A 72089-nucleotide genomic window follows, 5' to 3' on the forward strand; every position below is an offset into this window, starting at 1 on the left:
AGTGGTGACATGTGGCAAGACACTCCTCGGGGCGCGTCTTGCTTGGGCCTCTCTCCTGGAGGCCCTCTGTCAGACCCAGTGTTGACATGTGTCAAGACGCTCCTCGGGGCGCGTCTTGCTTGGGCTTCTCTCCTGGAGGCCCTCAGTCAGACCCATTGTTGACATGTGGCAAGACGCTCCTAGGGGCGCGTCTTGCTTGGGCTTCTCTCCTGGAGGCGCTCAGACAGACCCAGTGTTGACATGTGACAAGACACTCCTCGGGGCGCGTCTTGCTTGGGCCTCTCTCCTGGAGGCCCTCTGTCAGACCCAGTGTTGACATGGGGCAAGACGCTCCTCCCGGCGCATCTTGCTTGGGGCTCTCTCCTGGAGGCCCTCAGTCAGACCCATTGTTGACATGTGGCAAGACGCTCCTCGGGGCGCGTCTTGCTTGTGCCTCTCTCCTGGAGGCGCTCAGTCAGACCGAGTGCTGACATAAGGCAAGACGCTCCTCGGGGCGCGTCTTGCTTGGGCCTCTCTCCTGGAGGAGCTCAGTCAGACCCAGTGGTGACACATGGCAAGACGCTCCTCGGGGCGCATCTTGCTGGGGCCTCTCTCCTGGAGGCGCGCAGTTAGACCCAGTGCTGACATGTGGCAAGACGCTCCTCGGGGCGCGTCTTGCTTGGGCCTCTCTCCTGGAGGCGCTCATTCAGACCCAGTGGTGACATGTGGCAAGACTCTCCTCGGGGCGCGTCTTGCTTGGGCTTCTCTCATGGAGGCCCTCAGTCCGACCCAGTGTTGACATGTGTCAAGACACACCTCGGGGCGTGTCTTGCTTGGGCCTCTCTCCTGGAGGCGCTCAGTCAGACCCAGTGTTGACATGTGGCAAGACGCTCCTCTGGGCGCGTCTTGCCTGGGCTTCTCTCCTGGAGGCCCTCAGTCAGACCCATTGTTGACATGTGGCAAGACGCTCCTCGGGGCACGTCTTGCTTGGGCCTCTCTCCTGGAGGCGCTCAGTCAGACGGAGTAGTGACATGTGGCAAGACGCTCCTCGGGGCGCGTTTTGCTTGGACCTCTCTCCTGGAGGCGCTCAGTTAGACCGAGTAGTGACATGTGGCAAGACGCTCCTCGGGGCGCGTCTTGCTTGGGCCTCTCTCCTGGAGGCGCTCAGTCAGACCGAGTGCTGACATAAGGCAAGACGCTCCTCGGGGCGCGTCTTTCTGGGGCCTCTCTCCTGGAGGTGCTCAATCAGACCCAGTGGTGACACGTGGCAAGACGCTCCTCTGGGCGCGTCTTGCTTGGGCCTCTCTCCTGGAGGAGCTCAGTAAGACCCAGTGGTGACACGTGGCAAGACGCTCCTCGGGGCGCATCTTGCTTGGGCCTCTCTCCTGGAGGCGCTAAGTCAGACCCAGTGTTGACACGTGGCAAGACGCTCCTCGGGGCGCGTCTTACTTGGGCCTCTCTCCTGGAGGCGCTCAGTCAGACACAGTGTTGACATGTGGCAAGACACTCCTCGGGGCGCGTCTTGCTTGGGCTTCTCTCATGGAGGCCCTCAGTAAGACCCATTGTTGACATGTGGAAAGAAGCTCCTCGGGGCGCGTCTTGCTTTGGCTTCTCTCCTGGAGGCCCTCAGTCAGACCCATTGTTCACATGTGGCAAGACACTCCTCGGGGCGCGTATTGCTTGGGCCTCTCTCCTGGATGCCCTCTGTCAGACCCAGTGTTGACATGTGGCAAGACTCTCCTCGGGGCGCCTCTTGCTTGGCCTTCTCTCATGGAGGCCCTCAGTCAGACCCAGTGTTGACATGTGTCAAGACGCTCCTCGGGGCGTGTCTTGCTTGGGCCTCTCTCCTGGAGGCGCTCAGTCAGACCCAGTTTTGACATGTGGCAAGACGCTCCTCGGGGCGCTTCTTGCTTGGGCTTCTCTCCAGGAGGCCCTCAGTCAGACCCATTGTTGACATGTGGCAAGACGCTCCTCGGGGCATGTCTTGCTTGGGCCTCTCTCCTGGAGGCGCTCAGTCAGACCGAGTAGTGACATGTGGCAAGACGCTCCTCGGGGCGCGTCTTGCTGGGGCTTCTCTCATGGAGGCACTCAGTCAGACCCAGTGTTGACATGTGGCAAGACGCTCCTCGGGGCGCGTGTTGCTTGGACCTCTCTCCTGGAGGCGCTCAGTCAGACCAAGTAGTGACATGTGGCAAGACGCTCCTCGGGGCGCGTCTTGCTTGGGCCTCTCTCCTGGAGGTGCTCAATTAGACCCAGTGTTGACATGTGGCAAGACGCTCCTCGGGGCGCGTCTTGCTTGGGCTTCTCTCCTGGAGGCCCTCAGTCAGACCCATTGTTGACATGTGGCAAGACGCTCCTCGGGGCGCGTCTTGCTGGGGCCTCTCTCCTGGAGGCGCTCAGTCAGACCCAGTGTTGACATGTGGCAAGACGCTCCTCGGGCGTTTCTTGCTTGCGCCTCTCTCCTGGAGGCGCTCAGTCAGACCCAGAGGTGACATGTGGCAAGACGCTCCTCGGGCCTCTCTCCTGGAGGCGCTCAGTCAGAACCAGTGTTGACATGTGGCAAGACGCTCCTCGGGGCGCGTCTTGCTTGGGCCTCTCTCCTGGATGTGCTCAGTCAGACCCAGTGTTGACATGTGGCAAGACGCTCCTCGGGGCGCGTCTTGCTGGGGCTTCTCTCATGGAGGGACTCAGTCAGACCCAGTGTTGACATGTGGCAAGATGCTCCTCGGGGCACGTCTTGCTTGGGCCTCTCTCCTGGAGGCGCACAGTCAGACCCAGAGGAGACATGTGTCAAGATGCTCCTCGGGGCGCGTCTTGCTTGGGCCTCTCTCCTGGAGGCGCTCAGTCAGACCGAGTGCTGACATGTGGCAAGACGCTCCTCCGGGCGCGTCTTGCTTGGGCCTCTCTTCTGGAGGCGCTCAGTCAGACCCAGTGTTCACATGTGGCAAGACGCTCCTCGGGGCGCTTCTTGCTTGGGCCTCTCTCCTGGAGGCGCTCAGTCAGACCGAGTGCTGACATTTGGCAAGACGCTCCTCGGGGCGCATCTTGCTTGGGCTTCACTCCTGGAGGCCCTCAGTCAGACCCAGTGTTGACATGTGGCAAGACGCTCCTCGGGGCGCGTCTTATTTGGGCCTCTCTCCTGGAGGCCCTCAGTCAGACCCAGTGTTGACATGTGGCAAGACGCTCCTCGGGGCGCGTCTTATTTGGGCCTCTCTCCTGGAGGCCCTCAGTCAGACTGAGTAGTGACATGTGGCAAGACGCTCCTCGGGGCGCGTCTTGCTTGGGCCTCTCTCCTGGAGGCGCTCAGTCAGACCCAGTGTTGACATGTGGCAAGACACTCCTCGGGGCGCGTCTTGCTTGGGCCTCTCTCATGGAGGCCCTCTGTCAGACCCATTGTTGACATGTGTCAAGACGCTCCTCGGGGCGCATCTTGCTTTGGCCTCTCTCCTGGAGGCGCTCAGTCAGACCGAGTGCTGACATGTGGCAAGAAGCTCCTCGGGGCGCGTCTTCCTTGGGCTTCTCTCCTGTAGGCCCTCAGTCAGACCCATTGTTGACATGTGGCAAGACGCTCCTCGGGGCGCGTATTGCTTGGGCCTCTCTCCTGGATGCCCTCTGTCAGACCCAGTGTTGACATGTGGCGGGACTCTCCTCGGGGCGCGTCTTGCTTGGGCTTCTCACATGGAGGCCCTCAGTCAGACCCAGTGTTAACATGTGTCAAGACGCTCCTCGGGGCGTGTCTTTCTTGGGCCTCTCTCCTGGAGGCGCTCAGTCAGACCCAGTGTTGACATTTGGCAAGACGCTCCTCGGGGCGCTTCTTGCTTGGGCTTCTCTCCTGGAGGCCCTCAATCAGACCCATTGTTGACATGTGGCAAGACGCTCCTCGGGGCACGTCTTGCTTGGGCCTCTCTCCTGGAGGCGCTCAGTCAGACACAGTGTTGACATGTGGCAAGACGCTTCTCGGGGCGCGTCTTGCTTGGGCCTCTCTCCTGGAGGCGCTCAGTCAGACACAGTGTTGACATGTGGCAAGACACTCCTCGGGGCGCGTCTTGCTTGGGCTTCTCTCATGGAGGCCCTCAGTAAGACCCATTGTTGACATGTGGAAAGAAGCTCCTCGGGGCGCGTCTTGCTTTGGCTTCTCTCCTGGAGGCCCTCAGTCAGACCCATTGTTCACATGTGGCAAGACACTCCTCGGGGCGCGTATTGCTTGGGCCTCTCTCCTGGATGCCCTCTGTCAGACCCAGTGTTGACATGTGGCAAGACTCTCCTCGGGGCGCCTCTTGCTTGGCCTTCTCTCATGGAGGCCCTCAGTCAGACCCAGTGTTGACATGTGTCAAGACGCTCCTCGGGGCGTGTCTTGCTTGGGCCTCTCTCCTGGAGGCGCTCAGTCAGACCCAGTTTTGACATGTGGCAAGACGCTCCTCGGGGCTCTTCTTGCTTGGGCTTCTCTCCAGGAGGTCCTCAGTCAGACCCATTGTTGACATGTGGCAAGACGCTCCTCGGGGCATGTCTTGCTTGGGCCTCTCTCCTGGAGGCGCTCAGTCAGACCGAGTAGTGACATGTGGCAAGACGCTCCTCGGGGCGCGTCTTGCTGGGGCTTCTCTCATGGAGGCACTCAGTCAGACCCAGTGTTGACATGTGGCAAGACGCTCCTCGGGGCGCGTGTTGCTTGGACCTCTCTCCTGGAGGCGCTCAGTCAGACCGAGTAGTGACATGTGGCAAGACGCTCCTCGGGGCGCGTCTTGCTTGGGCCTCTCTCCTGGAGGTGCTCAATTAGACCCAGTGTTGACATGTGGCAAGACGCTCCTCGGGGCGCGTCTTGCTTGGGCTTCTCTCCTGGAGGCCCTCAGTCAGACCCATTGTTGACATGTGGCAAGACGCTCCTCGGGGCGCGTCTTGCTGGGGCCTCTCTCCTGGAGGCGCTCAGTCAGACCCAGTGTTGACATGTGGCAAGACGCTCCTCGGGCGTTTCTTGCTTGCGCCTCTCTCCTGGAGGCGCTCAGTCAGACATAGAGGTGACATGTGGCAAGACGCTCCTCGGGCCTCTCTCCTGGAGGCGCTCAGTCAGAACCAGTGTTGACATGTGGCAAGACGCTCCTCGGGGCGCGTCTTGCTTGGGCCTCTCTCCTGGATGTGCTCAGTCAGACCCAGTGTTGACATGTGGCAAGACGCTCCTCGGGGCGCGTCTTGCTGGGGCTTCTCTCATGGAGGGACTCAGTCAGACCCAGTGTTGACATGTGGCAAGATGCTCCTCGGGGCACGTCTTGCTTGGGCCTCTCTCCTGGAGGCGCACAGTCAGACCCAGAGGAGACATGTGTCAAGATGCTCCTCGGGGCGCGTCTTGCTTGGGCCTCTCTCCTGGAGGCGCTCAGTCAGACCGAGTGCTGACATGTGGCAAGACGCTCCTCCGGGCGCGTCTTGCTTGGGCCTCTCTTCTGGAGGCGCTCAGTCAGACCCAGTGTTCACATGTGGCAAGACGCTCCTCGGGGCGCTTCTTGCTTGGGCCTCTCTCCTGGAGGCGCTCAGTCAGACCGAGTGCTGACATTTGGCAAGACGCTCCTCGGGGCGCATCTTGCTTGGGCTTCACTCCTGGAGGCCCTCAGTCAGACCCAGTGTTGACATGTGGCAAGACGCTCCTCGGGGCGCGTCTTATTTGGGCCTCTCTCCTGGAGGCCCTCAGTCAGACCCAGTGTTGACATGTGGCAAGACGCTCCTCGGGGCGCGTCTTATTTGGGCCTCTCTCCTGGAGGCCCTCAGTCAGACTGAGTAGTGACATGTGGCAAGACGCTCCTCGGGGCGCGTCTTGCTTGGGCCTCTCTCCTGGAGGCGCTCAGTCAGACCCAGTGTTGACATGTGGCAAGACACTCCTCGGGGCGCGTCTTGCTTGGGCCTCTCTCATGGAGGCCCTCTGTCAGACCCATTGTTGACATGTGTCAAGACGCTCCTCGGGGCGCATCTTGCTTTGGCCTCTCTCCTGGAGGCGCTCAGTCAGACCGAGTGCTGACATGTGGCAAGAAGCTCCTCGGGGCGCGTCTTCCTTGGGCTTCTCTCCTGTAGGCCCTCAGTCAGACCCATTGTTGACATGTGGCAAGACGCTCCTCGGGGCGCGTATTGCTTGGGCCTCTCTCCTGGATGCCCTCTGTCAGACCCAGTGTTGACATGTGGCGGGACTCTCCTCGGGGCGCGTCTTGCTTGGGCTTCTCACATGGAGGCCCTCAGTCAGACCCAGTGTTAACATGTGTCAAGACGCTCCTCGGGGCGTGTCTTTCTTGGGCCTCTCTCCTGGAGGCGCTCAGTCAGACCCAGTGTTGACATTTGGCAAGACGCTCCTCGGGGCGCTTCTTGCTTGGGCTTCTCTCCTGGAGGCCCTCAATCAGACCCATTGTTGACATGTGGCAAGACGCTCCTCGGGGCACGTCTTGCTTGGGCCTCTCTCCTGGAGGCGCTCAGTCAGACCGAGTAGTGACATGTGACAAGACGCTCCTCGGGGCGCGTCTTGCTGGGGCTTCTCTCATGGAGGCACTCAGTCAGACCCAGTGTTGACATGTGGCAAGACGCTCCTCGGGGCGCGTGTTGCTTGGACCTCTCTCCAGGAGGCGCTCAGTCAGACCCAGTGTTGACATGTGTCAAGACGCTCCTCGGGGGTTTCTTGCTTGGGCCTCGCTCCTGGAGGCGCTCAGTCAGACCCAGTGTTGACATGTGACAAGACGCTCCTCGGGGCGCGTCTTGCTTGGGCCTCTCTCCTGGAGGCGCTCAGTCAGACCCAGAGGTCAAATGTGGCAAGACGCTACTCGGGCCTCTCTCCTGGAGGCGCTCAGTCAGACCCAGTGTTGACATGTGGCAAGACGCTCCTCGGGGCGCGTCTTGCTTGGGCCTCTCTCCTGGAGGTGCTCAGTCAGACCCAGTGTTGACATGTGGCAAGACGCTCCTCGGGGCGCGTCTTGCTGGGGCTTCTCTCATGGAGGCACTCAGTCAGACCCAGTGTTGACATGTGGCAAGACGCTCCTCGGGGCACGTCTTGCTTGGGCCTCTCTCCTGGAGGCGCTCAGTCAGACCCAGAGGAGAAATGTGTCAAGACGCTCCTCGGGGCGCGTCTTGCTTGGGCCTCTTCCCTGGAGGCGCTCAGTCACACCGAGTGCTGACATGTGGCAAGACGCACCTCCGGGCGCGTCTTGCTCGGGCCTCTCTCCTGGAGGCGCTCAGTCAGACCCAGTGTTCACATGTGGCAAGACGCTCCTCGGGGCGCGTCTTGCTTGGGCTTCTCTCCTGGAGGCCCTCAGTCAGACCCATTGTTGACATGTGGCAAGACGCTCCTCGGGGCACGTCTTATTTGGGCCTCTCTCCTGGATGCCCTCTGTCAGACCCAGTGTTGACATGTGTCAAGACGCTCCTCGGGGCGCGTCTTGCTTGGGCCTCTCTCCTGGAGGCGCTCAGTCAGACCGAGTGCTGACATGTGGCAAGAAGCTCCTCGGGGCGCGTCTTGCTTGGGCTTCTCTCCTGGAGGCCCTCAGTCAGACCCATTGTTGACATGTGGCAAGACGCTCCTCGGGGAGCGTCTTGCTTGGGCCTCTCTCCAGAAGGCCCTCAATCAGACCCAGTGTTGACACGTGGCAAGATGCTCCTCGGGGCGCTTCTTGCTTGGGCCTCTCTCCTGGAGGCGCTCAGTCAGACCGAGTGCTGACATGTGGCAAGACGCTCCTCGGGGCGCGTATTGCTTGGGCCTCTCTCCTGGATGCCCTCTGTCAGACCCAGTGTTGACATGTGGCAAGACTCTCCTCAGTGCACGTCTTGCTTGGGCTTCTCTCATGGAGGCCGTCAGTCAGACCCAGTGTTGACATGTTTCAAGACGCTCCTCGGGGCGTGTCTTGCTTGGGCCTCTCTCCTGGAGGCGCTCAGTCAGACCCAGTGTTGACATGTGGCAAGAAGCTCCTCGGGGCGCTTCTTGCTTGGGCTTCTCTCCTGGAGGCCCTCAGTCAGACCCATTGTTGACATGTGACAAGACGCTCCTCGGGGCGCGTCTTGCTTGGGCCTCTCTCCTGGAGGCGATCAGTCAGACCCAGTGTTGACATGTGGCAAGACGCTCCTCGGGGCGCGTCTTGCTTGGGCCTCTCTCCTGGAGGTTCTCAGTCAGACCCAGTGTTGACAAGTGGCAAGATGCTCCTCGGGGCACGTCTTGCTGGGGCTTCTCTCATGGAGGCCCTCAGTCAGACCCAGTGTTGACATGTGGCAAGACGCTCCTCGGGGCACGTCTTGCTTGGGCCTCTCTCCTGGAGGCGCTCAGTCAGACCCAGAGGAGACATGTGTCAAGATGCTCCTCGGGGCGCGTCTTGCTTGGGCCTCTCTCCTGGAGGCGCTCAGTCAGACCGAGTGCTGACATGTGGCAAGACGCTCCTCCGGGTGCGTCTTGCTTGGGCTTCTCTCATGTAGGCCCTCAGTCAGACCCAGTGTTGACATGTGTCAAGATGCTCCTCGGGGCGTGTCTTGCTTGGGCCTCTCTCCTGGAGGCGCTCAGTCAGACCCAGTGTTGACATGTGGCAAGAAGCTCCTCGGGGCGCTTCTTGCTTGGGCTTCTCTCCTGGAGGCCCTCAGTCAGACCCATTGTTGACATGTGACAAGACGCTCCTCGGGGCGCGTCTTGCTTGGGCCTCTCTCCTGGAGGCGATCAGTCAGACCCAGTGTTGACATGTGGCAAGACGCTCCTCGGGGCGCGTCTTGCTTGGGCCTCTCTCCTGGAGGTTCTCAGTCAGACCCAGTGTTGACAAGTGGCAAGATGCTCCTCGGGGCACGTCTTGCTGGGGCTTCTCTCATGGAGGCCCTCAGTCAGACCCAGTGTTGACATGTGGCAAGACGCTCCTCGGGGCACGTCTTGCTTGGGCCTCTCTCCTGGAGGCGCTCAGTCAGACCCAGAGGAGACATGTGTCAAGATGCTCCTCGGGGCGCGTCTTGCTTGGGCCTCTCTCCTGGAGGCGCTCAGTCAGACCGAGTGCTGACATGTTGCAAGACGCTCCTCCGGGCGCGTCTTGCTTGGGCCTCTCTCCTGGAGGCGCTCAGTCAGACCGAGTGCTGACATGTGGCTAGAAGCTCCTCGGGGCGCGTCTTGCTTGGGCTTCTCTCCTGGAGGCCCTCAGTCAGACCCATTGTTGACATGTGGCAAGACGCTCCTCGGGGCGCGTCTTGCTTGGGCCTCTCTCCTGGAGGCGCTCAGTCAGATCCAGTGTTGACATGTGGCAAGAAGCTCCTCGGGGCGCGTCTTGCTTGGGCCTCTCTCCTGGAGGTTCTCAGTCAGACCCAGTGTTGACAAGTGGCAAGATGCTCCTCGGGGCACGTCTTGCTGGGGCTTCTCTCATGGAGGCCCTCAGTCAGACCCAGTGTTGACATGTGGCAAGACGCTCCTCGGGGCACGTCTTGCTTGGGCCTCTCTCCTGGAGGCGCTCAGTCAGACCCAGAGGAGACATGTGTCAAGATGCTCCTCGGGGCGCGTCTTGCTTGGGCCTCTCTCCTGGAGGCGCTCAGTCAGACCGAGTGCTGACATGTGGCAAGACGCTCCTCCGGGCGCGTCTTGCTTGGGCTTCTCTCATGGAGGCCCTCAGTCAGACCCAGTGTTGACATGTGTCAAGACGCTCCTCGGGGCGTGTCTTGCTTGGGCCTCTCTCCTGGAGGCGCTCAGTAAGACCCAGTGTTGACATGTGGCAAGAAGCTCCTCGGGGCGCTTCATGCTTGGGCTTCTCTCCTGGAGGCCCTCAGTCAGACCCATTGTTGACATGTGGCAAGATGCTCCTCGGGGCACGTCTTGCTGGGGCTTCTCTCATGAAGGCCCTCAGTCAGACCCAGTGTTGACATGTGGCAAGACGCTCCTCGGGGCACGTCTTGCTTGGGCCTCTCTCCTGGAGGCGCTCAGTCAAACCGAGTAGTGACATGTGGCAAGACGCTCCTCGGGGCGCGTCTTGCTTGTTCCTTTCTCCTGGAGGCGCTCAGTTAGACCGAGTAGTGACATGTGGCAAGACGCTCCTCGGGGCGCGTCTTGTTTGGGCCTCTCTCCTGGAGGCGCTCAGTCAGACCGAGTGCTGACATAAGGCAAGACGCTCCTCGGGGCGCGTCTTGCTTGGGCCTCTCAACTGGGGGAGCTCAGTCAGACCCAGTGGTGACACGTGGCAAGACGCTCCTCGGGGCGCATCTTGCTTGGGCCTCTCTCCTGGAGGCGCTCAGTCAGACCCAGTGTTGACATGTGGCAAGACACTCCTCGGGGCGCGTCTTGCTTGGGCCTCTCTCATGGAGGCCCTCTGTCAGACCCAGTGTTGACATTTGTCAAGACGCTCCTCGGGGCGCGTCTTGCTTGGGCCTCTCTCCTGGAGGCGCTCAGTCAGACCGAGTGCTGACATGTGGCAAGAAGCTCCTCGGGGCGCGTCTTGCTTGGGCTTCTCTCCTGGAGGCCCTCAGTCAGACCCATTGTTGACATGTGGCAAGACGCTCCTCGGGGAGCGTCTTGCTTGGGCCTCTCTCCTGGAGGCGCTCAGTCAGACCCAGTGGTGACATGTGGCAAGACGCTCCTCGGGGCGCGTATTGCTTGGGCTTCTTTCCTGGAGGCCCTCAGTCAGACCCATTGTTGACATGTGGCAAGACGCTCCTCGGGGCGCGTCTTGCTTGGGCCTCTCTCCTGGAGGCGCTCAGTCAGAACCAGAGGTGATATGTGGCAAGACGCACCTCGGGGCGCGTATTGCTTGGGCTTCTTTCCTGCAGACCCTCAGTAAGACCCATTGTTGACATGTGGCAAGACGCTCCTCGGGGCGCGTCTTGCTTGGGCCTCTCTCCTGGAGGCGCTCAGTCAGACTGAGTAGTGACATGTGGCCTGACGCTCCTCGGGGCGCGTCTTGCTTGGGCCTCTCTCCTGGAGGCGCTCAGTCAGACCCAGTGTTGACATGTGGCAAGACGCTCCTCGGGGCACGTCTTGCTTGGGCCTCTCTCCTGGAGGCGCTCAGTCAGACCGAGTAGTGACATGTGGCAAGACGCTCCTCGGGGCGCGTCTTGCTTGGGCCTCTCTCCTGGAGGCGCTCAGTCAGACCGAGTGCTGACATAAGGCAAGACGCTCCTCGGGGCGTGTCTTGCTGGGGCCTCTCTCCTGGAGGCGCTCAATCAGACCGAGTAGTGACATGTCGCAAGACGCTCCTCGGGGCGCGTATTGCTTGGGCTTCTTTCCTGGAGGCCCTCAGTCAGACCCATTGTTGACATGTGGCAAGACGCTCCTCGGGGCGCGTCTTGCTTGGGCCTCTCTCCTGGAGGCGCTCAGTCAGAACCAGAGGTGACATGTGGCAAGACGCTCCATGGGGCGCGTCTTGATTCGGCCTCTCTCCTGGAGGCCCTCTGTCAGACCCAGTTTTGACATGTGGCAAGACGCTCCTCCGGGCGCATCTTGCTTTGGCCTCTCTCCTGCAGACCCTCAGTAAGACCCATTGTTGACATGTGGCAAGACGCTCCTCGGGGCGCGTCTTGCTTGTGCCTTTCTCCAGAAGGCCCTCAATCAGACCCAGTGTTGACATGTGGCAAGACGCTCCTCGGGGCGCATCTTGCTTGGGCCTCTCTCCTGGAGGCGCTCAGTCAGACTGAGTAGTGACATGTGGCCTGACGCTCCTCGGGGCGCGTCTTGCTTGGGCCTCTCTCCTGGAGGCGCTCAGTCAGACCCAGTGTTGACATGTGGCAAGACGCTCCTCGGGGCACGTCTTGCTTGGGCCTCTCTCCTGGAGGCGCTCAGTCAGACCGAGTAGTGACATGTGGCAAGACGCTCCTCGGGGCGCGTCTTGCTTGGACCTCTCTCCTGGAGGCGCTCAGTTAGACCGAGTAGTGACATGTCGCAAGACGCTCCTCGGGGCGCGTCTTGCTTGGGCCTCTCTCCTGGAGGCGCTCAGTCAGACCGAGTGCTGACATAAGGCAAGACGCTCCTCGGGGCGTGTCTTGCTGGGGCCTCTCTCCTGGAGGCGCTCAATCAGACCCAGTGGTGACACGTGGCAAGACGCTCCTCGGGGCGCGTCTTGCTTGGGCCTCTCTCCTGGAGGCGCTCAGTCAGAGCCAGTGGTGACACGTGGCAAGACGCTCCTCGGGGCGCATCTTGCTTGGGCCTCTCTCCTGGAGGCACTCAGTCAGACCCAGTGTTGACACGTGGCAAGACATTCCTCGGGGCGCGTCTTGCTTGGGCCTCTCTCCTGGAGGCGCTCAGTCAGACCCAGTGTTGACATGTGGCAAGACACTCCTCGGGGCGCGTCTTGCTTGGGCCTCTCTCATGGAGGCCCTCTGTCAGACCCAGTGTTGACATGTGTCAAGACGCTCTTCGGGGCGCGTCTTGCTTTGGCCTCTCTCCTGGAGGCCCTCTGTCAGACCCAGTGTTGACATGTGTCAAGACGCTCCTCGGGGCGCGTCTTGCTTGGGCTTCTCTCCTGGACGCCCTCAGTCATACCCATAGTTGACATGTGGCAAGACACTCCTCGGGGCGCGTCTTGCTTTGGCCTCTCTCCTGGAGGCGCTCAGTCAGACCGAGTGCTGACATGTGGCAAGACGCTCCTCGGGCCGCGTGTTGCTTGGGCTTCTCTCCTGGAGGCCCTCAGTCAGACCCATTGTTGACATGTTGCAAGACGCTCCTTTGGGCGCGTCTTGCTTGGGCCTCTCTCCTGCAGGCGCTCTGTCAGACCGAGTGCTGACATGTGGAAAGACGCTCCTCGGGGCGCGTCTTGCTTGGGCTTCTCTCCTGGAGGCGCTCAGAAAGACCCAGTGTTGACATGTGACAAGACGCTCCTCGGGGCGCGTCTGTCTTGGGCCTCTCTCCTGGAGGCGCTCAGTCAGACCCAGTGGTGACATGTGGCAAGACACTCCTCGGGGCGCGTCTTGCTTGGGCCTCTCTCCTGGAGGCCCTCTGTCAGACCCAGTGTTGGCATGTGGCAAGACGTTCCTCAGGGCGCGTCTTGGTTGGGCTTCTCTCATGGAGGGCCTCAGTCAGACCCAGTGTTGACATGTGTCAAGACGCTCCTCGGGGCGTGTCTTGCTTTGGCCTCTCTCCTGGAGGCGCTCAGTCAGACCCAGTGTTGACATGTGGCAAGACGCTCCTCAGGGCGCGTCTTGCTTGGGCTTCTCTCCTGGAGGCCCTCAGTCAGACCCATTGTTGACATGTGGCAAGACGCTCCTCAGGGCACGTCTTGCTTTGGCTTCTCTCCTGGAGGCGCTCAAACAGACCGAGTAGTGACATGTGGCAAGACGCTCCTCGGGGCGCGTCTTGCTGTGGCTTCTCTCATGGAGGCACTCAGTCAGACCCAGTGTTGACATGTGGCAAGATGCTCCTCGGGGCGCGTCTTGCTTGGACCTCTCTCCCTGAGGCGCTCAGTCAGACCGAGTAGTGACATGTGGCAAGACGCTCCTCGGGGCGCGTCTTGCTTGGACCTCTCTCCCTGAGGCGCTCTGTCAGACCCAGTGTTGACATTTGGCAAGACACTCCTCGGGGCGCGTCTTGCTTGGGCCTCTCTCATGGAGGCCCTCTGTCAGACCCAGTGTTGACATGTGTCAAGACGCTCCTCGGGGGAAGTCTTGCTTTGGCCTCTCTCCTGGAGGCGCTCAGTCATACCCATTGTTGACATGTGGCAAGAAGCTCCTCGGGGCGCGTCTTGCTTGGGCTTCTCTCCTGGAGGCCCTCAGTAAGAACCATTGTTGACATGTGGCAAGACGCTCCTCGGGACGCGTCTTGCTTGGGCCTCTCTCCAGAAGGCCCTCAATCAGACCCAGTGTTGACACGTGGCAAGACGCTCCTCGGGGCGTGTCTTGCTTGGGCCTCTCTCCTGGAGGCGCTCAGTCAGACCCAGTGGTGACACGTGGCAAGACGCTCCTCGGGGCGCATCTTGCTTGGGCCTCTCTCCTGGAGGCGCTCAGTCAGACCCAGTGTTGACACGTGGCAAGACGCTCCTCGGGGCGCGTCTTGCTTGGGCCTCTCTCCTGGAGGGGCTCAGTCAGACCCAGTGTTGACATGTGGCAAGACACTCCTCCGGGCGCGTCTTGCTTGTCCTCTCTCATGGACGCCCTCTGTCAGACCCAGTGTTGACATGTGTCAAGACGCTCCTCGGGGCGCGTCTTGCTTTGGCCTCTCTCCTGGAGGCCCTCTGTCAGACCCAGTGTTGACATGTGTCAAGACGCTCCTCGGGGCGCATCTTGCTTGGGCTTCTCTCCTGGAGGCCTTCAGTCATACCCATTGTTGACATGTGGCAAGACGCTCCTCGGGGCGCGTCTTGCTTTGGCCTCTCTCCTGGAGGCGCTCAGTCAGACCGAGTGCTGACATGTGGCAAGACGCTCCTCGGGCCGCGTGTTGCTTGGGCTTCTCTCCTGGAGGCCCTCAGTCAGACCCATTGTTGACATGTTGCAAGACGCTCCTTTGGGCGCGTCTTGCTTGGGCCTCTCTCCTGGAGGCGCTCAGTAAGACCCAGTGTTGACATGTGACAAGACGCTCCTCGGGGCGCGTCTTGCTTGGGCCTCTCTCCTGGAGGCGCTCAGTCAGACCCAGTGGTGACATGTGGCAAGACACTCCTCGGGGCGCGTCTTGGTTGGGCCTCTCTCCTGGAGGCCCTCTGTCAGACCCAATGTTGGCATGTGGCAAGACGCTCGTCAGGGCGCGTCTTGGTTGGGCCTCTCTCCTGGAGGCGCTCAGTCAGACCCAGTGGTGACATGTGGTAAGACGCTCCTCGGGGCGCGTATTGCTTGGGCCTCTCTCCTGGATGCCCTCTGTCAGACCGAGTGTTGACATGTGGCAAGACTCTCCTCGGGGCGCGTCTTGCTTGGGCTTCTCTCATGGAGGCCCTCAGTCAGACCCAGTGTTGACATGTGTCAAGACGCTCCTCGGGGCATGTCTTGCTTGGGCCTCTCTCCTGGAGGCGCTCAGTCAGACCCAGTGTTGACATGTGGCAAGATGCTCCTCGGGGCACGTCTTGCTTGGGCTACTCTCCTAGAGGCGCTCAAACAGACCGAGTAGTGACATGTGGCAAGACGCTCCTCGGGGCGCGTCTTGCTGGGGCTTCTCTCATGGAGGCACTCAGTCAGACCCAGTGTTGACTTGTGGCAAGACGCTCCTCGGGGGGCGTCCTTTTTTGGCCTCTCTCCTGCAGGCGCTCAGTCAGACCGAGTGCTGACATGTGGCAAGAAGCTCCTCGGGGCGCGTCTTGCTTGGGCTTCTCTCCTGGAGGCCCTCAGTAAGAACCATTGTTGACATGTGGCAAGACGCTCCTCGGGGCGCGTCTTGCTTGGGCCTCTCTCCAGAAGGCCCTCAATCAGACCCAGTGTTGACACGTGGCAAGACGCTCCTCGGGGCGCGACTTGCTTGGGCCTCTCTCCTGGAGGCGCTTAGTCAGACTGAGTAGTGACACGTGGCCTGACGCTCCTCGGGGCGCGTGTTGCTTGGGCCTCTCTCCTGGAGGCGCTCAGTCAGACCAAGTGGTGACATGTGGCAAGACACTCCTCGGGGCGCGTCTTGCTTGGGCCTCTCTCCTGGAGGCCCTCTGTTAGACCCAGTGTTGACATGTGGCAAGACACTCCTCGGGGCACGTCTTGCTTGGGCCTCTCTCATGGAGGCCCTCTGTCAGACCCAGTGTTGACATGTGTCAAGACGCTCCTCGGGGCGCGTCTTGCTTTGGCCTCTCTCCTGGAGGCGCTCAGTCAGACCGAGTGCTGAGTACTGTGGCAAGAAGCTCCTCGGGGCGCGTCTTGCTTGGGCTTCTCTCCTGGAGGCCCTCAGTAAGACCCATTGTTGACATGTGGCAAGACGCTCCTTGGGGCGCTTCTTGCTTTGGCCTCTCTCCTGGAGGCGCTCAGTCAGACTGAGTAGTGACATGTGGCCTGACGCTCCTCGGGGCGCGTGTTGCTTGGGCCTCTCTCCTGGAGGCGCTCAGTCAGACCCAGTGGTGACACGTGGCAAGACGCTCCTCGGGGCGCATCTTGCTTGGGCCTCTCTCCTGGAGGCGCTCAGTCAGACCCAGTGTTGACACGTGGCAAGACGCTCCTCGGGGCGCGTCTTGCTTGGGCCTCTCTCCTGGAGGGGCTCAGTCAGACCCAGTGTTGACATGTGGCAAGACACTCCTCCGGGCGCGTCTTGCTTAGGGCCTCTCTCATGGACGCCCTCTGTCAGACCCAGTGTTGACATGTGTCAAGACGCTCCTCGGGGCGCGTCTTGCTTTGGCCTCTCTCCTGGAGGCCCTCTGTCAGACCCAGTGTTGACATGTGTCAAGACGCTCCTCGGGGCGCATCTTGCTTGGGCTTCTCTCCTGGAGGCCCTCAGTCATACCCATTGTTGACATGTGGCAAGACGCTCCTCGGGGCGCGTCTTGCTTTGGCCTCTCTCCTGGAGGCGCTCAGTCAGACCGAGTGCTGACATGTGGCAAGACGCTCCTCGGGCCGCGTGTTGCTTGGGCTTCTCTCCTGGAGGCCCTCAGTCAGACCCATTGTTGACATGTTGCAAGACGCTCCTTTGGGCGCGTCTTGCTTGGGCCTCTCTCCTGGAGGCGCTCAGTAAGACCCAGTGTTGATATGTGACAAGACGCTCCTCAGGGCGCGTCTTGCTTGGGCCTCTCTCCTGGAGGCGCTCAGTCAGACCCAGTGGTGACATGTGGCAAGACACTCCTCGGGGCGCGTCTTGGTTGGGCCTCTCTCCTGGAGGCCCTCTGTCAGACCCAGTGTTGGCATGTGGCAAGACGCTCGTCAGGGCGCGTCTTGGTTGGGCCTCTCTCCTGGAGGCGCTCAGTCAGACCCAGTGGTGACATGTGGCAAGACGCTCCTCGGGGCGCGTATTGCTTGGGCCTCTCTCCTGGATGCCCTCTGTCAGACCGAGTGTTGACATGTGGCAAGACTCTCCTCGGGGCGCGTCTTGCTTGGGCTTCTCTCATGGAGGCCCTCAGTCAGACCCAGTGTTGACATGTGTCAAGACGCTCCTCGGGGCATGTCTTGCTTGGGCCTCTCTCCTGGAGGCGCTCAGTCAGACCCAGTGTTGACATGTGGCAAGACGCTCCTGGGGGCGCGTCTTGCTTGGGCCTCTCTCCTGGAGGCCCTCTGTTAGACCCAGTGTTGACATGTGGCAAGACACTCCTTGGGGCGCGTCTTGCTTGGGCCTCTCTCATGGAGGCCCTCAGTCAGACCCAGTGTTTACATGTGGCAAGACGCTCCTCGGGGCGCGTCTTATTTGGGCCTCTCTCCTGGAGGCCCTCAGTCAGACCCAGTGTTGACATGTGGCAAGACGCTCCTCGGGGCGCGTCTTGCTTGGGCTTCTCCCCTGGAGGCCCTCAGTCAGACCCATTGTTGACATGTGGCAAGACGCTCCTCGGGGTGCTTCTTGCTTGGGCCTCTCTCCTGGAGGCGCTCAGTCAGACCGAGTGCTGACATGAGGCAAGACGCTCCTCGGGGCGCGTCTTGCTGGGGCCTCTCTCCTGGAGGCGCTCAGTCAGACCCAGTGTTGACATGTGTCAAGACGCTCCTCGGGGGTTTCTTGCTTGCGGCTCTCTCCTGGAGGCGCTCAGTCAGACCCAGAGGTGACCTGTGGCAAGACGCTCCTCGGCCTCTCTCCTGGAGGCACTCAGTCAGACCCAGTGTTGACATGTGGCAAGACGCTCCTCGGGGCGCGTCTTGCTTTGGCCTCTCTCCTGGAGGCGCTCAGTCAGACCGAGTGCTGAGTACTGTGGCAAGAAGCTCCTCGGGGCGCGTCTTGCTTGGGCTTCTCTCCTGGAGGCCCTCAGTAAGACCCATTGTTGACATGTGGCAAGACGCTCCTTGGGGCGCTTCTTGCTTTGGCCTCTCTCCTGGAGGCGCTCAGTCAGACTGAGTAGTGACATGTGGCCTGACGCTCCTCGGGGCGCTTGTTGCTTGGGCCTCTCTCCTGGAGGCGCTCAGTAAGACCAAGTGGTGACATGTGGCAAGACGCTCCTCGGGGCGCGTCTTGCTTGGGCCTCTCTCCAGAAGGCCCTCAATCAGACCCCGTGTTGACACGTGGCAAGACGCTCCTCGGGGGGCGTCTTGCTTGGGCCTCTCTCCTGGAGGCGCTCAGTCAGACGGAGTAGTGACATGTGGCCTGACGCTCCTAGGGGCGCGTGTTGCTTGGGCCTCTCTCCTGGAGGCGCTCAGTCAGACCAAGTGGTGACATGTGTCAAGACGCTCCTTGGGGCGCGTCTTGCTTGGGCCTCTCTCCTGGAGGCCCTCTGTCAGACCCAGTGTTGACATGTGGCAAGACGCTCCTCGGGGCGCGTCTTGCTTGGGCCTCTCTCCTGGAGGCGCTCAGTCAGACCGAGTGCTGACATAAGGCAAGACGCTCCTCGGGGCGCGTCTTGCTTGGGCCTCTCTCCTGGAGGCCCTCAGTCAGACCCAGTGTTGACATGTGACAAGACGCTCCTCGGGGCGCGTCTTGCTTGGGCCTCTCTCCTGGAGGCTCTCAGTCAGAACCAGAGGTGACATGTGGCAAGACGCTCCTCGGGGTGCGTCTTGCTTGGGCCTCTCTCCTGGAGGCCCTCTGTCAGACCCAGTGTTGACATGTGGCAAGACGCTCCTCTGGGCGCATCTTGCTTGGGCCTCTCTCCTGGAGGCCCTCAGTCAGACCCATTGTTGACATGTGGCAAGACGCTCCTCGGGGCGCGTCTTGCTTGGGCCTCTCTCCTGGAGGCGCTCAGTCAGACCGAGTGCTGACATAAGGCAAGACGCTCCTCGGGGCGCGTCTTGCTGGGGCCTCTCTCCTGGAGGCGCTCAGTCAGACCCAGTGCTGACATGTGGCAAGACGATCCTCGGGGCGCGTCTTGCTTGGGCCTCTCTCCTGGAGGCGCTCAGTCAGACCCAGTGTTGACATGTGGCAAGACGCTCCTCGGGGCGCGTCTTGCTTGGGCCTCTCTCCTGGAGGCGCTCAGTCAGACCCAGTGTTGACATGTGGCAAGACGCTCCTCTGGGCGCGTCTTGCTTGGGCCTCTCTCCTGGAGGCGCTCAGTCATCCCCAGTGGTGACACGTGGAAAGACGCTCCTCGGGGCGCGTCTTGCTTGGGCCTCTCTCCTGGAGGCTTTCAGTCAGACCTAGTGTTGGCATGTGGCAAGACACTCCTCGGGGCGCATCTTGGTTGGGCCTCTTTCCTGGAGGCGCTCATTCAGAGCCAGTGGTGACATGTGGCAAGTCGCTCCTCGGGGCGCGTATTGCTTGGGCCGCTCTCATGAATGCCCTCTGTCAGACCGAGTGTTGACATGTGGCAAGACTCTCCTCGGGGCGCGTCTTGCTTGGGCTTCTCTCATGGAGGCCCTCAGTCCGACCCAGTGTTGACATGTGTCAAGACGCTCCTCGGGGCGTGTCTTGCTTGGGCCTCTCTCCTGGAGGCGCTCAGTCAGACCCAGTGCTGACATGTGGCAAGACGCTCCTCGGGGCGCGTCTTACTTGGGCCTCTCTCCTGGAGGCGCTCAGTCAGACTGAGTAGTGACATGTGGCCTGACGCTCCTCGGGGCGCGTCTTGCTTGGACCTCCCTCCTGGAGGCGCTCAGTCAGACCGAGTAGTGACATTTGGCAAGACGCTCCTCGGGGCGCGTCTTGCTTGGACCTCTCTCCTGGAGGCGCTCAGTTAGACCGAGTAGTGACATGTGGCAAGACGCTCCTCGGGGCGCGTCTTGCTTGGGCCTCTCTCCTGGAGGCGCTCAGTCAGACCGAGTGCTGACATAAGGCAAGACGCTCCTCGGGGCGCGTCTTGCTGGGGCCTCTCTCCTGGAGGAGCTCAGTCAGACCCAGTGGTGACACGTGGCAAGACGCTCCTCTGGGCGCATCTTGCTTGGGCCTCTCTCCTGGAGGCGCTAAGTCAGACCCAGAGTTGACACGTGGCAAGACGCTCCTCGGGGCGCATCTTGCTTGGGCCTCTCTCCTGGAGGCGCTCAGTCAGACACAGTGTTGACATGTGGCAAGACACTCCTCGGGGTGCGTCTTGCTTGGGCTTCTCTCATGGAGGCCCTCAGTAAGACCCATTGTTGACATGTGGAAAGAAGCTCCTCGGGGCGCGTCTTGCTTTGTCTTCTCTCCTGGAGGCCCTCAGTCAGACCCATTGTTGACATGTGGCAAGATGCTCCTCGGGGCGCGTATTGCTTGGGCCTCTCTCCTGGATGCCCTCTGTCAGACTCAGTGTTGACATGTGGCAAGACACTCCTCGGGGCGCGTCTTGCTTGGGCTTCTCTCATGGAGGCCCTCAGTCAGACCCAGTGTTGACATGTGTCAAGAAGCTCCTCGGGGCGTGTCTTGCTTGGGCCTCTCTCCTGGAGGCGCTCAGTCAGACCCAGTGTTGACATGTGGCAAGACGCTCCTCGGGGCACATCTTGCTTGGGCCTCTCTCCTGGAGGCGCTCAGTCAGACCGAGTAGTGCCATGTGGCAAGACGCTCCTCGGGGCCCGTCTTGCTGGGGCTTCTCTCATGGAGGCACTCAGTCAGACCCAGTGTTGACATGTGGCAAGACGCTCCTCGGGGCGCGTGTTGCTTGGACCTCTCTCCTGGAGGCGCTCAGTCAGACCGAGTAGTGACATGTGGCAAGACGCTCCTCGGGGCGCGTCTTGCTTGGGCCTCTCTCCTGGAGGCGCTCAATTAGACCCAGTGTTGACATGTGGCAAGACGCTCCTCGGGGCGCGTCTTGCTTGGGCTTCTCCCCTGGAGGCCCTCAGTCAGACCCATTGTTGACATGTGGCAAGACGCTCCTCGGGGCGCTTCTTGCTTGGGCCTCTCTCCTGGAGGCGCTCAGTCAGACCGAGTGCTGACATGAGGCAAGACGCTCCTCGGGGCGCGTCTTGCTGGGGCCTCTGTCCTGGAGGCGCTCAGTCAGACCCAGTGTTTACATGTGTCAAGACGCTCCTCGGGCGTTTCTTGCTTGCGCCTCTCTCCTGGAGGCGCTCAGTCAGACCCAGAGGTGACATGTGGCAAGACGCTCCTCGGGGCGCATCTTGCTTGGGCTTCTCTCCTGGAGGCCCTCAGTCAGACCCAGTGTTGACATGTGGCAAGACGCTCCTCGGGGCGCGTCTTATTTGGGCCTCTCTCCTGGAGGCCCTCAGTCAGACCCAGTGTTGACATGTGGCAAGGCGCTCCTCGGGGCGCGTCTTGCTTGGGCTTCTCCCCTGGAGGCCCTCAGTCAGACCCATTGTTGACATGTGGCAAGACGCTCCTCGGGGCGCTTCTTGCTTGGGCCTCTCTCCTGGAGGCGCTCAGTCAGACCGAGTGCTGACATGAGGCAAGACGCTCCTCGGGGCGCGTCTTGCTGGGGCCTCTCTCCTGGAGGCGCTCAGTCAGACCCAGTGTTGACATGTGTCAAGACGCTCCTCGGGGGTTTCTTGCTTGCGGCTCTCTCCTGGAGGCGCTCAGTCAGACCCAGAGGTGACCTGTGGCAAGACGCTCCTCGGCCTCTCTCCTGGAGGCACTCAGTCAGACCCAGTGTTGACATGTGGCAAGACGCTCCTCGGGGCGCATCTTGCTTGGGCTTCTCTCCTGGAGGCCCTCAGTCAGACCCAGTGTTGACATGTGGCAAGACGCTCCTCGGGGCGCGTCTTATTAGGGCCTCTCTCCTGGAGGCCCTCAGTCAGACCCAGTGTTGACATGTGGCAAGACGCTCCTCGGGGCGCGTCTTGCTTGGGCTTCTCTCCTGGAGGCCCTCAGTCAGACCCATTGTTGACATGTGGCAAGACGCTCCTCGGGGCACGTCTTGCTTGGGCCTCTCTCCTGGAGGCGCTCAGTCAGACCAAGTAGTGACAGGTGGCAAGACGCTCCTCGGGGCGCGTCTTGCTTGGGCCTCTCTCCTGGAGGCGCTCAGTCAGACCGAGTGCTGACATAAGGCAAGACGCTCCTCGGGGCGCGTCTTGCTTGGGCCTCTCTCCTGGAGGAGCTCAGTCAGACGCAGTGGTGACACGTGGCAAGACGCTCCTCAGGGCGCATCTTTTCTTGGGCCTCTCTCCTGGAGGCGGTCAGTCAGACCCAGTGTTGACATGTGACAAGACGCTCCTCGGGGCGCGTCTTGCTTGGGCCTCTCTCCTGGAGGCGCTCAGTCAGACCCAGAGGTGACATGTGGCAAGACGCTCCTCGGGGCGCGTCTTGCTTGGGCCTCTCTCCTGGAGGCCCTCTGTCAGACCCAGTGTTGACATGTGGCAAGACGCTCCTCGGGGCGCGTCTTGCTTGGGCCTATCTCCTGGAGGCGCTCAGTCAGACCCAGTGTTGACATGTGGCAAGACGCTCCTCGGGGCGCGTCTTGCTTGGGCCTCTCTCCTGGAGGCGCTCAGTCAGTCCTAGTGCTGACATGTGGCAAGACGCTCCTCGGAGCGCGTCTTGCTTGGGCTTCTCTCCTGGAGGCCCTCTGTCAGACCCTTCGTTTACATGTGGCAAGACGCTCCTCGGGGCGCGTCTTGCTTGGCCCTCTCTCGTGGAGGCGCTCAGTCAGACCGAGTGCTGACATGTGGCAAGACGCTCCTCGGGGCGCATCTTGCTTGGGCTTCTCTCCTGGAGGCCCTCAGTCAGACCCATTGTTGACATGTGGCAAGACACTCCTCGGGGCGCTTCTTGCTTGGGCCTCTCTCCTGGAGGCGCTCAGTCAGACCGAGTGCTGACATGAGGCAAGACGCTCCTCGGGGCGCGTCTTGCTGGGGCCTCTCTCCTGGAGGCGCTCAGTCAGACCCAGTGTTTACATGTGTCAAGACGCTCCTCGGGCGTTTCTTGCTTGCGCCTCTCTCCTGGAGGCGCTCAGTCAGACCCAGAGGTGACATGTGGCAAGACGCTCCTCGGGGCGCATCTTGCTTGGGCTTCTCTCCTGGAGGCCCTCAGTCAGACCCAGTGTTTACATGTGGCAAGACGCTCCTCGGGGCGCGTCTTATTTGGGCCTCTCTCCTGGAGGCCCTCAGTCAGACCCAGTGTTGACATGTGGCAAGACGCTCCTCGGGGCGCGTCTTGCTTGGGCTTCTCCCCTGGAGGCCCTCAGTCAGACCCATTGTTGACATGTGGCAAGACGCTCCTCGGGGTGCTTCTTGCTTGGGCCTCTCTCCTGGAGGCGCTCAGTCAGACCGAGTGCTGACATGAGGCAAGACGCTCCTCGGGGCGCGTCTTGCTGGGGCCTCTCTCCTGGAGGCGCTCAGTCAGACCCAGTGTTGACATGTGTCAAGACGCTCCTCGGGGGTTTCTTGCTTGCGGCTCTCTCCTGGAGGCGCTCAGTCAGACCCGGAGGTGACCTGTGGCAAGACGCTCCTCGGCCTCTCTCCTGGAGGCACTCAGTCAGACCCAGTGTTGACATGTGGCAAGACGCTCCTCGGGGCGCATCTTGCTTGGGCTTCTCTCCTGGAGGCCCTCAGTCAGACCCAGTGTTGACATGTGGCAAGACGCTCCTCGGGGCGCGTCTTATTAGGGCCTCTCTCCTGGAGGCCCTCAGTCAGACCCAGTGTTGACATGTGGCAAGACGCTCCTCGGGGCGCGTCTTGCTTGGGCTTCTCTCCTGGAGGCCCTCAGTCAGACCCATTGTTGACATGTGGCAAGACGCTCCTCGGGGCACGTCTTGCTTGGGCCTCTCTCCTGGAGGCGCTCAGTCAGACCAAGTAGTGACAGGTGGCAAGACGCTCCTCGGGGCGCGTCTTGCTTGGGCCTCTCTCCTGGAGGCGCTCAGTCAGACCGAGTGCTGACATAAGGCAAGACGCTCCTCGGGGTGCGTCTTGCTTGGGCCTCTCTCCTGGAGGAGCTCAGTCAGACGCAGTGGTGACACGTGGCAAGACGCTCCTCAGGGCGCATCTTTTCTTGGGCCTCTCTCCTGGAGGCGGTCAGTCAGACCCAGTGTTGACATGTGACAAGACGCTCCTCGGGGCGCGTCTTGCTTGGGCCTCTCTCCTGGAGGCGCTCAGTCAGACCCAGAGGTGACATGTGGCAAGACGCTCCTCGGGGCGCGTCTTGCTTGGGCCTCTCTCCTGGAGGCCCTCTGTCAGACCCAGTGTTGACATGTGGCAAGACGCTCCTCGGGGCGCGTCTTGCTTGGGCCTCTCTCCTGGAGGCCCTCAGTCAGACCCAGTGTTGACATGTGGCAAGACGCTCCTCGGGGCGCTCCTCGGGGCGCGTCTTGCTTGGGCCTCTCTCCTGGAGGCGCTCAGTCAGTCCTAGTGCTGACATGTGGCAAGACGCTCCTCGGAGCGCGTCTTGCTTGGGCTTCTCTCCTGGAGGCCCTCTGTCAGACCCTTCGTTGACATGTGGCAAGACGCTCCTCGGGGCGCGTCTTGCTTGGCCCTCTCTCCTGGAGGCGCTCAGTCAGACCGAGTGCTGACATGTGGCAAGGCTTCTCTCCTGGAGGCCCTCAGTCAGACCCATTGTTGACATGTGGCAAGACGCTCCTCGGGGCGCTTCTTGCTTGGGCCTCTCTCCTGGAGGCGCTCAGTCAGACCGAGTGCTGACATGTGGCAAGACGCTCCCCGGAGCTCGTCTTGCTGGGGCTTCTCTTCTGGAGGCGCTCAGTCAGACCCAGTGTTGACATGTGACAAGACGCTCCTCAGGGCGCGTCTTGCTTGGGCCTCTCTTCTGGAGGCGTTCAGTCAGACCCAGAGGTGACATGTGGCAAGACGCTCCTCGGGGCGCGTCTTGCTTGGGCCTCTCTCCTGGAGGCCCTCTGTCAGACTCAGTGTTGACATGTGGTAAGGACACGATCACGCCGACCCTATTGTTGGAGAACCTGCTGAGTTCGTCGAACAAGTAGATGCCGGATTGGGCGCGGGCACGCGCTTGTTTTAGAGGCATTTTCGCGCAGCCTCTACCCTGCACGACCGCTCGTGGCCGCACTAGCTATATTTATCTTTATTTGTTTCACACACACACACACACACACACACACACACACACACACACACACACAGGCCCTTGCGTGCAAACCCCGGTCAGGCCTGCAGTGTACACATCAGAGACATGATTTTCTTTCACAGAACTGAGGTTGTTCATTACTATATGACTTTTACAGGAATATTTTTATTATACTATTCAACAGGTTGATCATAATAATGTGTAATAAACCCACAACCTAGCACTGAGGACAGAGGGACCTTATTTAAATTAGTACTTAATGGAAACGATACATAATGATACATAAGAGCCATGTCATACATTCAGCCTAGGAATAGTAGCATTGTGCACTATTAAAAATATACACATCAATTGCTCGAATCCCATTGTTGCAAAGTAAAACTCTAATAAAACTCTAGTCTGACATCAACAGAGAAGACTTAGTGTATGTACTACAAATACAGCATTAGGATTTCGAGTGGACCGTGCACCTTGTGAACCATCAGAGGCTTATGACGCAATATATCTTCCAGTTGCTATTAGACAAGTTATCACAATTACGTTGATTAATAAATCCAGTGTTGTAGCGACTGCAGCCAGCGCCGTCGCGCAACTCGTGTCGGTGTTATCTCTCGATACTTTCATTCGTATCCGAGCGTATGCAGAATCTACGGATCTGGTGAAGTTGCTTGTCACTAGCTTGCGCACATTTGATATGGCACTTTGCGCGTGACTCACACAACCTGCAGTGGCGACCGTCGCGTCAGTGCAAAGTTTTTCCGATATATCGCTCGCAACATCGTTTGTCATTTGCTGTACACTGCGCACACTGGCCGCGAGGTCGCGGAGAGGGTCTTCGTTACGAGTTGTGTAATATCCGCTGACTTGCCGATTCAATTCTGGTGGCGCTGACCCAAACGAGAACGCTTTTAAGGCGCATGTCGTGGTAACTCTGGTAGCACCGTGGTTGACGAGGACGATCATCTTTAGCAATAGTTCACCTCGAAGCGCAACGATTGTGAGGGCGACGGGTTGGCCGGTTCCGCCTTCAGGCCACTCGGTTGCCGCTAGATTGCCCAATGCCATACACTCAGACTAACCCTGTACACACTCAATGACCCGTGTGCGATCGTTGATTTCTGCTAGTACGTTTGCTAGTTCTACGTGCTTCCACGGATCGGGCGTGGGCACGCGCTTGTTTTAGAGGCGTTTTCGCGCAGCCTCTACCCTGCACGACCGCTCGTGGCCGCGCTAGCTATATTTATCTTTATTTGTTTCACACACACACACACACACACACACACACACACACACACACACACACACACACACACACACACACACACACACACACACACACACACACACACACACACACACACACACACAGGCCCTTGCGTGCAAACCCCGGTCAGGCCTGCAGTGTACACATCAGAGACATGATGTTCTTTCACAGAACTGAGGTTGTTCATTACTAAATGACTTTTACAGGAATATTGTTATTATACTATTCAACAGGTTGATCATAATAATGTGTATTAAACCCACAACCTAGCACTGAGGACAGAGGGACTTTATTTAAATTAGTACTTAATGGAAACGATACATAATGATAAATAAGAGCCATGTCATACATTCAGCCTAGGAATAGTAGCATTGTGCACTATTAAAAATATACACATCAATTGCTCGAATCCCATTGTTGCAAAGTAAAACTCTAATAAAACTCTAGTCTGACATCAACAGAGAAGACTTAGTGTATGTACTACAAATACAGCATTAGGATTTCGAGTGGACCGTGCACCTTGTGAACCATCAGAGGCTTATGACGCAACATATCTTCCAGTTGCTATTAGACAAGTTATAATTCTCGACCATTTTTCGGAACTGGTTTCGTGGGTCCGTGAGTAAATGCCAAATGAGATGATAGTCCTTAAGTAAGTTCCTGGCGATCCCATGTCACGCTATTGCCCATCAGCCGGTGAACGCTGAGACGGAACTCGATGAGAGCGATGTATTTTTTAAGTGCTCCGAATGTACTTCTAACAAGCGTGCGATTCACTTCGTGAGTAAACCGCAGCTGCAGCTGATTCAAACAGTCGAGCCAACTTTCTACATCACAATATTCGTTTTGTAGTTAGTCGAGTTACCTTTTGTGTGGCGCATGCACGGGTCGTTAGCGTCCAGCTCCCAGCTTAGAGAGTCCTGTATTGACACAGACATCAATACATCTCGATGTCATGCAACACACAAAGTCTGTCGCATACAGGTGGGTTAACACATGTACGATACCTTTTGTGTGGCGCATGCACGGGTCGTTAGCGTCCAGCTCCCGGCTTATAGAGAGTCCTGTATTGACACAGACGTCAATACATCTCGATGTCATGCAACACACAAAGTCTGTCGCATACAGGTGGGTTAACACACATGTACGATGTGTGCAATGGCGCGCCCGTTTACAATGGGACACGACGATGATCATTGTTAACCAAACTCTTGTTTCTCACGACAGGTGGTAGCATTGTCTCCTGCTCCTGGTCTTCGTGCACAGAGGGTGTTGTAATGTGCTCGTCATAGTCGCGATCGTTGTCACTCGAATCCGTTGTTCTCACGACAGGTGGTAGCGTTGTCTCCTGCATGTTGTCTTCGCGTGCGGCAAGCGTTGTGCTGTGCTCGTTATAATGGTTGTCTTCGTACAAAGGGGGTGTTGAATACTCCTTCGCGAGTAGTCTAGGAGGTGGTGTGATGGGATGTATCTCAGAGGCGTTATGTGAGCGTACCACCATGGCCTGAGCAACTGCGACTACTGAGAGTACACCCAGTACAGACAGCGAGATCATTTTTTTTCTTGGGTGTTGTACGTGTGGGTACAGCCGCTTTAATGGCAGTGAGAGCAAGTGGTCAAATGTATTTATAGGTCACTAGCATAAACTAAGGCACGTGGTCAGAGTGTAATCGTAACCACCGTAGCTCTTGTCATAATTTAATATATCCGGCCAGTGTGCGCAGTGTACAGCAAATGACAAACGATGTTGCGAGCGATATATCGGAAAAACTTTGCACTGACGCGACGGTCGCCACTGCAGGTTGTGTGAGTCACGCGCAAAGTGCCATATCAAATGTGCGCAAGCTCGTGACAAGCAACTTCACCAGATCCGTAGATTCTGCATACGCTCGGATACGAATGAAAGTATCGAGAGATAACACCGACACGAGTTGCGCGACGGCGCTGGCTGCAGTCGCTACAACACTGGATTTATTAATCAACGTAATTGTGATAACTTGTCTAATAGCAACTGGAAGATATATTGCGTCATAAGCCTCTGATGGTTCACAAGGTGCACGGTCCACTCGAAATCCTAATGCTGTATTTGTAGTACATACACTAAGTCTTCTCTGTTGATGTCAGACTAGAGTTTTATTAGAGTTTTACTTTGCAACAATGGGATTCGAGCAATTGATGTGTATATTTTTAATAGTGCACAATGCTACTATTCCTAGGCTGAATGTATGACATGGCTCTTATGTATAATTATGTATCGTTTCCATTAAGTACTAATTTAAATAAGGTCCCTCTGTCCTCAGTGCTAGGTTGTGGGTTTATTACACATTATTATGATCAACCTGTTGAATAGTATAATAACAATATTCCTGTAAAAGTCATATAGTAATGAACAACCTCAGTTCTGTGAAAGAAAATCATGTCTCTGATGTGTACACTGCAGGCCTGACCGGGGTTTGCACGCAAGGGCCTGTGTGTGTGTGTGTGTGTGTGTGTGTGTGTGTGTGTGTGTGTGAAACAAATAAAGATAAATATAGCTAGTGCGGCCACGAGCGGTCGTGCAGGGTAGAGGCTGCGCGAAAATGCCTCTAAAACAAGCGCGTGCCCGCGCCCAATCCGGCATCTACTTGTTCGACGAACTCAGCAGGTTCTCCAACAATAGGGTCGGCGTGATCGTGTCCTTACCACATGTCAACACTGAGTCTGACAGAGGGCCTCCAGGAGAGAGGCCCAAGCAAGACGCGCCCCGAGGAGCGTCTTGCCACATGTCACCTCTGGGTCTGACTGAACGCCTCCAGGAGAGAGGCCCAAGCAAGACGCGCCCTGAGGAGCGTCTTGTCACATGTCAACACTGGGTCTGACTGAGCGCCTCCAGAAGAGAAGCCCCAGCAAGACGAGCTCCGGGGAGCGTCTTGCCACATGTCAGCACTCGGTCTGACTGAGCGCCTCCAGGAGAGAGGCCCAAGCAAGAAGCGCCCCGAGGAGCGTCTTGCCACATGTCAACAATGGGTCTGACTGAGGGCCTCCAGGAGAGAAGCCTTGCCACATGTCAGCACTCGGTCTGACTGAGCGCCTCCAGGAGAGAGGGCCAAGCAAGACGCGCCCCGAGGAGCGTCTTGCCACATGTCAACGAAGGGTCTGACAGAGGGCCTCCAGGAGAGAAGCCCAAGCAAGAAGCGCTCCGAGGAGCGTCTTGCCACATGTCAGCACTAGGACTGACTGAGCGCCTCCAGGAGAGAGGCCCAAGCAAGACGCGCCCCGAGGAGCGCCCCGAGGAGCGTCTTGCCACATGTCAACACTGGGTCTGACTGAGGGCCTCCAGGAGAGAGGCCCAAGCAAGACGCGCCCCGAGGAGCGTCTTGCCACATGTCAACACTGGGTCTGACAGAGGGCCTCCAGGAGAGAGGCCCAAGCAAGACGCGCCCCGAGGAGCGTCTTGCCACATGTCACCTCTGGGTCTGACTGAGCGCCTCCAGGAGAGAGGCCCAAGCAAGACGCGCCCCGAGGAGCGTCTTGTCACATGTCAACACTGGGTCTGACTGACCGCCTCCAGGAGAGAGGCCCAAGAAAAGATGCGCCCTGAGGAGCGTCTTGCCACGTGTCACCACTGCGTCTGACTGAGCTCCTCCAGGAGAGAGGCCCAAGCAAGACGCACCCCGAGGAGCGTCTTGCCTTATGTCAGCACTCGGTCTGACTGAGCGCCTCCAGGAGAGAGGCCCAAGCAAGACGCGCCCCGAGGAGCGTCTTGCCACCTGTCACTACTTGGTCTGACTGAGCGCCTCCAGGAGAGAGGCCCAAGCAAGACGTGCCCCGAGGAGCGTCTTGCCACATGTCAACAATGGGTCTGACTGAGGGCCTCCAGGAGAGAAGCCCAAGCAAGACGCGCCCCGAGGAGCGTCTTGCCACATGTCAACACTGGGTCTGACTGAGGGCCTCCAGGAGAGAGGCCCTAATAAGACGCGCCCCGAGGAGCGTCTTGCCACATGTCAACACTGGGTCTGACTGAGGGCCTCCAGGAGAGAAGCCCAAGCAAGATGCGCCCCGAGGAGCGTCTTGCCACATGTCAACACTGGGTCTGACTGAGTGCCTCCAGGAGAGAGGCCGAGGAGCGTCTTGCCACAGGTCACCTCTGGGTCTGACTGAGCGCCTCCAGGAGAGAGCCGCAAGCAAGAAACCCCCGAGGAGCGTCTTGACACATGTCAACACTGGGTCTGACTGAGCGCCTCCAGGAGAGAGGCCCCAGCAAGACGCGCCCCGAGGAGCGTCTTGCCTCATGTCAGCACTCGGTCTGACTGAGCGCCTCCAGGAGAGAGGCCCAAGCAAGAAGCACCCCGAGGAGCGTCTTGCCACATGTCAACAATGGGTCTGACTGAGGGCCTCCAGGGGAGAAGCCCAAGCAAGACGCGCCCCGAGGAGCGTCTTGCCACATGTCAACACTGGGTCTGACTGAGGGCCTCCAGGAGAGAGGCCCAAATAAGACGCGCCCCGAGGAGCGTCTTGCCACATGTAAACACTGGGTCTGACTGAGGGCCTCCAGGAGAGAAGCCCAAGCAAGATGCGCCCCGAGGAGCGTCTTGCCACATGTCACCTCTGGGTCTGACTGAGCGCCTCCAGGAGAGAGGCGCAAGCAAGAAATGCCCGAGGAGCGTCTTGACACATGTAAACACTGGGTCTGACTGAGCGCCTCCAGGAGAGAGGCCCCAGCAAGACGCGCCCCGAGGAGCGTCTTGCCTCATGTCAGCACTCGGTCTGACTGAGCGCCTCCAGGAGAGAGGCCCAAGCAAGAAGCGCCCCGAGGAGTGTCTTGCCACATGTCAACAATGGGTCTGACTGAGGGCCTCCAGGAGAGAAGCCCAAGCAAGATGCGCCCCGAGGAGCGTCTTGCCACATGTCAGCACTCGGTCTGACTGAGCGCCTCCACGAGAGAGGGCCAAGCAAGACGCGCCCCGAGGAGCGTCTTGCCACATGTCAACGAAGGGTCTGACAGAGGGCCTCCAGGAGAGAAGCCCAAGCAAGACGCGCTCCGAGGAGCGTCTTGCCACATGTCAGCACTAGGACTGACTGAGCGCCTCCAGGAGAGAGGCCCAAGCAAGACGCGCCCCGAGGAGCGTCTTGCCACATGTCAACACTGGGTCTGACTGAGCGCCTCCAGGAGAGAGGCCCAAGCAAGACGCGCCCCGAGGAGCGTCTTGCCACATGTCAACACTGGGTCTGACAGAGGGCCTCCAGGAGAGAGGCCCAAGCAAGACGCGCCCCGAGGAGCGTCTTGTCACATGTCAACACTGGGTCTGACTGACCGCCTCCAGGAGAGAGGCCCAAGAAAAGATGCGCCCTGAGGAGCGTCTTGCCACGTGTCACCACTGCGTCTGACTGAGCTCCTCCAGGAGAGAGGCCCAAGCAAGACGCGCCCCGAGGAGCGTCTTGCCTTATGTCAGCACTCGGTCTGACTGAGCGCCTCCAGGAGAGAGGCCCAAGCAAGACGCGCCCCGAGGAGCGTCTTGCCACCTGTCACTACTTGGTCTGACTGAGCGCCTCCAGGAGAGAGGCCCAAGCAAGACGTGCCCCGAGGAGCGTCTTGCCACATGTCAACAATGGGTCTGACTGAGGGCCTCCAGGAGAGAAGCCCAAGCAAGACGCGCCCCGAGGAGCGTCTTGACACATGTCAACACTGGGTCTGACAGAGGGCCTCCAGGAGAGAGGCCCAAGCAAGACGCGCCCCGAGGAGTGTCTTGCCACATGTCACCACTTGGTCTGACTGAGCGCCTCCAGGAGAGAGGCCCAAGCAACACGCGCCCCGAGGAGCGTCAGGCCACATGTCACTACTCAGTCTGACTGAGCGCCTCCAGGAGAGAGGCCAAAGTAAGACGTGCCCCGAGGAGCGTCTTGCCACGTGTCAACACTGGGTCTGACTGAGCGCCTCCAGGAGAGAGGCCCAAGCAAGATGCGCCCCGAGGAGCGTCTTGCCACGTGTCACCACTGGGTCTGACTGAGCGCCTCCAGGAGAGAGGCCCAAGCAAGACGCGCCCCGAGGAGCATCTTGCCACTTGTCACCACTGGGTCTGATTGAGCGCCTCCAGGAGAGAGGCCCCAGCAAGACGCGCCCCGAGGAGCGTCTTGCCTTATGTCACTACTCGGTCTGACAGAGGGCCTCCATGAGAGAGGCCCAAGCAAGACGCGCCCTGAGGAGTCTCTTGCCACATGTCAACACTGGGTCTGACTGAGCGCCTCCAGGAGAGAGGCCCAAGCAAGACGCGCCCCGAGGAGCGTCTTGCCACGTGTCAACACTGGGTCTGACTGAGCGCCTCCAGGAGAGAGGCCCAAGCAAGATGCGCCCCGAGGAGCGTCTTGCCACGTGTCACCACTGGGTCTGACTGAGCGCCTCCAGGAGAGAGGCCCAAGCAAGATGCGCCCCGAGGAGCATCTTGCCACATGTCAACACTGGGTCTGACAGAGGGCCTCCAGGAGAGAGGCCCAAGCAAGACGCGCCCCGAGGAGCGTCTTGCCACATGTCACCTCTGGTTCTGACTGAGCGCCTCCAGGAGAGAGGCCCAAGCAAGATGCGCCCCGAGGAGCGTCTTGCCACATGTCAACAATGGGTCTGACTGAGGGCCTCCAGGAAAGAAGCCCAAGCAACACGCAGCCCGAGGAGCGTCTTGCCACATGTCAGCACTCGGTCTGACTGAGCGCCTCTAGGAGAGAGGCCCAAGCAAGACGCGCCCCGAGGAGCGTCTTGCCACATGTCAACAATGGGTGTGACTGAGGGCCTCCAGGAGAGAAGCCCAAGCAAGACGCGCCCCGTGGAGCGTCTTGACACATGTCAACACTGGGTCTGACAGAGGGCCTCCAGGAGAGAGGCCCAAGCAAGACGCGCCCCGAGGAGTGTCTTGCCACATGTCACCACTGGGTCTGACTGAGCGCCTCCAGGCGAGAGGCCCAAGCAAGACGCGCCCCGAGGAGCTTCAGGCCACATGTCACTACTCAGTCTGACTGAGCGACTCCAGGAGAGAGGCCCAAGCAAGACGCGCCCCGAGGAGCGTCTTGCCACGTGTCAACACTGGGTCTGATTGAGGGCCTTCTGGAGAGAGGCCCAAGCAAGACGCGCCACGAGGAGCGTCTTGCCACATGTCAACAATGGGTCTTACTGAGGGCCTCCAGGAGAGAGGCCCAAGCAAGATGCGCCCCGAGGAGCTTCTTGCCACATGTCACCACTGGGTCTGACTGAGCGCCTCCAGGAGAGAGGCCCAAGCAAGACGCGCCCCGAGGAGCGTCTTGCCACGTGTCACCACTGGGTCTGATTGAGCGCCTCCAGGAGAGAGGCCCCAGCAAGACCGGTCAGGCCTGCAGTGTACATATCAGAGACATGATGTTCTTTCACAGAACTGAGGTTGTTCATTACTTAATGAATTTTACAGGAATATTGTTATTATACTATTCAACAGGTTAATCATAATAGTGTGTATTAAACCCACAACCTAGCAGTGAGGACAGAGGGACTTTATTTAAATTAGTACTTAATGGAAACGATACATAATGATACATAAGAGCCATGTCATACATTCAGCCTAGGAATAGTAGCATTGTGCACTATTAAAAATATACACATGAATTGCTCGAATCCCATTGTTGCAAAGTAAAACTCTAATAAAACTCTAGTCTGACATCAACAGAGAAGACTTAGTGTATGTACTACAAATACAGCATTAGGATTTCGAGTGGACCGTGCACCTTGTGAACTATCAGAGGCTTATGACGCAACATATCTTCCAGTTGCTATTAGACAAGTTATAATTCTCGACCATTTTTCGGAACTGGTTTCTTGGGTCCCTGAGTAAATGCCAAATGAGATGATAGTCCTTAAGTAAGTTCCTGGCGATCCCACGTCACGCTCTTGCCCATCAGCCGGTGAACGCTGAGACGGAACTCGATGAGAGCGATGTATTTTTTAGTGCTCCGAATGCACTTCTAACAAGCGTGCGATTCACTTCGTGAGTAAACCGCAGCTACAGCTGATTCAAACAGTCAAGCCAACTTTCTACATCACAATATGCGTTTTGTAGTTAGTCGAGTTACCTTTTGTGTGGCGCATGCACGGGTTGTTAGCGTCCAGCTCCCAGCTTAGAGAGTCCTGTATTGACACAGACGTCAATACATCTCGATGTCATGCAACACACAAAGTCTGTCGCATACAGGTGGGTTAACACATGTACGATACCTTTTGTGTGGCGCATGCACGGGTCGTTAGCGTCCAGCTCCCGGCTTATAGAGAGTCCTGTATTGACACAGACGTCAATACATCTCGATGTCATGCAACACACAAAGTCTGTCGCATACAGGTGGGTTAACACACATGTACGATGTGTGCGATGGCACGCCCGTTTACAATGGGACACGACGATGATCATTGTTAACCAAATTCTTGTTTCTCACGACAGGTGGTAGCGTTGTCTCCTGCCCCTTGTCTTCGTGCACAGAGGGTGTTGTAATGTGCTCGTCATAGTCGCGATCGTTGTCACTCGAATCCGTTGTTCTCACGACAGGTGGTAGCGTTGTCTCCTGCATGTTGTCTTCGCGTGCGGCAAGCGTTGTGCTGTGCTCGTTATAATGGTTGTCTTCGTACAAAGGGGGTGTTGAATACTCCTTCGCGAGTAGTCCAGGAGGTGGTGTGATGGGACGTATCTCAGAGGCGTTATGTGAGCGTACCACCATGGCCTGAGCAACTGCAACTACTGAGAGTACACCCAGTACAGACAGCGAGATCTTTTTTTTTCTTGGATGTTGTATGTGTGGGTACAGCCGCTTTAATGGCAGTGAGAGCAAGTGGGCAAATGTATTTATAGGTCACTAGCAGAAACTAAGGCACGTGGTCAGAGTGTAATCGTAACCACCGTAGCTCTTGTCATAATTTAATATACATAGAAATCAGAAACGGGCATGTCAGGATAGACATCGCGAGTGATAATGCGGCTAGTATCTGTGTGCGCTTGAGAGCACCTTGTTGTTCTACTGTGGTGCCAACGCCGCCGGGTCTGTAAATGTCATCGACCTTCTTTATATACGCATACGCTAAAGACCGTATATTCTCTATGGATTTGAACACGTCCTTTGTTTCGCGTAACGCTTGAGCTGTCTCGAGCGTGATGTTGTGAGTGTACGCCAGTGTTTCACGTGCACCGAGGTCCGAAAGGGCGTGCGCTACAACTATTAACCTTGGTTTGGGAGTGTGGCGAAACGCTCGCTCCGCTGTAATGGGCGGATGCAATGTTATCACCTGGTACGTTTCGTTAGTCGGGTCGTAACACACCGGTCCGTCACATGGACCGTCACATTGTATGGGGCACAGTAAGGACAACACGCCGCCGACCGTGACTTCGCACTCGACCGCGGTGGTGTTATCGATTTGCAAAGGATCACATACGCCTCTCCAGTCGCAATGAGGCACATTGTAGTCGACGCGACCGTCGGTCACCATAGCTTTCGTCAGCCAACACACTCGATTGCCCTTCGAAACATCGGCGATCAACGTGAGCGTAGAGGTCGCCGTCGCTTTACTGTACGCCAGGATATCCGTGTGTGAGAGCACGCTCGACGTCGATTGACAACCGGTCATGTCAGACCTAATCAGACCTTCCGAACACATGACCATTAGTTGTTGTGCGGCCGAGAGTATCGTGATCATACCGTTGAGATGTGTAGAAAGCGCGTACACGCCAGCCTTCCACGTTTCCAAAGTTTCCAGCAGTCTAGAGGGACTTGTCTTAGTGCGCACGGCTGTGCTGAATTTGCGTTGGGTAGACACAACGGCTTCGACCTCGCTTAGGATCTGTGGGCTCATGTACTCGTTGTAGGCCAAGACGTGTATAGTCGAGCGTGGTGACGCCCCGAACACTTGACCCGGTTTTTTTGTGGCGATATGCGTGTCCAGTAACGCGGCAAAGTCCGCGTGTCTAGCGTGTATTGATTTTACAGCTCGCTCATACCCCAACAGTACGGTCCGTAGAAGTTCGTTCACTTGTTTCCATGCGCTCGTGGAACACAGGACATCGCAACCTCTGTGATACTCAAGTAAAGCGTCACACACCAGCTGCTTGCACGTTGGAAATACAATCGGTAGTAACTTCTTACTCCACTCTATGTTGAACTCGTATAGTATGTATATGGGCGGTTGCGGCGGTTTGCGCATTTTCTATCTACCCTCCGCTAATATGCCTCTGTGGTCTGTCTCCTGAGATGGTGCGGTTGGAACTTGCGAGAGTGCACTATCGACGGTCGGCGTTTCCATTTCGTCAACTGTGCCATTTTCAGCCGCTGGCAAACGGCTGTCGACGGTCGATGCGAGACACCAACATAGCGTTAGACCGCGACCCTCATGCCAGTTTTCTGTAGTACTGGTTGTAGTTTCTGGTGCACACTCGATACGCCATTACGATCACAATTGCGTTGATTAATAAATCCAGTGTTGTAACGACTGCAGCCAGCGCCGTCGCGCAACTCGTGCCGGTGTTATCTCTCGATACTTTCATTCGTATCCAAGCGTATGCAGAATCTACGGATCTGGTGAAGTTGCCTGTCACTAGCTTGCGCACGTTTGATATGGCACTTTGCGCGAGACTCACACAACCTGCAGTGGCGACCGTCGAGTCAGTGCAAAGTTTTTCCGATATATCGCTCGCAACATCGTTTGTCATTTGCTGTACACTGCGCACACTGGCCGCGAGGTCGCGGAGAGGGTCTTCGTTACGAGTTGTGTAATCTGCTGACTTGCCGATTCAATTCTGGTGGCGCTGACCCAAACGAGAACGCTTTTAAGGCGCATGTCGTGGTATTTCTGGTAGCGCCGTGGTTGACGAGGACGATCATCTTTAGCAATAGTTCATCTCGAAGCGCAACGATGGTGAGGGCGACGGGTTGGCCGATTCCGCATTCAGGCCACTCGGTTGCCGCTAGATTGCCCAATGCCACACACGCAGACGAACCCTGTACACACTCAATGACCCGTGTGCGATCGTTGATTTCTGCTAGCACGTTTGCTAGTTCTACGTGCTTCCACGGATCGGGCGTGGGCACGCGCTTGTTTTAGAGGCGTTTTCGCGCAGCCTCTACCCTGCACGACCGCTCGTGGCCGCACTAGCTATATTTATCTTTATTTGTTTCACACACACACACACACACACACACACACACACACACACACACACACACACACACACACACACACACACACACACACACACACACACACACAGGCCCTTGCGTGCAAACCCCGGTCAGGCCTGCAGTGTACACATCAGAGACATGATGTTCTTTCAAAGAACTGAGGTTGTTCATTACTAAATGACTTTTACAGGAATATTGTTATTATACTATTCAACAGGTTTATCATAATAAAGTGTATTAAACCCACAACCTAGCACTGAGGACAGAGGGACTTTATTTAAATTAGTACTTAATGGAAACGATACATAATGAGACATAATAGCCATGTCATACATTCAGCCTAGGAACAGTAGCATTGTGCAGTATTAAAAATATACACATCAATTGCTCGAATCCCATTGTTGCAAAGTAAAACTCTAATAAAACTCTAGTCTGACATCAACAGAGAAGACTTAGTGTATGTACTACAAATACAGCATTAGGATTTCGAGTGGACCGTGCACCTTGTGAACCATCAGAGGCTTATGACGCAACATATCTTCCAGTTGCTATTAGACAAGTTATAATTCTCGACCATTTTTCGGAACTGGTTTCTTGGGTCCGTGAGTAAATGCCAAATGAGATGATAGTCCTTAAGTAAGTTCCTGGCGATCCCATGTCACGCTCTTGCCCATCAGCCGGTGAACGCTGAGACGGAACTCCATGAGAGCGATGTCTTTTTTAAGTGCTCCGAATGTACTTCTAACAAGCGTGCGATTCACTTCGTGAGTAAACCGCAGCTGCAGCTTTTTCAAACAGTCGAGCCAACTTTCTACATCACAATATTCGTTTTGTAGTTAGTCGAGTTACCTTTTGTGTGGCGCATGCACGGGTCGTTAGCGTCCAGCTCCCAGCTTAGAGAGTCCTGTATTGACACAGACGTCAATACATCTCGATGTCATGCAACACACAAGTCTGTCGCATACAGGTGGGTTAACACATGTACGATACCTTTTGTGTGGCGCATGCACGGGTCGTTAGCGTCCAGCTCCCGGCTTATAGAGAGTCCTGTATTGACACAGACGTCAATACATCTCGATGTCATGCAACACACAAAGTCTGTCGCATACAGGTGGGTTAACACACATGTACGATGTGTGCAATGGCGCGCCCGTTTACAATGGGACACGACGATGATCATTGTTAACCAAACTCTTGTTTCTCACGACAGGTGGTAGCGTTGTCTCCTGCACCTGGTCTTCGTGCACAGAGGGTGTTGTAATGTGCTCGTCATAGTCGCGATCGTTGTCACTCGAATCCGTTGTTTTCACGACAGGTGGTAGCGTTGTCTCCTGCATGTTGTCTTCGCGTGCGGCAAGCGTTGTGCTGTGCTCGTTATAATGGTTGTCTTCGTACAAAGGGGGTGTTGAATACTCCTTCGCGAGTAGTCTAGGAGGTGGTGTGATGGGACGTATCTCAGAGGCGTTATGTGAGCATACCACCATGGCCTGAGCAACTGCGACTACTGAGAGTACACCCAGTTCAGACAGCGAGATCATTTTTTTTCTTGGGTGTTGTACGTGTGGGTACAGCCGCTTTAATGGCAGTGAGAGGAAGTGGTCAAATGTCTTTATAGGTCACTAGCAGAAACTAAGGCACGTGGTCAGAGTGTAATCGTAACCACCGTAGCTCTTGTCACAATTTAATATACATAAAAATCAGAAACGGGCATGTCAGGATAGACATCGCGAGTGATAATGTGGCCAGTATCTGTGTGCGCTTGAGAGCACCTTGTTGTTCTACTGTGGTGCCCACGCCGCCGGGTCTGTAAATGTCATCGACCTTCTTTATATACGCATACGCTAAAGACCGTATATTCTCTATGGATTTGAACACGTCCTTTGTTTCGCGTAACGCTTGAGCTGTCTCGAGCGTGATGTTGTGAGTGTACGCCAGTGTTTCGCGTGCACCGAGGTCCGAAAGGGCGTGCGCTACAACTATTAACCTTGGTTTGGGAGTGTGACCAAAAGCTCGCTCCGCTGTAATGGGCAGATGCAATGTTATCACCTGGTACGTTTCGTTAGTCGGGTCGTAACACACCGGTCCGTGACACGGACCATCACATTGTATGGGGCACAGTAAGGACAACACGCCGCCGACCGTGACTTCGCACTCGACCGCGGTGGTGTTGTCGATTTGCAAAGGATCACATACGCCTCTCCAGTCGCAATGAGGCACATTGTAGTCGACGCGACCGTCGGTCACCATAGCTTTCGTCAGCCAACACACTCGATTGCCCTTCGAAACATCGGCGATCAACGTGAGCGTAGAGGTCGCTGTCGCTTTACTGTACGCCAGGATATCCGTGTGTGAGTGCACGCTCGACGTCGATTGACAACCGGTCATGTCAGACCTGATCAGACCTTCCGAACACATGACCATTAGTTGTTGTGCGGCCGAGAGTATCGCGATCATACCGTTGAGATGTGTAGAAAGCGCGTACACGCCAGCCTTCCACGTTTCCAAAGTTTCCAGCAGTCTAGAGGGACTTGTCTTAGCGCGCACGGCTGTGCTGAATTTGCGTTGGGTAGACACAACGGCTTCGACCTCGCTTAGGATCTGTGGGCTCATGTACTCGTGGTAGGCCAAGACCTGTATAGTCGAGCGCGGTGACGCCCCGAACACTTGACCCGGTTTTGTTGTGGCGATATGCGTGTCCAGTAACGCGGCAAAGTCCGCGTGTCTAGGTTGTATTGATTTTACAGCTCGCTCATACCCCAACAGTACGGTCCGTACAAATTCGTTCACTTGTTTCCATGCGCTCGTGGAACACAGGACATCGCAACCTCTGTGATACTCAAGTAAAGCGTCACACACCAGCTGCTTGCACGTTGGAAATACAATCGGTAGTAACTTCTTACTCCACTCTATGTTGAACTCGTATAGTATGTATATGGGCGGTTGCGGCGGTTTGCGCATTTTCTATCTACCCTCCGCTAATATGACTCTGTGGTAAGTCTCCTGAGATGGTGCGGTTGGAACTTGCGAGAGTGCACTATCGACGGTCGGCGTTTCCATTTCGTCAACTGTGCCATTTTCAGCCGCTGGCAAACGGCTGTCGACGGTCGATGCGAGACACCAACATAACGTTAGACCGCGACCCTCATGCCAGTTTTCTGTAGTACTGGTTGTAGTTTCTGGTGCACACTCGATACGCCATTACGATCACAATTGCGTTGATTAATAAATCCAGTGTTGTAGCGACTGCAGCCAGCGCCGTCGCGCAACTCGTGTCGGTGTTATCTCTCGATACTTTCATTCGTATCCAAGCGTATGCAGAATCTACGGATCTGGTGAAGTTGCCTGTCACTAGCTTGCGCACGTTTGATATGGCACTTTGCGCGAGACTCACACAACCTGCAGTGGCGACCGTCGAGTCAGTGCAAAGTTTTTCCGATATATCGCTCGCAACATCGTTTGTCATTTGCTGTACACTGCGCACACTGGCCGCGAGGTCGCGGAGAGGGTCTTCGTTACGAGTTGTGTAATATCCGCTGACTTGCCGATTCAATTCTGGTGGCGCTGACCCAAACGAGAACGCTTTTAAGGCGCATATCGTGGTAACTCTGGTAGCGCCGTGGTTGACGAGGACGATCATCTTTAGCAATAGTTCATCTCGAAGCGCAACGATGGTGAGGGCGACGGGTTGGCCGGTTCCGCCTTCAGGCCACTCAGTTGCCGCTAGATTGCCCAATGCCACACATGCAGACGAACCCTGTACACACTCAATGACCCGTGTGCGATCGTTGATTTCTGCTAGTATGTTTGCTAGTTCTACGTGCTTCCACGGATCGGGCGTGGGCACGCGCTTGTTTTAGAGGCGTTTTCGCGCAGCCTCTACCCTGCACGACCGCTCGTGGCCGCACTAGCTATATTTATCTTTATTTGTTTCACACACACACACACACACACACACACACACACACACACACACACACACACACACACACACACACACACACACACACACACACACACACAGGCCCTTGCGTGCAAACCCTGGTCAGGCCTGCAGTGTACACATCAGAGACATGATGTTCTTTCAAAGAACTGAGGTTGTTCATTACTAAATGACTTTTACAGGAATATTGTTATTATACTATTCAACAGGTTGATCATAATAATGTTTATTAAACCCACAACCTAGCACTGAGGACAGAGGGACTTTATTTAAATTAGTACTTAATGGAAACGATACATAATGATACATAAGAGCCATGTCATACATTCAGCCTAGGAATAGGCTATTAAAAATATACACATCAATTGCTCGAATCCCATTGTTGCAAAGTAATACTCTAATAAAACTCTAGTCTGACATCAACAGAGAAGACTTAGTGTATGTACTACAAATACAGCATTAGGATTTCGAGTGGACCGTGCACCTTGTGAACCATCAGAGGCTTATGACGCAACATATCTTCCAGTTGCTATTAGACAAGTTATAATTCTCGACCATTTTTCGGAACTGGTTTCTTGGGTCCGTGAGTAAATGCCAAATGAGATGATAGTCCTTAAGTAAGTTCCTGGCGATCCCATGTCACGCTCTTGCACATCAGCCGGTGAACGCTGAGACAGAACTCGATGAGAGCAATGTATTTTTTAAGTGCTCCGAATGTACTTCTAACAAGCGTGCGATTCACTTCGTGAGTAAACCGCAGCTGCAGCTGATTCAAACAGTCGAGCCAACTTTCTACATCACAATATTTGTTTTGTAGTTAGTCGAGTTACCTTTTGTGTGGCGCATGCACGGGTCGTTAGCGTCCAGCTCCCAGCTTAGAGAGTCCTGTATTGACAAAGACGTCAATACATCTCGATGTCATGCAACACACAAAGTCTGTCGCATACAGGTGGGTTAACACATGTACGATACCTTTTGTGTGGTGCATGCACGGGTCGTTAGCGTCCAGCTCCCGGCTTATAGAGAGTCCTGTATTGACACAGACGTCAATATTTACAAACCATAAATGCTAATGACTCCATTCCTTTTTGTGGTTGTAGGGGCTGTGTATTGGAGTACATTAAAACAAACCTGATCTCTCTAGGACATTCAGAAGCCAAGTTATAAGCCCACAAATGTGTAACTGGACTACTTCTTTAAATTGACACCAGATCCGGTGACCTTTGGGACATGGTGTGACCCCCTTAGGAAAGTGCTAACATCATGAAACGTTCAGATCACTTACAACTCAATAGATTCTACCTTCCTGTAACGTTTCAGCCTGATTGGACCTTGTTTTCCCACAAATGGATCCAGAATGATGTGAAATTGTGCTTCGTGCAACATAATTCTGGTTGCCATTTACAAACCATAAATGCTAATGACTCCATTCCTTTTTGTGGTTGTAGGGGCTGTTGATTGGAGTACACTAAAACAAACCTGACCTCTCTAGGACATTCAGAAGCCAAGTTATAAGCCCACAAAGGTGTAACTGGACTACTTCTTTAAAGTGACACCAGGCCCGGTGACCTTTGGGACATGGTTTGACCCCCTATGGGAATGTGAGATCATCATGAAACGTTCAGATCACTTACAACTCAAAAGATTCTACCTTCTTGTAACGTTTCAGCCTGATTGGACCTTGTTTTCACACAAATGAACCCAGAATGATGTGAAATTGTGCTTCGTGCAACATAATTCTGGGTGCCATTTACAAACCATAAGGCTAATGACTCCAATCCTTTTTTGGTTGTAGGGGCTGTTGATTGGAGTACACTAAAACAAACCTGATCTCTCTAGGACATTCAGAAGCCAAGTTATAAGCCCACAAATGTGTAACTGGACTACTTCTTTAAATTGACACCAGATCCGGTGACCTTTGGGACATGGTTTGATCCCCTTAGGAAAGCGCTATCATCATGAAACGTTCAGATCACTTACAACTAAATAGATTCTACCTTCCTGTAACGTTTCAGCCTGATTGGACCTTGTTTTCACACAAATGAACCCAGAATGATGTGAAATTGTGCTTCGTGCAACATAATTCTGGGTGCCATTTACAAACCATAAATGCTAATGACTCCATTCATTTTTGTGGTTGTAGGGGCTGTTGATTGGAGTACATTAAAACAAACCTGATCTCTCTAGGACATTCAGAAGCCAAGTTATAAGCCCACAAATGTGTAACTGGACTACTTCTTTAAATTGAAACCAGATCCGGTGACCTTTGGGACATGGTTTGATCCCCTTAGGAAAGCGCTATCATCATGAAACGTTCAGATCACTTACAACTAAATAGATTCTACCTTCCTGTAACGTTTCAGCCTGATTGGACCTTTTTTTCACACAAATGAACCCAGAATGATGTGAAATTGTGCTTCGTGCAACATAATTCTGGGTGCCATTTACAAACCATAAATGCTAATGACTCCATTCATTTTTTTGGTTGTAGGGGCTGTTGATTGGAGTACATTAAAACAAACCTGATCTCTCTAGGACATTCAGAAGCCAAGTTATAAGCCCACAAATGTGTAACTGGACTACTTCTTTAAATTGACACCAGATCCGGTGACCTTTGGGACATGGTTTGATCCCCTTAGGAAAGCGCTATCATCATGAAACGTTCAGATCACTTACAACTAAATAGATTCTACCTTCCTGTAACGTTTCAGCCTGATTGGACCTTGTTTTCACACAAATGAACCCAGAATGATGTGAAATTGTGCTTCGTGCAACATAATTCTGGGTGCCATTTACAAACCATAAATGCTAATGACTCCATTCATTTTTGTGGTTGTAGGGGCTGTTGATTGGAGTACATTAAAACAAACCTGATCTCTCTAGGACATTCAGAAGCCAAGTTATAAGCCCACAAAGGTGTAACTGGACTACTTCTTTAAAGTGACACCAGGCCCGGTGACCTTTGGGACATGGTTTGACCCCCTGTGGGAATGTGAGATCATCATGAAACGTTCAGATCACTTACAACTCAATAGATTCTACCTTCTTGTAACGTTTCAGCCTGATTGGACCTTGTTTTCACACAAATGGACCCAGAATGATGTGAAATTGTGCTTCGTGCAACATAATTCTGGGTGCCATTTACAAACCATAAGGCTAATGACTCCATTCCTTTTGTGGTTGTAGGGGCTGTTGATTGGAGTACACTAAAACAAACCTGATCTCTCTAGGACATTCAGAAGCCAAGTTATAAGCCCACAAATGTGTAACTGGACTACTTCTTTAAATTGACACCAGATCCGGTGACCTTCGGGACATGGTTTGATCCCCTTAGGAAAGCGCTATCATCATGAAACGTTCAGATCACTTACAACTAAATAGATTCTCCCTTCCTGTAACGTTTCAGCCTGATTGGACCTTGTTTTCACACAAATGAACCCAGAATGATGTGAAATTGTGCTTCGTGCAACATAATTCTGGGTGCCATTTACAAACCATAAATGCTAATGACTCCATTCCTTTTTGTGGTTGTAGGGGCTGTTGATTGGAGTACATTAAAACAAACCTGATCTCTCTAGGACATTCAGAAGCCAAGTTATAAGCCCACAAATGTGTAACTGGACTACTTCTTTAAAATGACACCAGGCCCGGTGACCTTTGGGACATGGTTTGACCGCCCTTAGGAGAGTGCTATCATCATGAAACGTTCAGATCACTTACAACTAAATAGATTCTACCTTCCTGTAACGTTTCAGCCTGATTGGACCTTGTTTTCACACAAATGAACCCAGAATGATGTGAAATTGTGCTTCGTGCAACATAATTCTGAGTGCCATTTACAAACCATAAATGCTAATGACTTCATTCCTTTTAGTGGTAATGGCGGCTGCTAATTGGAGTACTCTAAAACAAACCTGACCTCTCTAGGATATTCAGAAGCCAAGTTATAAGCCCACAAAGGTGTAACTGGACTACTTCTTTAAAGTGACACCAGGCCCGGTGACCTTTGGGACATGGTTTGACCCCCTTAGGAAAGTGCTATCATCATGAAACGTTCAGATCACTTACAATTCAATAGATTCTACCTTCCTGTAACGTTTCAGCCTGATTGTACATTGTTTTCACACAAATGAACCCAGAATGAAGTGAAATTGTGCTTCGCTCAACATAATTCTGGGTGCCATTTAAAAACCATAAGTGCTAATGACTCCATTCCTTATTGTGGTTGTAGGGGCTGTTGATTGGAGTATACTAAAACAAACCTGATCTCTCTAGGACATTCAGAAGCCAAGTTATAAGCCTACAAATGTGTAACTGGACTACTTTAAATTGATACCAGATCCGGTGACCTTTGGGACATGGTTTGACCCCCTTAGGAAAGTGCTATCATCATGAAACGTTCAGATCACTTACAACTCAATATATTCTACCTTCCTGTAACGTTTCAGCCTGATTGGACCTTGTTTTCACACAAATGGACCCAGAATGATGTGAAATTGTGCTTCGTGCAACATAATTCTGGGTGCCATTTACAAACCATAAGTGCTAATGACTCCATTCCTTTTTGTCGTTGTAGGGGCTGTTGATTGGAGTACACTAAAACAAACCTGATCTCTCTAGGACATTCAGAAGCCAAGTTATAAGCCCACAAATGTGTAACTGGACTACTTCTTTAAATTGACACCAGAACCGGTGATCTTGGGGACATGGTTTGACCCCCTTAGGAAAGTGCTATCATCATGAAACGTTCAGATCACTTACAACTCAGTAGATTCTACCTTCCTGTAACGTTTCAGCCTGATTGGACCTTGTTTTCACACAAATGAACCCAGAATGATGTGAAATTGTGCTTCGTGCAACATAATTCTGGGTGCCATTTACAAACCATAAATGCTAATGACTCCATTCCTTTTTGTGGTTGTAGGGGCTGTTGACTGGAGTACATTAAAACAAACCTGATCTCTCTAGGACATTCAGAAGCCAAGTTATAAGCCCACAAATGTGTAACTGGACTACTTCTTTAAAATGACACCAGGCCCGGTGACCTTTGGGACATGGTTTGACCGCCCTTAGGAGAGTGCTATCATCATGAAACGTTCAGATCACTTACAACTAAATAGATTCTACCTTCCTGTAACGTTTCAGCCTGATTGGACCTTGTTTTCACACAAATGAACCCAGAATGATGTGAAATTGTGCTTCGTGCAACATAATTCTGAGTGCCATTTACAAACCATAAATGCTAATGACTTCATTCCTTTTAGTGGTAATGGCGGCTGCTAATTGGAGTACTCTAAAACAAACCTGACCTCTCTAGGATATTCAGAAGCCAAGTTATAAGCCCACAAAGGTGTAACTGGACTACTTCTTTAAAGTGACACCAGGCCCGGTGACCTTTGGGACATGGTTTGACCCCCTTAGGAAAGTGCTATCATCATGAAACGTTCAGATCACTTACAATTCAATAGATTCTACCTTCCTGTAACGTTTCAGCCTGATTGTACATTGTTTTCACACAAATGAACCCAGAATGAAGTGAAATTGTGCTTCGCTCAACATAATTCTGGGTGCCATTTAAAAACCATAAGTGCTAATGACTCCATTCCTTATTGTGGTTGTAGGGGCTGTTGATTGGAGTATACTAAAACAAACCTGATCTCTCTAGGACATTCAGAAGCCAAGTTATAAGCCTACAAATGTGTAACTGGACTACTTTAAATTGATACCAGATCCGGTGACCTTTGGGACATGGTTTGACCCCCTTAGGAAAGTGCTATCATCATGAAACGTTCAGATCACTTACAACTCAATATATTCTACCTTCCTGTAACGTTTCAGCCTGATTGGACCTTGTTTTCACACAAATGGACCCAGAATGATGTGAAATTGTGCTTCGTGCAACATAATTCTGGGTGCCATTTACAAACCATAAGTGCTAATGACTCCATTCCTTTTTGTCGTTGTAGGGGCTGTTGATTGGAGTACACTAAAACAAACCTGATCTCTCTAGGACATTCAGAAGCCAAGTTATAAGCCCACAAATGTGTAACTGGACTACTTCTTTAAATTGACACCAGAACCGGTGATCTTGGGGACATGGTTTGACCCCCTTAGGAAAGTGCTATCATCATGAAACGTTCAGATCACTTACAACTCAGTAGATTCTACCTTCCTGTAACGTTTCAGCCTGATTGGACCTTGTTTTCACACAAATGAACCGAGAATGATGTGAAATTGTGCTTCGTGCAACATAATTCTGGGTGCCATTTAAAAACCATAAGTGCTAATGACTCCATTCCTTTTTGTGGTTGTAGGGGCTGTTGATTGGAGTACACTAAAATAACCATGACCTCTCTAGGACATTCAGAAGCCAAGTTATAAGCCCACAAATGTGTAACTGGACTACTTCTTTAAAGTGACACCAGATCCGGTGACCTTTGGGACATGGTTTGACCCCCTTAGGAAAGTGCGATCATCATGAAACGTTCAGATCACTTACAACTCAATAGATTCTACCTTCCTGTATTGTTTCAGCCTGATTGGACCTTGTTTTCACACAAATGAACCCAGAATGATGTGAAATTGTGCTTCGTGCAACATAATTCTGGGTGCCATTTAAAAACCATAAGTGCTAATGTCTCCATTCCTTTTTGTGGTTGTAGGGGCTGTTGATTGGAGTACACTAAAGCAAACCTGATCGCTCTAGGACATTCAGAAGCCAAGTTATAAGCCCACAAATGTGTAACTGGACTACTTCTTTAAATTGACACCAGATCCGGTGACCTTTGGGACATGGTTTGACCCCCTTAGGAAAGTGCTATCATCATGAAACGTTCAGATCACTTACAACTCAATAGATTCTACCTTCCTGTAACGTTTCAGCCTGATTGGACCTTGTTTTCACACAAATGGATCCAGAATGATGTGAAATTGTGCTTCGTGCAACATAATTCTGGTTGCCATTTACAAACCATAAGTGCTAATGACTCCATTCCTTTTTGTGGTTGTAGGGGCTGTTGATTGGAGTACACTAAAACAAACCTGGCCTCTCTAGGACATTCAGAAGCCAAGTTATAAGCCCACAAAGGTGTAACTGGACTACTTCTTTAAAGTGACACCAGGCCCGGTGACCTTTGGGACATGGTTTGACCCCCTATGGGAATGTGAGATCATCATGAAACGTTCAGATCACTTACAACTCAAAAGATTCTACCTTCTTGTAACGTTTCAGCCTGATTCGACCTTGTTTTCACACAAATGGACCCAGAATGATGTGAAATTGTGCTTCGTGCAACATAATTCTGGGTGCCATTTACAAACCATAAGGCTAATGACTCCATTCCTTTTGTGGTTGTAGGGGCTGTTGATTGGAGTACACTAAAACAAACCTGATCTCTCTAGGACATTCAGAAGCCAAGTTATAAGCCCACAAATGTGTAACTGGACTACTTCTTTAAATTGACACCAGATCCGGTGACCTTTGGGACATGGTTTGATCCCCTTAGGAAAGCGCTATCATCATGAAACGTTCAGATCACTTACAACTAAATAGATTCTACCTTCCTGTAATGTTTCAGCCTGATTGGACCTTGTTTTCACACAAATGAACCCAGAATGATGTGAAATTGTGCTTCGTGCAACATAATTCTGGGTGCCATTTACAAACCATAAATGCAAAAGGACTCCATTCATTTTTGTGGTTGTAGGGGCTGTTGATTGGAGTACATTAAAACAAACCTGATCTCTCTAGGACATTCAGAAGCCAAGTTATAAGCCCACAAATGTGTAACTGGACTACTTCTTTAAATTGACACCAGATCCGGTGACCTTTGGGACATGGTTTGATCCCCTTAGGAAAGCGCTATCATCATGAAACGTTCAGATCACTTACAACTAAATAGATTCTACCTTCCTGTAACGTTTCAGCCTGATTGGACCTTGTTTTCACACAAATGAACCCAGAATGATGTGAAATTGTGCTTCGTGCAACATAATTCTGGGTGCCATTTACAAACCATAAATGCTAATGACTCCATTCATTTTTGTGGTTGTAGGGGCTGTTGATTGGAGTACATTAAAACAAACCTGATCTCTCTAGGACATTCAGAAGCCAAGTTATAAGCCCACAAAGGTGTAACTGGACTACTTCTTTAAAGTGACACCAGGCCCGGTGACCTTTGGGACATGGTTTGACCCCCTATGGGAATGTGAGATCATCATGAAACGTTCAGATCACTTACAACTCAATAGATTCTACCTTCTTGTAACGTTTCAGCCTGATTGGACCTTGTTTTCACACAAATGGACCCAGAATGATGTGAAATTGTGCTTCGTGCAACATAATTCTGGGTGCCATTTACAAACCATAAATGCTAATGACTCCATTCCTTTTTGTGGTTGTAGGGGCTGTTGATTGGAGTACATTAAAACAAACCTGATCTCTCTAGGACATTCAGAAGCCAAGTTATAAGCCCACAAATGTGTAACTGGACTACTTCTTTAAAATGACACCAGGCCCGGTGACCTTTGGGACATGGTTTGACCGCCCTTAGGAGAGTGCTATCATCATGAAACGTTCAGATCACTTACAACTAAATAGATTCTACCTTCCTGTAACGTTTCAGCCTGATTGGACCTTGTTTTCACACAAATGAACCCAGAATGATGTGAAATTGTGCTTCGTGCAACATAATTCTGAGTGCCATTTACAAACCATAAATGCTAATGACTTCATTCCTTTTAGTGGTAATGGCGGCTGCTAATTGGAGTACTCTAAAACAAACCTGACCTCTCTAGGATATTCAGAAGCCAAGTTATAAGCCCACAAAGGTGTAACTGGACTACTTCTTTAAAGTGACACCAGGCCCGGTGACCTTTGGGACATGGTTTGACCCCCTTAGGAAAGTGCTATCATCATGAAACGTTCAGATCACTTACAATTCAATAGATTCTACCTTCCTGTAATGTTTCAGCCTGATTGTACCTTGTTTTCACACAAATGAACCCAGAATGAAGTGAAATTGTGCTTCGTGCAACATAATTCTGGGTGCCATTTACAAACCATAAGGCTAATGACTCCATTCCTTTTGTGGTTGTAGGGGCTGTTGATTGGAGTACACTAAAACAAACCTGATCTCTCTAGGACATTCAGAAGCCAAGTTATAAGCCCACAAATGTGTAACTGGACTACTTCTTTAAATTGACACCAGATCCGGTGACCTTTGGGACATGGTTTGATCCCCTTAGGAAAGCGCTATCATCATGAAACGTTCAGATCACTTACAACTAAATAGATTCTACCTTCCTGTAACGTTTCAGCCTGATTGGACCTTGTTTTCACACAAATGAACCCAGAATGATGTGAAATTGTGCTTCGTGCAACATAATTCTGGGTGCCATTTACAAACCATAAATGCAAAAGGACTCCATTCATTTTTGTGGTTGTAGGGGCTGTTGATTGGAGTACATTAAAACAAACCTGATCTCTCTAGGACATTCAGAAGCCAAGTTATAAGCCCACAAATGTGTAACTGGACTACTTCTTTAAATTGACACCAGATCCGGTGACCTTTGGGACATGGTTTGATCCCCTTAGGAAAGCGCTATCATCATGAAACGTTCAGATCACTTACAACTAAATAGATTCTACCTTCCTGTAACGTTTCAGCCTGATTGGACCTTGTTTTCACACAAATGAACCCAGAATGATGTGAAATTGTGCTTCGTGCAACATAATTCTGGGTGCCATTTACAAACCATGAATGCTAATGACTCCATTCATTTTTGTGGTTGTAGGGGCTGTTGATTGGAGTACATTAAAACAAACCTGATCTCTCTAGGACATTCAGAAGCCAAGTTATAAGCCCACAAAGGTGTAACTGGACTACTTCTTTAAAGTGACACCAGGCCCGGTGACCTTTGGGACATGGTTTGACCCCCTATGGGAATGTGAGATCATCATGAAACGTTCAGATCACTTACAACTCAATAGATTCTACCTTCTTGTAACGTTTCAGCCTGATTGGACCTTGTTTTCACACAAATGAACCCAGAATGATGTGAAATTGTGCTTCGTGCAACATAATTCTGGGTGCCATTTACAAACCATAAATGCTAATGACTCCATTCCTTTTTGTGGTTGTAGGGGCTGTTTATTGGAGTACATTAAAACAAACCTGATCTCTCTAGGACATTCAGAAGCCAAGTTATAAGCCCACAAATGTGTAACTGGACTACTTCTTTAAAATGACACCAGGCCCGGTGACCTTTGGGACATGGTTTGACCGCCCTTAGGAGAGTGCTATCATCATGAAACGTTCAGATCACTTACAACTAAATAGATTCTACCTTCCTGTAACGTTTCAGCCTGATTGGACCTTGTTTTCACACAAATGAACCCAGAATGATGTGAAATTGTGCTTCGTGCAACATAATTCTGGTTGCCATTTACAAACCATAAATGCTAATGACTTCATTCCTTTTAGTGGTAATGGTGGCTGCTAATTGGAGTACTCTAAAACAAACCTGACCTCTCTAGGATATTCAGAAGCCAAGTTATAAGCCCACAAAGGTGTAACTGGACTACTTCTTTAAAGTGACACCAGGCCCGGTGACCTTTGGGACATGGTTTGACCCCCTTAGGAAAGTGCTATCATCATGAAACGTTCAGATCACTTACAATTCAATAGATTCTACCTTCCTGTAATGTTTCAGCCTGATTGTACCTTGTTTTCACACAAATGAACCCAGAATGAAGTGAAATTGTGCTTTGTGCAACATAATTCTGGGTGCCATTTAAAAACCATAAGTGCTAATGACTCCATTCCTTATTGTGGTTGTAGGGGCTGTTGATTGGAGTATACTAAAACAAACCTGATCTCTCTAGGACATTCAGAAGCCAAGTTATAAGCCTACAAATGTGTAACTGGACTACTTTAAATTGACACCAGATCCGGTGACCTTTGGGACATGGTTTGACCCCCTTAGGAAAGTGCTATCATCATGAAACGTTCAGATCACTTACAACTCAATATATTCTACCTTCCTGTAACGTTTCAGCCTGATTGGACCTTGTTTTCACACAAATGGACCCAGAATGATGTGAAATTGTGCTTCGTGCAACATAATTCTGGGTGCCATTTACAAACCATAAGTGCTAATGACTCCATTCCTTTTTGTCGTTGTAGGGGCTGTTGATTGGAGTACACTAAAACAAACCTGATCTCTCTAGGACATTCAGAAGCCAAGTTATAAGCCCACAAATGTGTAACTGGACTACTTCTTTAAATTGACACCAGAACCGGTGATCTTTGGGACATGGTTTGACCCCCTTAGGAAAGTGCTATCATCATGAAACGTTCAGATCACTTACAACTCAGTAGATTCTACCTTCCTGTAACGTTTCAGCCTGATTGGACCTTGTTTTCACACAAATGAACCGAGAATGATGTGAAATTGTGCTTCGTGCAACATAATTCTGGGTGCCATTTAAAAACCATAAGTGCTAATGACTCCATTCCTTTTTGTGGTTGTAGGGGCTGTTGATTGGAGTACACTAAAACAACCATGACCTCTCTAGGACATTCAGAAGCCAAGTTATAAGCCCACAAATGTGTAACTGGACTACTTCTTTAAAGTGACACCAGATCCGGTGACCTTTGGGACATGGTTTGACCCCCTTAGGAAAGTGCGATCATCATGAAACGTTCAGATCACTTACAACTCAATAGATTCTACCTTTCTGTATTGTTTCAGCCTGATTGGACCTTGTTTTCACACAAATGAACCCAGAATGATGTGAAATTGTGCTTCGTGCAACATAATTCTGGGTGCCATTTAAAAACCATAAGTGCTAATGTCTCCATTCCTTTTTGTGGTTGTAGGGGCTGTTGATTGGAGTACACTAAAGCAAACCTGATCGCTCTAGGACATTCAGAAGCCAAGTTATAAGCCCACAAATGTGTAACTGGACTACTTCTTTAAATTGACACCAGATCCGGTGACCTTTGGGACATGGTTTGACCCCCTTAGGAAAGTGCTATCATCATGAAACGTTCAGATCACTTACAACTCAATAGATTCTACCTTCCTGTAACGTTTCAGCCGGATTGGACCTTGTTTTCACACAAATGAACCCAGAATGATGTGAAATTGTGCTTCGTGCAACATAATTCTGGGTGCCATTTACAAACCATAAATGCTAATGACTCCATTCCTTTTTGTGGTTGTAGGGGCTGTTGATTCGAGTACATTAAAACAAACCTGATCTCTCTAGGACATTCAGAAGCCAAGTTATAAGCCCACAAAGGTGTAACTGGACTACTTATTTAAAGTGACACTTGGCCCGGTGACCTTTGGGACATGGTTTGACCCCCTATAGGAATGTGCGATCATCTTGAAACGTTCAGATCACTTACAACTCAATAGATTCTACCTCCTTGTAGCGTTTCAGCCGGATTGGACCTTGTTTTCACACAAATGGACCCAGAATGATGTGAAATTGTGCTTCGTGCAACATAATTCTGGGTGCCACTTACAAACCATAAGTGCTAATGACTCCATTCCTTTTTGGGGTTGTAGGGGCTGTTGATTGGAGTACATTAAAACAAACCTGATCTCTCTAGGACATTCAGAAGCCAAGTTATAAGCCCACAAATGTGTAACTGGACTACTTCTTTAAATTGACACCAGATCCAGTGACCTTTGGGACATGGTTTGACCCCCTTAGGAAAGTGCTATCATCATGAAACGTTCAGATCAGTTACAACTCAATAGATTGTACCTTCCTGTAACGTTTCAGCCTGATTGGACCTTGTTTTCACACAAATGAACCCAGAATGATGTGTAATTGTGCTTCGTGCAACATAATTCTGGGTGCCATTTAAAAACCATAAGTGCTAATGACTCCATTCCTTTTTGTAGTTGTAGGGACTGTTGTTTGGAGTACACTAAAATAAACCTGATCTCTCTAGGACATTCAGAAGCCAAGTTATAAGCCCACAAATGTGTAACTGGACTACTTCTTTAAATTGACACCAGATCCGGTGACCTTTGGGACATGGTTTGACCCCCTTAGGAAAGTGCTATCATCATGAAACGTTCAGATCACTTACAACTCAATAGATTCTACCTTCCTGTAACGTTTCAGCCTGATTGGACCTTGTTTTCACACAAATGGACCCAGAATGATGTGAAATTGTGCTTCGTGCAACATAATTCTGGGTGCCATTTACAAACCATAAGTGCTAATGACTCCATTCCTGTTTGTGGTTGTAGGGGCTGTTGATTGGAGTACACTAAAACAAACCTAACCTCTCTAGGACATTCAGAAGCCAAGTTATAAGCCCACAAAGGTGTAACTGGACTACTTCTTTAAAGTGACACCAGGCCCGGTGACCTTTGGGACATGGTTTTACCCCCTATAGGAATGTGCGATCATCTTGAAATGTTCAGATCACTTACAACTCAATAGATTCTACCTTCTTGTAGCGTTTCAGCCTGATTGGACCTTGTTTTCACACAAATGGACCCAGAATGATGTGAAATTGTGCTTCGTGCAACATAATTCTGGGTGCCATTTACAAACCATAAGTGCTAATGACTCCATTCCTTTTTGTGGTTGTAGGGGCAGTTGATTGGAGTACACTAAAACAAACCTGATCTCTCTAGGACATTCAGAAGCCAAGTTATAAGCCCACAAATGTGTAACTGGACTACTTCTTTAAATTGACACCAGATCCGGTGATCTTTGGGACATGGTTTGACCCCCTTAGGAAAGTGCTATCATCATGAAACGTTCAGATCACTTACAACTCAGTAGATTCTACCTTCCTGTAACGTTTCAGCCTGATTGGACCTTGTTTTCACACAAATGAACCCAGAATGATTTGAAATTGTGCTTCGTGCAACATAATTCTGGGTGCCATTTAAAAACCATAAGTGCTAATGACTCCATTCCTTTTTGTGGTTGTAGGGGCTGTTGATTGGAGTACACTAAAACAACCATGACCTCTCTAGGACATTCAGAAGCCAAGTTATAAGCCCACAAATGTGTAACTGGACTACTTCTTTAAAGTGACACCAGATCCGGTGACCTTTGGGACATGGTTTGACCCCCTTAGGAAAGTGCAATCATCATGAAAAGTTCAGATCACTTACAACTCAATAGATTCTACCTTCCTGTATTGTTTCAGCCTGATTGGACCTTGTTTTCACACAAATGAACCCAGAATGATGTGAAATTGTGCTTCGTGCAACATAATTCTGGGTGCCATTTAAAAACCATAAGTGCTAATGTCTCCATTCCTTTTTGTGGTTGTAGGGGCTGTTGATTGGAGTACACTAAAGCAAACCTGATTGCTCTAGGACATTCAGAAGCCAAGTTATAAGCCCACAAATGTGTAACTGGACTACTTCTTTAAATTGACACCAGATCCGGTGACCTTTGGGACATGGTTTGACCCCCTTAGGAAAGTGCTATCATCATGAAACGTTCAGATCACTTACAACTCAATAGATTCTACCTTCCTGTAACGTTTCAGCCGGATTGGACCTTGTTTTCACACAAATGAACCCAGAATGATGTGAAATTGTGCTTCGTGCAACATAATTCTGGGTGCCATTTACAAACCATAAATGCTAATGACTCCATTCCTTTTTGTGGTTGTAGGGGCTGTTGATTGGAGTACATTAAAACAAACCTGATCTCTCTAGGACATTCAGAAGCCAAGTTATAAGCCCACAAAGGTGTAACTGGACTACTTCTTTAAAGTGACACCAGGCCCGGTGACCTTTGGGACATGGTTTTACCCCCTATAGGAATGTGCGATCATCTTGAAATGTTCAGATCACTTACAACTCAATAGATTCTACCTTCTTGTAGCGTTTCAGCCTGATTGGACCTTGTTTTCACACAAATGGACCCAGAATGATGTGAAATTGTGCTTCGTGCAACATAATTCTGGGTGCCATTTAAAAACCATAAGTGCTAATGTCTCCATTCCTTTTTGTGGTTGTAGGGGCTGTTGATTGGAGTACACTAAAGCAAACCTGATCGCTCTAGGACATTCAGAAGCCAAGTTATAAGCCCACAAATGTGTAACTGGACTACTTCTTTAAATTGACACCAGATCCGGTGACCTTTGGGACATGGTTTGACCCCCTTAGGAAAGTGCGATCATCATGAAACGTTCAGATCACTTACAACTCAATAGATTCTACCTTCCTGTATTGTTTCAGCCTGATTGGACCTTGTTTTCACACAAATGAACCCAGAATGATGTGAAATTGTGCTTCGTGCAACATAATTCTGGGTGCCATTTAAAAACCATAAGTGCTAATGTCTCCATTCCTTTTTGTGGTTGTAGGGGCTGTTGATTGGAGTACACTAAAGCAAACCTGATCGCTCTAGGACATTCAGAAGCCAAGTTATAAGCCCACAAATGTGTAACTGGACTACTTCTTTAAATTGACACCAGATCCGGTGACCTTTGGGACATGGTTTGACCCCCTTAGGAAAGTGCTATCATCATGAAACGTTCAGATCACTTACAACTCAATAGATTCTACCTTCCTGTAACGTTTCAGCCGGATTGGACCTTGTTTTCATTCAAATGAACCCAGAATGATGTGAAATTGTGCTTCGTGCAACATAATTCTGGGTGCCATTTACAAACCATAAATGCTAATGACTCCATTCCTTTTTGTGGTTGTAGGGGCTGTTGATTCGAGTACATTAAAACAAACCTGATCTCTCTAGGACATTCAGAAGCCAAGTTATAAGCCCACAAAGGTGTAACTGGACTACTTATTTAAAGTGACACTTGGCCCGGTGACCTTTGGGACATGGTTTGACCCCCTATAGGAATGTGCGATCATCTTGAAACGTTCAGATCACTTACAACTCAATAGATTCTACCTTCTTGTAGCTTTTCAGCCGGATTGGACCTTGTTTTCACACAAATGGACCCAGAATGATGTGAAATTGTGCTTCGTGCAACATAATTCTGGGTGCCACTTACAAACCATAAGTGCTAATGACTCCATTCCTTTTTGGGGTTGTAGGGGCTGTTGATTGGAGTACATTAAAACAAACCTGATCTCTCTAGGACATTCAGAAGCCAAGTTATAAGCCCACAAATGTGTAACTGGACTACTTCTTTAAATTGACACCAGATCCAGTGACCTTTGGGACATGGTTTGACCCCCTTAGGAAAGTGCTATCATCATGAAACGTTCAGATCACTTACAACTCAATAGATTGTACCTTCCTGTAACGTTTCAGCCTGATTGGACCTTGTTTTCACACAAATGAACCCAGAATGATGTGAAATTGTGCTTCGTGCAACATAATTCTGGGTGCCATTTACAAACCATAAATGCTAATGACTCCATTCCTTTTTGTGGTTGTAGGGGCTGTTGATTGGAGTACATTAAAACAAACCTGATCTCTCTAGGACATTCAGAAGCCAAGTTATAAGCCCACAAAGGTGTAACTGGACTACTTCTTTAAAGTGACACCAGGCCCGGTGACCTTTGGGACATGGTTTTACCCCCTATAGGAATGTGCGATCATCTTGAAATGTTCAGATCACTTACAACTCAATAGATTCTACCTTCTTGTAGCGTTTCAGCCTGATTGGACCTTGTTTTCACACAAATGGACCCAGAATGATGTGAAATTGTGCTTCGTGCAACATAATTCTGGGTGCCATTTAAAAACCATAAGTGCTAATGTCTCCATTCCTTTTTGTGGTTGTAGGGGCTGTTGATTGGAGTACACTAAAGCAAACCTGATCGCTCTAGGACATTCAGAAGCCAAGTTATAAGCCCACAAATGTGTAACTGGACTACTTCTTTAAATTGACACCAGATCCGGTGACCTTTGGGACATGGTTTGACCCCCTTAGGAAAGTGCTATCATCATGAAACGTTCAGATCACTTACAACTCAATAGATTCTACCTTCCTGTAACGTTTCAGCCGGATTGGACCTTGTTTTCACACAAATGAACCCAGAATGATGTGAAATTGTGCTTCGTGCAACATAATTCTGGGTGCCATTTACAAACCATAAATGCTAATGACTCCATTCCTTTTTGTGGTTGTAGGGGCTGTTGATTCGAGTACATTAAAACAAACCTGATCTCTCTAGGACATTCAGAAGCCAAGTTATAAGCCCACAAAGGTGTAACTGGACTACTTATTTAAAGTGACACTTGGCCCGGTGACCTTTGGGACATGGTTTGACCCCCTATAGGAATGTGCGATCATCTTGAAACGTTCAGATCACTTACAACTCAATAGATTCTACCTTCTTGTAGCGTTTCAGCCGGATTGGACCTTGTTTTCACACAAATGGACCCAGAATGATGTGAAATTGTGCTTCAACAGCCCCTACAACCACAAAAAGGAATGGAGTCATTAGCACTTATGGTTTTTAAATGGCACCCAGAATTATGTTGCACGAAGCACAATTTCACATCATTCTGGGTTCATTTGTGTGAAAACAAGGTCCAATCAGGCTGAAACGTTACAGGAAGGTAGAATCTATTGAGTTGTAACTGATCTGAACGTTTCATGATGATAGGACTTTCCTAAGGGGATCAAACCATGTCCCAAAGGTCACCGGATCTGGTGTCAATTTAAAGTAGTCCAGTTACACATTTGTGGGCTTATGACTTGGCTTCTGAATGTCCTAGAGAGATCAGGTTTGTTTTAGTGTACTCCAATCAACAGCCCCTACAACCACAAAAGGAATGGAGTCATTAGCACTTATGGTTTGTAAATGGCACCCAGAATTATGTTGCACGAAGCACAATTTCACATCATTCTGGGTCCATTTGTGTGAAAACAAGGTCCAATCAGGCTGAAACGTTACAAGAAGGTAGAATCTATTGAGTTGTAAGTGATCGGAACGTTTCATGATGATCTCACATTCCCATAGGGGGTCAAACCATGTCCCAAAGGTCACCGGGCCTGGTGTCACTTTAAAGAAGTAGTCCAGTTACACATTTGTGGGCTTATAACTTGGCTTCTGAATGTCCTAGAGAGGTCAGGTTTGTTTTAGTGTACTCCAATCAACAGCCCCTACAACCACAAAAAGGAATGGAGTCATTAGCACTTATGGTTTGTAAATGGCACCCAGAATTATGTTGCACGAAGCACAATTTCACATCATTCTGGGTCCATTTGTGTGAAAACAAGGTCCAATCAGGCTGAAACATTACAGGAAGGTAGAATCTATTGAGTTGTAAGTGATCTGAACGTTTCATGATGATCGCACTTTCCTAAGGGGGTCAAACCATGTCCCAAAGGTCACCGGATCTGGTGTCAATTTAAAGAAGTAGTCCAGTTACACATTTGTGGACTTATAACTTGGCTTCTGAATGTCCTAGAGAGATCAGGTTTGTTTTAATGTACTCCAATCAACAGCCCCTACAACCACAAAAAGGAATGGAGTCATTAGCATTTATGGTTTGTAAATGGCACCCAGAATTATGTTGCACGAAGCACAATTTCACATCATTCTGGGTTCATTTGTGTGAAAACAAGGTCCAATCAGGCTGAAACGTTACAGGAAGGTAGAATCTATTGAGTTGTAAGTGATCTGAACGTTTCATGATGATAGCACTTTCCTAAGGGGGTCAAACCATGTCCCAAAGGTCACCGGATCTGGTGTCAATTTAAAGAAGTAGTCCAGTTACACATTTGTGGGCTTATAATTTGGCTTCTGAATGTCCTAGAGCGATCAGGTTTGCTTTAGTGTACTCCAATCAACAGCCTCTACAACCACAAAAAGGAATGGAGACATTAGCACTTATGGTTTTTAAATGGCACCCAGAATTATGTTGCACGGAGCACAATTTCACATCATTCTGGGTTCATTTGTGTGAAAACAAGGTCCAATCAGGCTGAAACAATACAGGAAGGTAGAATCTATTGAGTTGTAAGTGATCTGAACGTTTCATGATGATCGCACTTTCCTAAGGGGGTCAAACCATGTCCCAAAGGTCACCGGATCTGGTGTCACTTTAAAGAAGTAGTCCAGTTACACATTTGTGGGCTTATAACTTGGCTTCTGAATGTCCTAGAGAGGTCAGGTTATTTTTAGTGTACTCCAATCAACAGCCCCTACAACCACAAAAGGAATGGAGTCATTAGCACTTATGGTTTTTAAATGGCACCCAGAATTATGTTGCACGAAGCACAATTTCACATCATTCTGGGTTCATTTGTGTGAAAACAAGGTCCAATCAGGCTGAAACGTTACAGGAAGGTAGAATCTACTGAGTTGTAAGTGATCTGAACGTTTCATGATGATAGCACTTTCCTAAGGGGGTCAAACCACCATGTCCCAAAGATCACCGGATCTGGTGTCAATTTAAAGAAGTAGTCCAGTTACACATTTGTGGTTTTATAACTTGGCTTCTGAATGTCCTAGAGAGATCAGGTTTGTTTTAGTGTACTCCAATAAACAGCCCCTACAACCACAAAAAGGAATGGAGTCATTAGCACTTATGGTTTGTAAATGGCACCCAGAATTATGTTGCACGAAGCACAATTTCACATCATTCTGGGTCCATTTGTGTGAAAACAAGGTCCAATGAGGCTGAAACGCTACAAGAAGGTAGAATCTATTGAGTTGTAAGTGATCTGAACGTTGCAAGATGATCGCACATTCCTATAGGGGGTAAAACCATGTCCCAAAGGTCACCGGGCCTGGTGTCACTTTAAAGAAGTAGTCCAGTTACACCTTTGTGGGCTTATAGCTTGGCTTCTGAATGTCCTAGAGAGGTTAGGTTTGTTTTAGTGTACTCCAATCAACAGCCCCTACAACCACAAAAAGGAATGGAGTCATTAGCACTTATGGTTTGTAAATGGCACCCAGAATTATGTTGCACGAAGCACAATTTCACATCATTCTGGGTCCATTTGTGTGAAAACAAGGTCCAATCAGGCTGAAACGTTACAGGAAGGTAGAATCTATTGAGTTGTAAGTGATCTGAACGTTTCATGATGATAGCACTTTCCTAAGGGGGTCAAACCATGTCCCAACGGTCACCGGATCTGGTGTCAATTTAAAGAAGTAGTCCAGTTACACATTTGTGGGCTTATAACTTGGCTTCTGAATGTCCTAGAGAGATCAGGTTTGTTTTAATGTTCTCCAATCAACAGCCCCTACACCCACAAAAAGGAATGGAGTCATTAGCACTTATAGTTTGTAAGTGGCACCCAGAATTATGTTGCACGAAGCACAATTTCACATCATTCTGGGTCAATTTGTGTGAAAACAAGGTCCAATCCGGCTGAAACGCTACAAGAAGGTAGAATCTATTGAGTTGTAAGTGATCTGAACGTTTCAAGATGATCGCACATTCCTATAGGGGGTCAAACCATGTCCCAAAGGTCACCGGGCCAAGTGTCACTTTAAAGAAGTAGTCCAGTTACACCTTTGTGGGCTTATAACTTGGCTTCTGAATGTCCTAGAGTGGTTAGGTTTGTTTTAATGTACTCCAATCAACAGCCCCTACAACCACAAAAAGGAATGGAGTCATTAGCACTTATGGTTTGTAAATGGCACCCAGAATTATTTTGCACGAAGCACAATTTCACATCATTCTGGGTCCATTTGTGTGAAAACAAGGTCCAATCAGGCTGAAACGCTACAAGAAGGTAGAATCTATTGAGTTGTAAGTGATCTGAACGTTTCAAGATGATCGCACATTCCTATAGGGGGTAAAACCATGTCCCAAAGGTCACCGGGCCTGGTGTCACTTTAAAGAAGTAGTCCAGTTACACCTTTGTGGGATTATAGCTTGGCTTCTGAATGTCCTAGAGAGGTTAGGTTTGTTTTAGTGTACTCCAATCAACAGCCCCTACAACCACAAAAAGGAATGGAGTCATTAGCACTTATGGTTTGTAAATGGCACCCAGAATTATGTTGCACGAAGCACAATTTCACATCATTCTGGGTCCATTTGTGTGAAAACAAGGTCCAATCAGGCTGAAACGTTACAGGAAGGTAGAATCTATTGAGTTGTAAGTGATCTGAACGTTTCAATATGATAGCACTTTCCTAAGGGGGTCAAACCATGTCCCAAAGGTCACCGGATCTGGTGTCAATTTAAAGAAGTAGTCCAGTTACACATTTGTGGGCTTATAACTTGGCTTCTGAATGTCCTAGAGAGATCAGGTTTGTTTTAATGTTCTCCAATCAACAGCCCCTACAACCACAAAAAGGAATGGAGTCATTAGCACTTATAGTTTGTAAGTGGCACCCAGAATTATGTTGCACGAAGCACAATTTCACATCATTCTGGGTCAATTTGTGTGAAAACAAAGTCCAATCCGGCTGAAACGCTACAAGAAGGTAGAATCTATTGAGTTGTAAGTGATCTGAACGTTTCAAGATGATCGCACATTCCTATAGGGGGTCAAACCATGTCCCAAAGGTCACCGGGCCAAGTGTCACTTTAAAGAAGTAGTCCAGTTACACATTTGTGGGCTTATTACTTGGCTTCTCAATGTCCTAGAGAGGTTTGGTTTGTTTTAGTGTACTCCAATCAACAGCCCCTACAACCACAAAAAGGAATGGAGTCATTAGCACTTATGGTTTGTAAATGGCACCCAGGATTATTTTGCACAAAGCACAATTTCACATCATTCTGGGTTCGTTTGTGTGAACACAAGGTCCAATCAGGCTGAAACGTTACTGGAAGCTAGAATCTATTGAGTTGTAAGTGATCTGAACGTTTCATGATGATAGCGCTTTCCTAAGGGGGTCAAAACATGTCCCAAAGGTCACCGGATCTGGTGTCAATTTAAAGAAGTAGTCCAGTTACATCTTTGTGGGCTTATAACTTGGCTTCTGAATGTCCTAGAGAGGTTAGGTTTGTTTTAGTGTACTCCAATCAACAGCCCCTACATCCACAAAAAGGAATGGAGTCATTAGCACTTATGATTTGTAAATGGCACCCAGAATTATGTTGCACGAAGCACAATTTCACATAATTCTGGGTTCATTTGTGTGAAAACAAGGTCCAATCAGGCTGAAACGTTACAAGAAGGTAGAATCTATTGAGCTGTAAGTGATCTGAACGTTTCATGATGATCGGACATTCCTATAGGGGGTCAAACCATGTCCCAAAGGTCATCGGGCCTGGTGTCACTTTAAAGAAGTAGTCCAGTTACACATTTGTGGGCTTATAACTTGGCTTCTGAATGTCCTAGAGCGATCAGGTTTGTTTTAGTGTACTCCAATCAACAGCCCCTACAACCACAAAAAGGAACTGAGTCATTAGCACTTATGGTTTTTAAATGGCACCCAGAATTATGTTGCATGAAGCACTATTTCACATCATTCTGGGTTCATTTGTGTGAAAACAAGGTCCAATCAGGCTGAAACGTTACAGGAAGGTAGAATCTATTGAGTTGTAAGTGATCTGAACGTTTCATGATGATAGCACTTTCCTAAGGGGGTCAAACCATGTCCCAAAGGTCACCGGATCTGGTGTCAATTTAAAGAAGTAGTCCAGTTACACATTTGTGGGCTTATAACTTGGCTTCTGAATGTCCTAGAGAGATCAGGTTTGTTTTAGTGTACTCCAGTCAACATCCCCTACAACCTCAAAAAGGAATGGAGTCATTAGCTCTTATGGTTTGTAAATGGCACCCAGAATTATTTTGCACGAAGCACAATTTCACATCATTCTGGGTTCATTTGTGTAAAAACAAGGTCCAATCAGGCTGAAACGTTACTGGAAGCTAGAATCTATTGAGTTGTAAGTGATCTGAACGTTTCATGATGATAGCGCTTTCCTAAGGGGGTCAAAACATGCCCCAAAGGTCACCGGATCTGGTGTCAATTTAAAGAAGTAGCCCAGTTACATCTTTGTGGGCTTATAACTTGGCTTCTGAATGTCCTAGAGAGGTTAGGTTTGTTTTAGTCTACTCCAATCAACAGCCCCTACATCCACAAAAAGGAATGTAGTCATTAGCACTTATGGTTTGTAAATGGCACCCAGAATTATGTTGCACGAAGCACAATTTCACATCATTCTGGGTTCATTTGTGTGAAAACAAGGTCCAATCAGGCTGAAACGTTACAAGAAGGTAGAATCTATTGAGCTGTAAGTGATCTGAACGTTTCATGATGATCGGACATTCCTATAGGGGGTCAAACCATGTCCCAAAGGTCACCGGGCCTGGTGTCACTTTAAAGAAGTAGTCCAGTTACACATTTGTGGGCTTATAACTTGGCTTCTGAATGTCCTAGAGCGATCAGGTTTGTTTTAGTGTACTCCAATCAACAGCCCCTACAACCACAAAAAGGAATGGAGTCATTAGCACTTATGGTTTTTAAATGGCACCCAGAATTATGTTGCATGAAGCACTATTTCACATCATTCTGGGTTCATTTGTGTGAAAACAAGGTCCAATCAGGCTGAAACGTTACAGGAAGGTAGAATCTATTGAGTTGTAAGTGATCTGAACGTTTCATGATGATAGCACTTTCCTAAGGGGGTCAAACCATGTCCCAAAGATCACCGGATCTGGTGTCAATTTAAAGAAGTAGTCCAGTTACACATTTGTGGGCTTATAACTTGGCTTCTGAATGTCCTAGAGAGATCAGGTTTGTTTTAGTGTACTCCAATCAACATCCCCTACAACCTCAAAAAGGAATGGAGTCATTAGCTCTTATGGTTTGTAAATGGCACCCAGAATTATGTTGCACGAAGCACAATTTCACATCATTCTGGGTCCATTTGTGTGAAAACAAGGTCCAATCAGGCTGAAACGTTACAAGAAGGTAGAATCTATTGAGTTGTAAGTGATCTGAACGTTTCATGATGATCGCACACTCCTATAGGGGGTAAAACCATGTCCCAAAGGTCACCGGGCCTGGTGTCACTTTAAAGAAGTAGTCCAGTTACACCTTTGTGGGCTTATAGCTTGGCTTCTGAATGTCCTAGAGAGGTTAGGTTTGTTTTAGTGTACTCCAATCAACAGCCTCTACAACCACAAAAAGGAATGGAGTCATTAGCACTTATGGTTTGTAAATGGCACCCAGAATTATGTTGCACGAAGCACAATTTCACATCATTCTGGGTCCATTTGTGTGAAAACAAGGTCCAATCAGGCTGAAACGTTACAGGAAGGTAGAATCTATTGAGTTGTAAGTGATCTGAACGTTTCATGATGATAGCACTTTCCTAAGGGGGTCAAACCATGTCCCAAAGGTCACCGGATCTGGTGTCAATTTAAAGAAGTAGTCCAGTTACACATTTGTGGGCTTATAACTTGGCTTCTGAATGTCCTAGAGTGATCAGGTTTGTTTTAATGTTCTCCAATCAACAGCCCCTACAACCACAACAAGGAATGGAGTCATTAGCACTTATAGTTTGTAAGTGGCACCCAGAATTATGTTGCACGAAGCACAATTTCACATCATTCTGGGTCAATTTGTGTGAAAACAAGGTCCAACCCGGCTGAAACGCTACAAGAAGGTAGAATCTATTGAGTTGTAAGTGATCTGAACGTTTCAAGATGATCGCACATTCCTATAGGGGGTCAAACCATGTCCCAAATGTCACCGGGCCAAGTGTCACTTTAAAGAAGTAGTCCAGTTACACCTTTGTGGGCTTATTACTTGGCTTCTGAATGTCCTAGAGAGGTTAGGTTTGTTTTAGTGTACTCCAATCAACAGCCCCTACAACCACAAAAAGGAATGGAGTCATTAGCACTTATGGTTTGTAAATGGCACCCAGAATTATTTTGCACGAAGCACAATTTCACATCATTCTGGGTTCATTTGTGTGAAAACAAGGTCCAATCAGGCTGAAACGTTACTGGAAGCTAGAATCTATTGAGTTGTAAGTGATCTGAACGTTTCATGATGATAGCGCTTTCCTAAGGGGGTCAAAACATGTCCCAAAGGTCACCGGATCTGGTGTCAATTTAAAGAAGTAGTCCAGTTACACATTTGTGGGCTTATAACTTGGCTTCTGAATGTCCTAGAGCGATCAGGTTTGTTTTAGTGTACTCCAATCAACAGCCCCTACAACCACAAAAAGGAATGGAGTCATTAGCACTTATGGTTTTTAAATGGCACCCAGAATTATGTTGCATGAAGCACTATTTCACATCATTCTGGGTTCATTTGTGTGAAAACAAGGTCCAATCAGGCTGAAACGTTACAGGAAGGTAGAATCTATTGAGTTGTAAGTGATCTGAACGTTTAATGATGATAGCGCTTTCCTAAGGGGGTTAAACCATGTCCCAAAGGTCACCGGATCTGGTGTCAATTTAAAGAAGTAGTCCAGTTACACATTTGTGGGCTTATAACTTGGCTTCTGAATGTCCTAGAGAGATCAGGTTTGTTTTAGTGTATTCCAATCAACAGCCTCTACAACCACAAAAAGGAATGGAGTCATTAGCACTTATGGTTTGTAAATGGCACCCAGAATTATGTTGCACGAAGCACAATTTCACATCATTCTGGGTCCATTTGTGTGAAAACAAGGTCCAATCAGGCTGAAACGTTACAAGAAGGTAGAATCTATTGAGTTGTAAGTGATCTGAACGTTTCATGATGATCGCACATTCCTATAGGGGGTCAAACCATGTCCCAAAGGTCACCGGGCCTGGTGTCACTTTAAAGAAGTAGTCCAGTTACACCTTTGTGGCCTTATAACTTGGCTTCTGAATGTCCTAGAGAGGTCAGGTTTGTTTTAGTGTACTCCAATCAACAGCCCCTACAACCACAAAAAGGAATGGAGTCATTAGCACTTATGGTTTGTAAATGGCACCCAGAATTATGTTGCACGAAGCACAATTTCACATCATTCTGGGTTCATTTGTGTGAAAACAAGGTCCAATCAGGCTGAAACGTTACAGGAAGGTAGAATCTATTGAGTTGTAAGTGATCTGAACGTTTCATGATGATAGCACTTTCCTAAGGGGGTCAAACCATGTCCCAAAGGTCAACGGTTCTGGTGTCAATTTAAAGAAGTAGTCCAGTTACACATTTGTGGGCTTATAACTTGGCTTCTGAATGTCCTAGAGAGATCAGGTTTGTTTTAGTGTACTCCAATCAACAGCCCCTACAACCACAAAAAGGAATGGAGTCATTAGCACTTATGGTTTGTAAATGGCACCCAGAATTATGTTGCACGAAGCACAATTTCACATCATTCTGGGTCCATTTGTGTGAAAACAAGGTCCAATCAGGCTGAAACGCTACAAGAAGGTAGAATCTATTGAGTTGTAAGTGATCTGAACGTTTCATGATGATCGCACATTCCTATAGGGGGTCAAACCATGTCCCAAAGGTCACCGGGCCTGGTGTCACTTTAAAGAAGTAGTCCAGTTACACATTTGTGGGCTTATAACTTGGCTTCTGAATGTCCTAGAGAGATCAGGTTTGTTTTAGTGTACTCCAATCAACAGCCCCTACAACCACAAAAAGGAATGGAGTCATTAGCTCTTATGGTTTGTAAATGGCACCCAGAATTATGTTGCACGAAGCACAATTTCACATCATTCTGGGTCCATTTGTGTGAAAACAAGGTCCAATCAGGCTGAAACGTTACAGGAAGGTAGAATCTACTGAGTTGTAAGTGATCTGAACGTTTCATGATGATCACACTTTCCTAAGGGGGTCAAACCATGTCCCAAAGGTCACCGGATCTGGTGTCACTTTAAAGAAGTAGTCCAGTTACACATTTGTGGGCTTATAACTTGGCTTCTGAATGTCCTAGAGAGGTCAGGTTATTTTTAGTGTACTCCAATCAACAGCCCCTACAACCACAAAAGGAATGGAGTCATTAGCACTTATGGTTTTTAAATGGCACCCAGAATTATGTTGCACGAAGCACAATTTCACATCATTCTGGGTTCTTTTGTGTGAAAACAAGGTCCAATCAGGCTGAAACGTTACAGGAAGGTAGAATCTACTGAGTTGTAAGTGATCTGAACGTTTCATGATGATAGCACTTTCCTAAGGGGGTCAAACCACCATGTCCCAAAGATCACCGGATCTGGTGTCAATTTAAAGAAGTAGTCCAGTTACACATTTGTGGTTTTATAACTTGGCTTCTGAATGTCCTAGAGAGATCAGGTTTGTTTTAGTGTACTCCAATAAACAGCCCCTACAACCACAAAAAGGAATGGAGTCATTAGCACTTATGGTTTGTAAATGGCACCCAGAATTATGTTGCACGAAGCACAATTTCACATCATTCTGGGTCCATTTGTGTGAAAACAAGGTCCAATGAGGCTGAAACGCTACAAGAAGGTAGAATCTATTGAGTTGTAAGTGATCTGAACGTTGCAAGATGATCGCACATTCCTATAGGGGGTAAAACCATGTCCCAAAGGTCACCGGGCCTGGTGTCACTTTAAAGAAGTAGTCCAGTTACACCTTTGTGGGCTTATAGCTTGGCTTCTGAATGTCCTAGAGAGGTTAGGTTTGTTTTAGTGTACTCCAATCAACAGCCCCTACAACCACAAAAAGGAATGGAGTCATTAGCACTTATGGTTTGTAAATGGCACCCAGAATTATGTTGCACGAAGCACAATTTCACATCATTCTGGGTCCATTTGTGTGAAAACAAGGTCCAATCAGGCTGAAACGTTACAGGAAGGTAGAATCTATTGAGTTGTAAGTGATCTGAACGTTTCATGATGATAGCACTTTCCTAAGGGGGTCAAACCATGTCCCAAAGGTCACCGGATCTGGTGTCAATTTAAAGAAGTAGTCCAGTTACACATTTGTGGGCTTATAACTTGGCTTCTGAATGTCCTAGAGAGATCAGGTTTGTTTTAATGTTCTCCAATCAACAGCCCCTACAACCACAAAAAGGAATGGAGTCATTAGCACTTATAGTTTGTAAGTGGCACCCAGAATTATGTTGCACGAAGCACAATTTCACATCATTCTGGGTCAATTTGTGTGAAAACAAGGTCCAATCCGGCTGAAACGCTACAAGAAGGTAGAATCTATTGAGTTGTAAGTGATCTGAACGTTTCAAGATGATCGCACATTCCTATAGGGGGTCAAACCATGTCCCAAAGGTCACCGGGCCAAGTGTCACTTTAAAGAAGTAGTCCAGTTACACCTTTGTGGGCTTATAACTTGGCTTCTGAATGTCCTAGAGTGGTTAGGTTTGTTTTAGTGTACTCCAATCAACAGCCCCTACAACCACAAAAAGGAATGGAGTCATTAGCACTTATGGTTTGTAAATGGCACCCAGAATTATTTTGCACGAAGCACAATTTCACATCATTCTGGGTCCATTTGTGTGAAAACAAGGTCCAATCAGGCTGAAACGCTACAAGAAGGTAGAATCTATTGAGTTGTAAGTGATCTGAACATTTCAAGATGATCGCACATTCCTATAGGGGGTAAAACCATGTCCCAAAGGTCACCGGGCCTGGTGTCACTTTAAAGAAGTAGTCCAGTTGCACCTTTGTGGGATTATAGCTTGGCTTCTGAATGTCCTAGAGAGGTTAGGTTTGTTTTAGTGTACTCCAATCAACAGCCCCTACAACCACAAAAAGGAATGGAGTCATTAGCACTTATGGTTTGTAAATGGCACCCAGAATTATGTTGCACGAAGCACAATTTCACATCATTCTGGGTCCATTTGTGTGAAAACAAGGTCCAATCAGGCTGAAACGTTACAGGAAGGTAGAATCTATTGAGTTGTAAGTGATCTGAACGTTTCAATATGATAGCACTTTCCTAAGGGGGTCAAACCATGTCCCAAAGGTCACCGGATCTGGTGTCAATTTAAAGAAGTAGTCCAGTTACACATTTGTGGGCTTATAACTTGGCTTCTGAATGTCCTAGAGAGATCAGGTTTGTTTTAATGTTCTCCAATCAACAGCCCCTACAACCACAAAAAGGAATGGAGTCATTAGCACTTATAGTTTGTAAGTGGCACCCAGAATTATGTTGCACGAAGCACAATTTCACATCATTCTGGGTCAATTTGTGTGAAAACAAGGTCCAATCCGGCTGAAACGCTACAAGAAGGTAGAATCTATTGAGTTGTAAGTGATCTGAACGTTTCAAGATGATCGCACATTCCTATAGGGGGTCAAACCATGTCCCAAAGGTCACCGGGCCAAGTGTCACTTTAAAGAAGTAGTCCAGTTACACATTTGTGGGCTTATTACTTGGCTTCTCAATGTCCTAGAGAGGTTTGGTTTGTTTTAGTGTACTCCAATCAACAGCTCCTACAACCACAAAAAGGAATGGAGTCATTAGCACTTATGGTTTGTAAATGGCACCCAGAATTATTTTGCACAAAGCACAATTTCACATCATTCTGGGTTCGTTTGTGTGAACACAAGGTCCAATCAGGCTGAAACGTTACTGGAAGCTAGAATCTATTGAGTTGTAAGTGATCTGAACGTTTCATGATGATAGCGCTTTCCTAAGGGGGTCAAAACATGTCCCAAAGGTCACCGGATCTGGTGTCAATTTAAAGAAGTAGTCCAGTTACATCTTTGTGGGCTTATAACTTGGCTTCTGAATGTCCTAGAGAGGTTAGGTTTGTTTTAGTGTACTCCAATCAACAGCCCCTACATCCACAAAAAGGAATGGAGTCATTAGCACTTATGATTTGTAAATGGCACCCAGAATTATGTTGCACGAAGCACAATTTCACATAATTCTGGGTTCATTTGTGTGAAAACAAGGTCCAATCAGGCTGAAACGTTACAAGAAGGTAGAATCTATTGAGCTGTAAGTGATCTGAACGTTTCATGATGATCGGACATTCCTATAGGGGGTCAAACCATGTCCCAAAGGTCACCGGGCCTGGTGTCACTTTAAAGAAGTAGTCCAGTTACACATTTGTGGGCTTATAACTTGGCTTCTGAATGTCCTAGAGCTATCAGGTTTGTTTTAGTGTACTCCAATCAACAGCCCCTACAACCACAAAAAGGAATTGAGTCATTAGCACTTATGGTTTTTAAATGGCACCCAGAATTATGTTGCATGAAGCACTATTTCACATCATTCTGGGTTCATTTGTGTGAAAACAAGGTCCAATCAGGCTGAAACGTTACAGGAAGGTAGAATCTATTGAGTTGTAAGTGATCTGAACGTTTCATGATGATAGCGCTTTCCTAAGGGGGTCAAAACATGCCCCAAAGGTCACCGGATCTGGTGTCAATTTAAAGAAGTAGTCCAGTTACATCTTTGTGGGCTTATAACTTGGCTTCTGAATGTCCTAGAGAGGTTAGGTTTGTTTTAGTCTACTCCAATCAACAGCCCCTACATCCACAAAAAGGAATGGAGTCATTAGCACTTATGGTTTGTAAATGGCACCCAGAATTATGTTGCACGAAGCACAATTTCACATCATTCTGGGTTCATTTGTGTGAAAACAAGGTCCAATCAGGCTGAAACGTTACAAGAAGGTAGAATCTATTGAGCTGTAAGTGATCTGAACGTTTCATGATGATCGGACATTCCTATAGGGGGTCAAACCATGTCCCAAAGGTCACCGGGCCTGGTGTCACTTTAAAGAAGTAGTCCAGTTACACATTTGTGGGCTTATAACTTGGCTTCTGAATGTCCTTGAGCGATCAGGTTTGTTTTAGTGTACTCCAATCAACAGCCCCTACAACCACAAAAAGGAATGGAGTCATTAGCACTTATGGTTTTTAAATGGCACCCAGAATTATGTTGCATGAAGCACTATTTCACATCATTCTGGGTTCATTTGTGTGAAAACAAGGTCCAATCAGGCTGAAACGTTACAGGAAGGTAGAATCTATTGAGTTGTAAGTGATCTGAACGTTTCATGATGATAGCACTTTCCTAAGGGGGTCAAACCATGTCCCAAAGGTCACCGGATCTGGTGTCAATTTAAAGAAGTAGTCCAGTTACACATTTGTGGGCTTATAACTTGGCTTCTGAATGTCCTAGAGAGATCAGGTTTG

Source organism: Nothobranchius furzeri, chromosome 15 (assembly GCF_043380555.1).
Source record: "Nothobranchius furzeri strain GRZ-AD chromosome 15, NfurGRZ-RIMD1, whole genome shotgun sequence".
NCBI lineage: Eukaryota > Metazoa > Chordata > Actinopteri > Cyprinodontiformes > Nothobranchiidae > Nothobranchius > Nothobranchius furzeri.